Genomic DNA, 71,069 nt, shown 5'->3' with positions numbered 1-71,069 from the left:
CTAGCAGAGGAGGCCTGAAAAGGCTCAGGAAAGCACAGTCCCAAGGGAAAGAATCCACAGGGTTCGGTGACCCAGGATTGGATAAAGCTGGAGAACGACGGCAAGGTTTCTATCCCATATTAAATTCACACCAACTGCTCACAAGCTCCCCTCACCTGAAGTTTCTCAATTTAGTTGGTTCAACTAAGTACTATGAACTCTTAAAATCATATTTAGGCATTTCAACTTGAGAATACCCTATTATACCAACAAACAATGGCTGAAGAGCTCTTCTGAAAGTATTAATCATGGGATGTTTCTTTTTCAAGACAAAGCCTTTGCTAAAAATAACTGCTCCTAAACATAATGAAACACACAAATTTCTTCCAGTCCTGAAGCTTCCTGTCAGGTAATGGAAGATACTTTCCTTTTACACATGGAATACTTCACCTCTGAAAAACATCTTTTGAGCAGCTTGATTTCATGCTGTGCAATTACCAATAAGAAAAACCTCAAAACCAACTTTTACAAAAGCAGAATGCAGAGGTCAGTGTGAGTTATTATATAGTTACATACTTTTTATAAAGTTTGGAAGCTACCACAGGGGTCAGGAGGAGAGTGAAATGGGTACAGGGGGTCAATTATATGGTGATGGATGGAAACTACACTTTTGGTGGTGAGCACGCTGTAGTGTATATGGGTGTCGAGTTATAATGCTGTATACCTGAAACATATGCAATGTAATAAACCAATGTTACCTCAGTAAATATAAAAAATAAAAGGAAGAAAGAAACCATTGCCTAATCCACAGTCGTGAAGATTTACTCCTATGTTTTCTTCTAAGAGTTTGTTTGGAGTTTAGCTGAACTACTCCTCAGCGTTGCTGCCTCGGCATCCATTTTGTGTGGCCAAAAGTCCTGCAGGAGCCTTGAAGTGACACTAGCCCATCCCAAGAGTGCACACCCTAGATAACCACAGACAGAGTCACAAGTAAATGTCAGTTCCTGATATGACTCCCGCCACTGTTCTTGTGAGAAACATTCTCCCTGCCTCCCCGCGGCTTCCCCTGTGCACCTCTTAGATAAGACCCCTGTGAAGCTTACCAAAACCTCTTTTTGATTTGAATTGACCTATCCTGACTGAGCCTAGGAACCCCAAAGCACTCCACCTGTGGACCCCAATGAAGGCATATGCCCCCAGTCCTGCCCTGCTTTCTGCCTGCAATCTGCCTGAACCTCTTGGTGTGGCCCCTCGAGGTGTGCTGTGGACCTTCTCCAGGACCTGTGAGTAACAGACTTCTCTATTTCAATTCCTTCATGGTCTGTTGTTGAACAGAGGCTCACCATCCAACATCCCCGGGTTTCTACTTAACAAAGGTTAATTTAACAAAGTCACAACACCTATTACAGGCATATCTCATTTTATTGCACTTTGCAGATATTGCATTTTTTACAAATGGAAGGTGTAGGGGAAGAGGGAGCATTCCCTGCGTTCTCCCCTTCTGGTTCTTATGGCCGGCCAAAGAATTAGAAATGACATAAGCCAGGTTAGCAGGAGAAAATCAAACAGAGTTTAATATGTGTACTTGGGGAATTCACATAAGCACGAAGCATTCCACAGACAGTCAGGCAAAATGAGGTATTTATGTCCTTCTGGACTAAGGAGAGGGAGATAGAGGTCTGAGACTTCAAAAGGGGAGAAGGTAATTTACAGGAAGATGAAAAGAGTTCATATTTGGTAAATAAATGTTTGCATTGTCCCATCTACAGACAATGGGACCCAAAAGATATCCTTTGGTAAAACGGCCCTTGCTGGTCCCTGCCTACCACACCTAGAATTATCCATGGTAAGAGCTCCTTCCTGGGACAGGCTCTTCTCTCTTAAATTCTTTTAGGCAATTTGGAAGAAGGTCAAATGTTCTTCCAGTCTTGTGAGCCTTGATTATCTTCAGCTCAAAATAATCCTCATACCAGAGTGACGCATCTTGGGGCAGCCTGTCCTGAACCCATCAGTTCCCTCTGCTGAAAGTTCCCTGTTGTTTCACATTTTAAAAGCTGACCTGGTAACTGTGGAGAGAGAAAACGAGTTAGTAGCTGAGTGGTCAGAAATCTGTAAAGTGAGGAAAAACACAGATTAGAATGAGAATGAACAAGCAGAAAGGAAGGGATCAGAGCACATCTCCTCACACCCCATTAAACCAGTTCCCCAGTCCTGGGCATCAAGTCAATCCAATGAAATGGACTGACTTTTTTTTCCATTCATCTAATGGAAAATATTAATTTTCTCTTTTAGTAGATGTAAGTTAGATACTACTTGCCCTGTTTGGTTCACATAAGAGCAGCATTTTTCACTGATGACTGCACAAGCTTCTCCTTGCTAGGCAGTCGGTGTGTCCAGAGCACATCGATGTTTGAGGACCACAGAGGCTAAGCTGTTAAACTCTGACTGGAGTATTTTCAAAGTTTGCATGGTGGTGTAGGGGAGGAAGAACTGTTACTCTACCCTCTAGGTCCTTCTGACTTGTCTAAGAATTGAAGTGACATGAGACAGAATAAGAGGGGAAAATCAAACAAAGTTTAGTAACACGTATACGTGGGAGAAACTCAGCAAAACTGAGTAACTTAGCAAAAGGGCAGAAGCCACCACCTTAAATACCATCTTCAGCTAAAGACAAGGAGGATGTTGGGGGTAGTGGTTTGGGGCTTAAAGGGGAGGAGGGCAATTTACATAGAGATGGAAAAGCAAATATTTGATAAACAAATGTTTGCTGGCCATCTATAGACAGTGTGACGAGAGAAAGAGAGAGAGAGAGAGAACTGTGATAAAAGTGGGCTTAGCAAGGATCCTCCCAGTCTATTATACCCAGAGTTATCTATGGTGATGGCTTTTTCTGGGGATAGGGCTTCTATCTTAAATTCTTTTAGGCTGTTAAAGGGGAGGTGAAAGTTTCTTTCAGAGTCTATTGTCTTTAAAAATAATCAAGTCAAACAGACACATTTTGGGGTAGACAATTCTGATCCACCAGAGTGGTGTTGAACTCTTGTTCCATTACCGTGGAGAGATTTAAGATCACCTTTTCCAACTCATAATTTCTAAAGCTGGGGGATAAGACACTCAATGTTGAAAAGAACTTGGAGTTGTGACACACAAGTGGATTCTCTATGATTTCTCAACTGGGACATTTATGTGGCACAATCTTATGAACAAAGGAACCCAAGTTTGCAATGTGGCTGGCATTAGGGTGGAGCATCTGGTGACAGAAGGGGCCAGGTGTCCAAGTCCATATCATCCTGGCCAATTAGGTGGGAACACTTTCTATACTTTGTTGCCACATAAAATAAAAAATCAATGTGGTTTACAGACAAGGTTAGAATGGAACCTCTAGTTCCCAGGGTCTGGAGTATTCCATGACCTTTGCCACTGGTACTGTTAGTGCCTAAACATCTCCATTTTCCATGCAATCCTGTCAATCTGAGAGAGCAGAACACACTGTGGAATAGCTGGTACAGGAGGCCTGCATTCTGACTTTCACAGCTATAAAGCCTGGTCCTGTCAGCTGACTAAGTGAGTCCAGAGTCTTGACCCACCCATATATAGTTTGTGGTATTGGGCAGCATAACCATGTGGGCAACTGCAACACCCCAAGTTGTACAAGGGTGGCTCATAAGCCATCCAGAACATTTGGTGATTAGGCAAATTTTTGCACCAACGGGGGTAGAGTTAGCGTCAGTTACAATTTCCTTGAGAGATTTGAAGATGCAACCTGTGGAAGCTAACCACAGAGTTTAATTGCCATATTTTCTGGGTGTGTCCCCCAGGAAAGGTCCAGTGTCATGTTTACTTTCAATGCAAAGGGAACAATTTTCACCTATTGTCTTTATCTGGGCAAGGGACAGTCCTTGAGAGTCTCTAGAGGTTTTCTGGGGCCCAAGTGACTCACCAGGAGAAGAGGCAGAGTGATGTTTTCCTTGTCGTGGATACCATACTGTGTCGTTCATCCATCTTCCGTACTTAGTTCACTAGGTGTTCACATCAGCAGGAGCAGAGACAAGATCAGGTTCTTTTGTGCTCCCTAACTGTCAACATAACCAGCAGTCAGGTTGATTAGTTAGCATGGTCAGGGTTTGGTAAACTGGCATGGGGGTGTTTGGTCTGTGCTCGACCTGTTGAGAAAGAGAGGGTAAGTAAGAGCAAGACACAGACTGGAAAAGAGCTCATAGCGGAAACTTAGAGAGGGGAAGTAGGACAGATAGAGACCAGCGCTCTCCAGTCAGCTTTCTAATAAATGATTAAGAGGAATACATATATTCATTCATAGGAAAAGTGTTGTGTGTGTTTGTGTGTGTGTGTGTAGGGGGTTTTAAAAGCAAGGGGTGAAAAGAACTGAAAGCATGGTTTCTTGATCTGTGATCTTGGGAAAGTCTACTCCATGAGGCCAGCTGCTTTTAGATCCTGGGAATTGGCCTTGGAAATCCTTAGTTTAAGGTCACCTGTTGGGACTGTCTCCCAGTTGTCTTGAGAGTGATGTTCTGGGTCTATTTTGGCGTGGCTTGCATGGATCCAGGCAGACTTTTCCTTGTTTTGATGGCAGTGTAGGTGGTCAGTAAGACTTCATAAGTTTTTCTCAGTGACATGACAGCATATTTTCTCTTTTAAAGATCTTGATGTACACCCAATCTCCTGGTCCAAAGGGATGGCAAGTCCTGTCAGAAGGTGGGAGTCATGACTCTTTTACCCATTGAGGATATGCTTCAAGAATACTAGTTAATTTTTGTCCATAGCTAGTCATACCATCAAATTATTCACTTAAGTTCCAATAATATTCACTTAATCCAGGAATGGAAGGTTTAGAGATGCCAGTAGGTATCAGGCATCCAAAACCTATTTCAAAAGGAGTCAATCCATGTCTCCCATTTGGAATATTCCAGATCTTTATAAAGACCAAGGGCAGAGCTTCTGCCCACTTAAGTCCAGTTTCTTGACAGAACTTTCCTAAAGTCTTTTTGATGCCTAGATTTTTACGTTCCACTTGCCCTGATGATTGAGGATGATATGGGGTATGAAATTTTAATGAGTACCCAGAGTTTCTGCAAGCAAGTGGTTTATCAGCTGTAAAATGAGCTCCTTGGTCTGATTCGATCCATAAAGAAATGCCAAAACAAGGAATAACTTCAGTCATTAATTTCTTTACCATTGTTGTGGCATCTGTATGTCTAGTTGGATAGCATTCAGTGCATCCACTAACCATGCAGATGATAACCAAGCAGTAAGAATAGCCTAAAGCTGGGGGCAGGTCTATAAAGTCCATTTAGAGTGCCGCAAAGGGCAGTGTGGGCCTGGGAGGACTTCCTGGGGTACACTGATTTTTCCCAGAAACTCGGTGGGATTGGCAAGTAGTGCACTGGGAAATAAGTGGGTCAGAAATTTTGTGAATGCCAGACAAGGCAAAACCAATTGTCTTTTAGTTCCTTAACTGCCCCCCGTCTGCACATATGTCCCATTTAAGGGGAGATAAGTGTAAAGGAAAAGAAGCTACAAGAATTCTGTTTGGTCCAGTGTCTAATCCACCTGATCATTGTTTGGTGCCCTTTTGTATCCAATAGTCTTTTTATGATTCTGGCACATTTGCCTGATAATTAATAATATCAGTTAGGGATTAAGGTAGGTTTAAAAATTGGATGGAGGAATGGAAATTTGAGAAGGGAAGTGAATAGCTTGTAATGGGGCAGCAATTAGTGTCTTAGCAATAGGAGTTCCTGCGGAAGTTAAGAATCCACACGATTTCCAAATTGTGCCAACAGCATGGCAGACTTCAAAAGCATATCTGGAGTCAGTGTAAAGAGTGGCAGTTTTCCCTTTTGCTCATGTGCAGGCTCTCGAAAGAGCTATGAGTCCAGCACCTTCGGCTGATTTTACAGTGGGCAAAGAATTAGCTTCAAATGTTTCATGTGGGGAAACTGTGGAATAACCAGTTATTGTTTCCCTGGAAATTCCACTTACAGGAGCCATCACAATACAGAAGTAAGTCTGGAGTTTCTAAAGGGACGTCCAAGAGACCCTCTTGCGGCTTTGAGACCATTTCTGTAGTTTCTGGGCAATCAGTGGGATGGAGTGGGTCTCTCCGTCAGCAGGGAGGGGTCATAAGGTAGCTGATTCAAAGTGTTCTAAGGATGTAAGACGATGGGAGGGTTAGTTAAAAGAGCCTGATTATAGGTGGTCTGTCACCCTGTGGTGCCCTGTGACCTTGCAAAATAGCAGACAGAGCATGGAGCACATAGAGATGAATGGGAGAGCCTAATGTTAGAGTACTGGCTTTGTCAGTCAGGGTGGCAGGTGTGACTGCTGCACATAAGCATGGAGACGTGCCTGACACCACAGGGTCTAGTTGGCATGGGAAATATGCTATTGGACATATCTGAGAGGCAAAGGATGTCCTAGAATGGCTGAAGCAATTCCATTATTTCCATGGCAGTATAGATGAAAAAGTTTGTCAAAATTAGGTAAGCCAAGAGCCCGGGGGTGTGGACAAAGCTAATTTTAAGGCTTCAAAGGAGTGTAATGGCTCTGATGGCCAGGAAACAGGCTCTGGGGTGATATCTGGGAGAAGAGCATACAGAGGTTTAGCAAGGGCTGCAGAATTAGGAATCCATTGGGGCAATAACCAGCTGCCCCTAGAAATTTACACAGCTGTTTTTTTCATTTTGAGGAGAAAGATGGACAAAATGGACTCAAGGTGTTTGGGTTCAGCTTTTGAATGTCTTGAGACAGCTTATGTCCTCAGTAGGTACCAGTCATTTGCACCCACTGAAGTGTAGATCTGGAGGTGTTACCACCCAACGTGGGGCCTTCTGCTCACCGCAAGACGTGCCAATATTCAAGAGGCAAGGTGGCAGAAGAAAAAGGACTTTTTTATTTCAGTTTGCTAGCAAGAGGGAAGATGGCCGACTAATGTCTAAAAAAACCCATCTTCTGGTCTTGTAGACTGGGAGTTGCCACACCAGATCTTCCACTTTTCATTGATGATGGCTATTAGCATAGATTCTCTGTTCAGGGGTCTTCACATTCCTATGGAACTCAAAAGAACCAAGTTATCATCTTATTGCAACTGGGAGGTACACGCACAAGCAGAGGTTGTAAAATCTACAGAGCAGTTAGATCTCCTGGGGGGTGCATATCCAACTGGGTTAGTTTGTCAGAGGTCATTCAAAGTTACAACAGAGTTTTTGTTTTCTACAATATGACTTCCCTCATGTCAACCTTGTCTTGAGCTGGTATCTGAGGCTTTACAGCTTCGTGAAGCTCGTGCCTTCAGGAGAACCAGGGAGTCTGTAAGGGCTCCGTGTTTAGTTTATTACAGAGTAGAAAGTCGTCTTCATATTGAACAGGAATGGAGCTGTTACCACACCAGGTCCATGTTTGCCCGCCACCCAGAAAGCCAATCACGGAGACGACGAGATTGCAGAGAGAGAGGGTTTAATCACAAGGCAGCCAAGTGGGGAAAATGGGAGAACAAGTCTCAAATCCACCTCCCCGAAAATAGGGACTCAGGGGTATTTATAGGGAAGGGCGCAAGGTGGTCTGAAATGATTGGAGGTGAGGAGACATCAGGTAATTGATGATGTGCGCAAGCGTAGTCAGCCTTCATGCCTCTTTGTAGGACACATCTTCACAGAATTGTGGCATTAGCATGCCCTGAGGATGGAGTTCCAACCTCTTGCCGTTAAAAGGGCCCGGTTGATGGGTTGGTGGTCTCAATCCAGCCTGAAGTGGACAAGGGGTTCAGTTCCGGAAAAAATAGCTCAAACATCCATTACCATGGTGACCCGGACTCCAAGGGGATGTTACCTGTAGGAACGTAGTGGGAGTCAGATAGCATATTACCTAAACAGCACAGTTAACAATGGGTAAGTTTATTATGCAGATTTAAGTCCTCATCTTCTGTTCTGATAAGTTTCTAGGTAAGGCCATCCCCCCCTTCTTCCTGGTACAGGGAAGAAGATACCTTTACAGATGGAGATTTTCTTTTCAAATGTAAATGTATCTCATTAAGGGTAACCAGAACTAAGACTGAGCTTAGCACAGACCCACCCAGACACCGGAGATGTCTATGGTGATGGCCTATTCTGGGGGCAGGCCTCCCATCCCAAACTCCTGTGGTTAGTTAGTGGAGGTGGGGGCCAAAATGTCATTCAGGCAGAGATATATTCTGAGCTGGCAAATTCCAATCTCCCATAGTTACTAGCTGCTTAATCGTCAATGGCCGTTTGCCAGTTTCAGAGCCTGGAGTAAAGACTACAGAATCCAAGTCGGCTGTAAGGACTTGGGAAAATATTGAGGGGGACTCACAATATCCGTGAGGTAGGGGAGTCCATGTTAATCGCCTCCCTTTAAATGTAAATACAAAAAGAACTTGTGAGTCAAGGCACAAAGAGATTGAAAAGAAGTCAAGGGTCAGCTCCTGTCACCCAGGCTGCACCTGTAGGAACTGAGGTCAGGGTGAAGGCTGGATCAGGGGCCAAGGATGCTGAGGAATAGAAAAGACTTTATGGCTCTGAAGTCTTGTACAAATCTATAGATTTGGTTCCCATCTGAGTCAAGCTTGCCTTCTTTTTTCACTGGCAAGATTGGAGTATTACAGGGTGAGGAAGTCAGAACTAGTGCACCCTGTTGCAGAAGGGAGGCTGTTATAAACTCAATTCCTTGCTCTGCCTCTCTGGAGAGTGGTTATTGGGCTATGATGGACAGGGTTCATTCTTCTTCCAAGTGCACGGGTTCTGCACTAACAATCCTACCTTATTTGCATGTGTAGCTCAAAGACAAATTGGGACATCTTTTAAAGACTCATCCTCTTCAGAAGAATTTAAACCAGGATGAGTTTCCAGCAAGGAAAGTAGGAGACTTGGGGTTTGGTCTGAGGGCAGGGAGATGAAACATCTTTCTCATTACAATTTCTAGTTGCATTAAATTTACATAACAAACTTCTGCCAAAATGGGCTGCTGGTGAACAGCGGGAGACTAGAAAGGCATGATAGTGCTAAGGGGCCTAAAGATATTGGATTGGGCTGAGATATGGGCCATGAAACAGATTGCCTAGAGACTCCAGCAGCTTGAGTAGAATCAGAGGTGATAGGAAGAGAGAAATCCTCTGAAGGGATAGTAGAGAAAGTCACACCGGTATCAATTAAGAAATCCAATTCCTGATCCTGTGGGAGATCAAAATTGGCCACCCTGAAATATGTCTCTTTACCTTGATTATTTTCTCTGATGGACCTTTTACCTCCCCCACTAACTGCCTAAAGGAATTTAACTCTGGCTATGGAAAGACTGGCAGGGTCCTTGCTAAACCCATTCTTTTCAAAGTTCTGTTTACCAAACATTTACATTTGTAAAGGTATCTCATTCTGTGTCCTGGGAAGAGGGGAGAATGACCTTATCTCTGGAAACTCTTATCTGGATGGAAGAAGAGGACTTAAATCTACATACTCTTGATTACTATAATTCCTGTCTCTCTGGCCACATTCTCTATATGTGGCCCTACAAAGAATCCTCTGACAAACATTTACATTTTCCTCTCCATGTAAATTGTCTTTTTCCTCTCTGAAATCCCAAACCCCGCACCCCCAACATCCCCCTTTGTCTTTAGCTGAAGATAGTATTTAAGATGAGAACCTCTGCCATTTGTTGGGAAACTCAGTTTCCCTGGTTTCTCCCATGCATACATGTTATTAAACTTGGTATTATTTTCTCCTGCTAACCTGTCTTTTAATTATTTGGCCAGCCATAAGAACCTCAAGGGAAAGGGCAGAGGGGATTCCCCAACAATCCTCTATTTAAAGTTTAATTGTAGGCTCAGGAGTGCCACTGAGGATCAGCTGACCTCATCACTTAAGGGGGAAATGCCCCTCAGGAGGAGAAAACCGAGCCTTCTGAGGGTCCAGGTGCCAAGGGGGGTATTTTTTCAACTTTCTGCTCTCTTGAGAGCAGGACAATCTCTTTTCTGATGCCCTGGTTTCTTGCAAAACTTGCCATTGTCTGATGGCAGATAGGAAGGCCTCTGAGTGGGCTGTAATTTACTCTCAGAGTTATGTTTTTCTTTTCTAAAGATTCAAGTTGTGAAGCCAGAAGACTTGCTTTTAGTTCTCTTTTCCTTTTCCTTTCCTGCTGATTATTTTCAGAGAATTGTGTAGCAGCCTCCATTATTACACTTAATGGTTGCCCTGACCCACCAACCACACTATTTTGAATTTGTTTTTTATATCAGGAAGAAAATTTCCAAATAAAGCAGAAATTAGGAGATTGCTGTGCTCTGGGGCTTCCGGGTTTAATGCAGTGTGCCTTTAATAAGTTTGTATGAAATGTTCAACAAAGGGTTTTGGATGTTCCCCTCACTCTGAGGGCATAGTTCAATTATTGACCAATTAACTTTAGGAGGAGCACCTCTAAAATCCCTCCTATTAAACCTTGGATATCAGACTCTAGCAGCGCCACTTCCTGGTATTTGCAGGAGGGCCTGGGAGAGGGTCTGGCCATCTATTTCCCCTACTAGAGGGGTTTCCTCCAGGGGACCCTCTGGCCTATCTGATAACTACAGTGTAATCCTGGGCTGGAAGAACTCCCTTTAGCAGCCAGTGTTGAATGGCTGTGGGTGGGGTTATGAATAGCCACTAATCTGTCTAATTCCTCTCTAAATGTAGTAGGATCATCTGACAATGGAGGCAGGAGAGTTTTATAATTTAACAGATTGGCTGCCGTCCAGGGGACGTGAATTCTCTGCAGTGGAGGTCCAGGACACATCCACAGTGGACACTGTGGAGGAATGCCTGAAGCTTGCAGAGCCTGACGACAGAGCCCTGGACAGTAGGAGGACTTAGGAGGGACAGCAAAGCCAGCCTTCCTGCCTCTCCTGGCTGCTTCTACTGAATCACTTCCTGGCTTTCAGCATTTACACAAGTCACCTGTATGCCCCTGGCTTGGAGGGCAGACCTGAGTGCCCCTGTAAGTCTGCTAAAGAAAGGGAAGGGAAAATGGGCAGCTGAGTGCTGTTTGGAGAAGGTGGGGTTTTAGGATCTAAGGGAATCGGCTGAGGAGCTAAGTCTCAAGAGGGGGAGATGAAACCAGGGGCCCAGAGATCCAACAGATCTTCTGCAGAGCCAGGTTCAGGGAGTGGGGGATATAGAGGAGTATAGGAGGGAGGAGAAGGGGAATTTTCATTAAATTTGCTTTTTAATTTTTTCTATGTCTGATTTCACTTCTTTCATTTTATTAAGGGATTCCCTAAGCCATTATATTTTGGGGGATTTTCTTGTCAATTTGATCTTCCCATAAATACCGATAAGGCAACTACTTGTGATGAGAGTTCTCTCAAATATTTTTCAAATTTAAAAGTTTTTTGAATTCAAAAGATCCATCATTTGACCATTGAAGAGTAGGATCTCCATTTTTATATTTATTTCAATAGTCACTGAATCCAATGACCCTTCTTAAGGAAAGACCAGGAGGTGACTTTCCAGGCTGAAAATAAATCTTTACCATGGATGCAAGAGGCATCCCTGGGGAGGGCACAGAATATGTAGGCCTCATGATCCAAAATGTTCACTCCCCAAAACAGTCAGAGAGATTAAAGACCTTTTTTGCACAGGTGGGAAGGATGATGTAGTGAAAATGGTGTCTCTGGTCTCTCACGAGAACATGGGACACCTCCAGTCACAGACCCACGAATCTGTGATAAAAGGCAAGTACTACTGGAATGAGATTTTTCCAGCACTAACAAGCAAAGAAGGTCAAGATGACAAAGGCCTTTACGGACTGGACCCTTTATGACAAACTACCCTGAGATCTTTGCACAGCTAGACAGAGAGTGCTCAGAACCCCAGACTATTTGACTGACCACTGAGGTGCACTCTGGCAAATGCACCTTCTGGATGGTGGAGACCAAGGAGAATAGTCTCACTGGTCAAAAACCCAAGTTCTCAGGACATAGAACAAGATGGAAGCAAAAGCCTCATCGGTTTGTGTTTTTTATATGCACAATAACAGTTTTAGCTATGGTTTAGGTCTCTTGGAGCCAAACTAACACCTAGGAGGGATGTGCTATAGGCTTGGGGACTGTGTGTGTTTTACAGAGTACTTCATTGCATTGACATTTCCTTGAGGTCGGCGGGTGACCTCTTGTCATCTACCCTGTTCTGTGACCAACTTACACTATCACGGGAGTCTTCTTGAGGAGGTGAGCACACTAATGGCTCTTAACTGCATGACCCATGCCCACCAATATTGCAGCCTTTTGGCTTCCAAGATATCCCTTAGCAACAGCTTTTACCTCATGTGCATATGAACATACAGGAATGTTTGTCTCAATAGATGCTGGTCTGATGAGACTGTAAACTCACCAGCCTGTGGGGCTCACCCAGGCAACAGGCTTATAGGGCCTATGCCACCATCCTGCCCTATGGTATTTCCTTCTTATGACATATGACATGAAATGCAGAGACAAAAAAGAAAAAAAACAGTGACCATCTCTGGGAGGAAAAGGATCAATAAAGACGAGAGTACTCCATCAAATTTACCAGAGTCAATAAAAAGCACAAGAAACTAATTTCCCAAATACTTTCTCCTGCCAACCTAAATCTAGAAAGAGAGAAAAAAATTCTCACCACTTGCTTCCACCAGACCACACAGATAGAGATTCAGGGAGGCTGACGTGGTCAGAAATCTTACCTCTTGCCTGCCTTCATCAGGCAACCCAGGATCTCCTAAATGTGATCACCCTGGGGAGAAATCAGTCCTTCCAGCCAAAGAAGGCAGCTTGCCAGCCAGTGGGGATCCTGCCAGCTATGCCAAAATTTTAGGGGAAGAGGGAGAATTCCCCACCTTTTCCCCTTCTTCTTCTTATGGCTGGTCAAAGAATTAAAAATGACATAAGGCAGGTTAGCAGGAGAAAAACAAAGTTTAATACGTGTACATGGGGAATTCACATAAGCATGAAGAATTCCAAAGACAGACAAAATGAGGTATATATGTCTTTCTGAACTAAGAAGAGGGAGATAGAGGTCTGAGACTTCAAAGGGGGAGAAAGCAACTTACAGGAAGAGGAAAAGAGTTCATATTTGGTAAGCAAATGTTTGCTGGGCCATCTATACACAATGGGACCCAAAAGAGATCTTTTAATAAAATGGTCCTTATCCTTGCTAGATGCCTTCCTGCCTACCTCCTCTTACCTAGAGTTATATATGGTAACAGCTCCTTCCTGGGACAGGCCCTTCTATCTTAAACTCTTTTAGGCAATTTGGGTATGGTCCAATGTTCTTCCAGAGTCTTCTGATCCTTGATTGTCTTCCGCTTGAAATAATCCATATACTAGAGTTGCACATCTTGGGGAAGCATGCCCTGGACCCCATCAGTTCCCTCCTCTGAAACTTCCCTGGAAGGTTTGTTACTGAGCAATGGGCTTGCTCTGCTCACCACAATCTGAGCCAATTAATCACAACAAGTTAGGGATGGAGAAAGGAAGCTTTAATTCAACTAGCCAGCATAATCAGAAGATGGGCGACTAATGTCTCAAAAAGCCCATTTTCAAGAATTACAGAATCTTGATGTAGTCATATAGGGAAAATGAGCGGTAAGGAGCGAATTTAGAAATGTCAGCCTTTGGGCCGGCCCCGTGGCTTAGCAGTTAAGTGTGCGTGCTCCACTACTGGCGGCGCGGGTTCGGATCCCTGGCACGCACTGACGCACCACTTCTCCGGCCATGCTGAGGCCATGTCCCACATACAGCAACTAGAAGGATGTGCAGCTATGACATACAACTATCTACTGGGGCTTTGGGGAAAAAAACAATAAAAGGAGGAGGACTGCCAATAGATGTTAGCTCAGAGCTGGTCTTCCTCAGCAAAAAGAGGAGGATTAGCATGGATGTTAGCTCAGGGCTGATCTTCCTCACAAAAAAAAAAAAGAAAGAAATGTCAGCCTTCAGGCATGATGGACTCCAGGGTCTTTCATTGTTCTTTTCTTCTGTCAGTGATGATGAATATCTTGTAGGTGTGTTTCCTGCCTGTGGTCAGACTGTTCCTGGAGAGAAACTCATAGAAAAAAGTTTAATTTATCAAGCTATAGGGGAGTACATATGTAAGCAGAGGCCACAAATCAGGAGAGCATGTGACTTCTTTTAGAGTATGTGCAGAGCAGCAAGTAGTCACACAGAGGAGGAGATGGGCCATTTAGTGTAATAAGATCGCCTCACTTTTGCTTACTTACAATTTGTAACCCGTAATCTTATGGTCAAGGGGGAGACAGAGTGTCATAATTCCTCTAGCTATTTCCTGCTGAATCAGGACATCATAGGGGGACCATAGCATGGAAAAGGGTTACTTTCTTTTTGACTATGAGAAGAAAGGTTAGATAGAAGAGATCAAAGTTCTCTTTTAAAGACCTGTTTTGGCTCTGCAAGGGGCTCTGCCACCCACTTATCTCTCGATACAGGTGGGATACGTTCCTGTGATTTTGGGGCTGCCTTGATCTGGCGTGATGTATCCAGGGTTTCACGCCTGCAAGTTTTTTGTATGAGTGAGTGGTGAGAAGAATCTCAAAGGGGCCCATCCATTTGGGTGACAACTGGTTTTTGGGTCCCTGGTCTTTCCAAGTTTTCAGCGAAACATGATCACCAGGTTGGAAGGCATGTAGAGGAAAGTCAGACGGCTATGCAGACCTATGAGAAGCAAACTCAGGGATAGAAGTTAATACAGAGCTTAATGATTTGACAAAATTAGCAATCATAACATTTCTTAAAAAGTCCAGAGATTCAGTCCCAGGGGAAGATGCCTGAAAGGATCTCCCATATAGAATTTCAAAAGGACTCAATTTAAGTCCACTTCAGGGAGCTACTTTAACCCACAGCAGGGCAAGGGAGAGCGCCTTAACCCAAGTTGTATTTCCTGACAGATTTTGGCAATGGTTTTCTTTAAGGTGTGATTCATTTTCTCTATCTTTCTAGTTGATTGAGGTTTCTAAGCTGAGTGTAGTAACCATTGGATGGCTAAGCTTCTGGACACATGTTGGGTTATTCAGGAGACAAAAGCTGGTCTGTCATTACTCTGCAATGTATTAGGCAGACCAAACCTAGGGATGATTTCTTTTAGCAACATGTGGGTGACCTCTGATGTTTTCTCAGTCTGACTGGGAAAGGCTTCTACCCACCCGGTGAAGGTGTCCACAAGCACCTGAAATTCCCAGTTGTCTGGGGTATCTGGGTAAAGTCTATTTGCCAGTCTACAGTAGGCTAATATTCTCTATATTGGGTGCCCAGATGTGGAGGATCGGAAGCAGTCTTGGGATTGTTCTTTGCACAGAATATGCGATTTTTAGTCACCTGTTGTGTAGTCTTTTGTAAGTGAGGCCCTATGATGTACTTCTGGACCCATTAGAGGGTAGCATCTCTTCCATAATGGGTGCTCTCATGTAGTTGTCTCAAAATAGGATATAAGAGGGCCTCAGGTATTAGAATCACCCCGCAGGCATCCCCTTTCCAGGCTGCTGGGTGTTCAATGTCATATCCCCATTCTTTAGCCCGTTCTTTATCCTTTTCAGAATATATCGGCTTGCAGACAGTAAAGTTTATCTGTGGCAGGAGGGAGCCCATCATAGCAGGGGTGTGTGTCTTGGCAGCCCATTTGGCCACTTGATCAACCAGTCTGTTTCCTTGGGCAACAGGGGTGTTGTCCCTCTGGTGGCCAGGGCAATGCGTGATAGCTACCTGAGCAGGCTCATCAATAGCATCAAGCAGTTTTAAGACTTTAGGGCCATGTCTGATTTCCTTTTTCCCTGCTGTTGAGTCCCCTTTCTTTCCTGATTGCCCCATAAGCATAACTATGGCAAAGGCATAACTGGAATCTGTGTATATATTTACTTTTTTTTTCCTTGAGCTAGATGTAGAGCCCAAGTGAGGGTGATGATTTCCGCCTTTTGAGCCAATGTCACTGGGGGTGAGGCTTAGTCTCTAAAGTCTTTCGTAAAGTTATGACCTCATACTCCATGAGTCTCTTACCTTGATCCATGAAGCTGTTGCCCCCTGTGAATAGTTCCAAGTCTGGTTCTTCCAGCAGACAGTCCAACAAATCAGGTTGGCTAGAATACACTGTCTCCATAACTTGTAATCAGTCCTGTTCTAAGGCTTCTGATGTCTCATTAGGGATCAAGGTGGCTGGGCCAAAAGGATGGTCTGGTATTTGCCCATCCTTCCTGAAGTGAGCCAGTATCTCCCTTTTGGTTCCAATAATGTTAGTACTTGATGTGGCACATATACCATGGTGGGTTGGCTCTGGGTGAATTTCTCAGCTTCCTGTAGGATGTTGCAGACAGCAGCCACTGCCTGAGGTGGGGGCAGCTAGCCCTTGGCAGTCTGATCCAATTGTTTGGAAAAATGAGCCACCGGATGGGGAGTCATGCCCAGTTTTTGAGTTAAAACCCCCAAGCTTATTCCCTGCCTTTTATGTACATATAGGCTGAAGGGCTTGTCCAAGTTAGGAAGCCCCAAGGCTGGGGCTGAAATTAACTTTGTCAAATGGTACCAATGGTCCACCTGACACTCCTTTGTCTATTCTAGTAGCTCCCAGTCTAGCCATTTTAGAGCCTCATAGAGGGGTTTTACTATGAGACCATAGTTAGGAATCCAGATCTGACAGAAACCAGTCATGCCCAAGAATCCTCATAGGATGAGGGTGGTGAGAGGGCTTAGGCATGCTGTAGTTTTCTTTTGGTCTGTCAGCAGTTCCTTATGGCCTTTTGATGATGTAAATCCTAAATATGTAACTTTTTGTTTGCACATCTGTGCTTTCTTTTGTGAGACCTTGTGCCCACATTCAGCAAAATGATTTAAGGTCTTTATTGTGTTGGCCAGACACTGCTCATAAGTGGGGCTCACTATCAGCAAGTCATCCATCTGTAACAGCAATCCTTTTTGTAATTGTAAGTGGCTCAAGTCTTTAGCTAGGGCCTCCCCAAATAGTATGGGGCGGGGTTTGAAGCCCTGGGGGAGCACTGTCCAACAATACTTTTGAGTGGCCTGAGTGTCTGAGTCATGCCATTCAAAGGCAAAGAGTTGTTGTGATTCTTCTGTTGAGTGGTATGCAGAAGAATGCATCCTTTAAGTCCCCAAACTGAAAACAAGCCATATTCACCCAGAATGTTGGTTAGCAAGGTGTAAGGGCTGGGCACCACAGGGTGCAGGTCCTGAACCACCTCATTTATGGCACGAAGGTCCTGAACAAACTGATATTCCTCTGAATTGGGCTTTTTTTTTTTTGACTGGGAGAATAGGCTTATTATATGGTGACTGGCAAGGTCTGATTAATCCTGCCATCAGGAATTTCTGCAGCACTGGCTGAATGCCCTTCTGAGCCTCCTGTTTCAAGTTAGGCTTTATCTTTTGGGTTTTCAAGGGTATATGTATCGGTTGAACATTCTTTGTTTTCCCAGGCTTCCCATCTCCCCACACATCCTGTCTTACCTCCTTGAGAGTCTCCGGTGGCAGTGGGTCTGGCAGTGGTGTTTGAACACCTAGCAGGGCCATCTGGAACCATAAGGATTGTTCCAGCAGCAGTTGTACCTTTAGCTGGCCTGGAGCAAAAGTCACTTGAACATTCAGTTTACATTGAAGGTCTCATCCCAGGAGGGGAACAGGGCATTTAGGCATATATATAAAAAAGTCTGTATATCTGCCCATGTGGGGTGACAGGTGGAAAAGATGGAGGAAAACAAATCAGTCATCCTATGAGGGTCCTCTCCATATGGTGGGTTATTATTTTTCCAGTTAAAAAGATACAAGGTAGAGAAAGGAGAGTGCATCCAAACAAAGCTGGCCAGCTGCTCTTGTCCATTTACGCCATGAGACATTGTCACAGCAGAAATTGCCCCGCTCTGAGAAGGGCCCCCTGACCGAATTGTGCCCTTTGCTAGGCTTGAGAATGAGAAAGTCCCTCTCTTACACCTGGAAATCCATCAGGTCATCTCCCCTTGGGCAAGCAGTGGACCTGGGAAAAGGGGAGGAGGAGGAGGAGCTGGGGCTGCTGTTGGTGGATTCAGGGCCTGTAGGACCATTAAATCCTCATCCTCCTTTTTCCCCTCCTTCATGACAGAAGGTCTTTGTACCATTAGGTGACTCCTTGGTCCATTGCCCCCCTTCGTGATCTAGATATAGCAGCATAAAGGCTTGAACCTAGGTGATTTCCTCTTCCTTTCCTTCCTTATTGCAGAACAATTCTAGCTGTAAAATGGTGTCATAATTAAGCGACCCTTTTGAGGACCACTTTTCTCCTGAGCCCACTGTATACTGGGGCCAGGCTACATTACAGTAAAAGATCATGCTTTTCCTTGTCATGGGCTCATAACTGAAATCAGCCCAATTGGCCAGTATGCACCCAGGTGGGCTTTTTTCTTGGGATGGATGGTGTGGTGCCCATGGCGATAAAGCTTGTGTCCAACAATTAACAGACTGGGAGAAGGGTGCAGGACTTGACTCCGAGCATCCAGATAGCTATAGGACTTATCCAAATCCCATTCTGCCCGAGCATACAGTTCTCCCACCAGTGCTAAACAAGCCAAAGAAGCAAAAGGTAATCGTTTAAGGTGGGGTAAAGATCTAATTTCCCAACAATGGTGTGGGAGGTCAGATGCCTAACAGAAAGTTTTTAAATCTTCTATTTTGCAGAAAGTCCAAGTCCAGCTTACTTTAAGACCAAACCTAACTTCCACACAATTGATGGCAAAGAAGATGCCAGATAAGACAAAGACGGGGCAAAGATGGTCAGGCTGTGCTTTCACAGCTTCTTCCCAAGGGTTAACACACAAACAGCAGTGACTGCATTGAGGCATACAATTTCGGCTTGACACTCTGCAGAAAATGTCCCCACAGATGATGTAGCAAGCACTGGAATTGTGCTGCAGGGTTCTGACAGAGAAAAACTGGTGCACAGACTAGTAGAATGACACATACATTCAGGAGAACAGAACAAGCAGGCGTGCACACCACTGAGAAACCAGAGACTAGTCTTCCAGGTAATATGCTAGGCAGTCTGTACTTTCCTTTATCCCTCAATAATGGCCCCTAAACCAGATGGACCTTGGCCTGACTAAGGCCCCCAGACGAGGAAAAAGGAATATAGCACCCGGGAGTGCACTCCGGGATGACTCCCCTAGCTGCAGACACAAGCTCATCAGCTTACAAACCAGTCCTTCATTTCCTGATCACTGAAGCATTAGAGGCAGTCAGCAAGTGAAGAAGCCATCATGCGAATTGCCCCAGGAAAAAAAGCTGCCTGGCAGCTCCTGGGAAAGTCCAAAACCAGCTTCTTCCAAGTCGATTAGCCACAGGCAGAGGCTATGGTCCCATCTGGGGTGCCAGATTTGTTACCGAGCAATGGGTTCACTCTGCTCGCTGCAATCTGAGCCAATTAATCACGAGTTAGTCGAGAAAGGAAGCTTTAATACAATTAGCCAGCATAATTGGAAGATGGGTGACTAATGTCTCAAAAACCCATTTTCAAGAATTACAGAATTTTGAGATAGTTATATAGGGAAAATGGGCAGTAAGGAGGGGTTTTCCTTCAGGCATGATGGACTCCATGGTCTTTCACTGTTGTTTTCTTAGGTCAGTGATGATGAATATCTTGTAAGTGTGTTTCCTGCCTGCGGTCAACCTGTTCCTGGAGAGAAACTCATAGAACAAAGTTTTAATTTATCAAGCTATAGGGGAGTACATACGTAAGCAGAGACTGTAAATCAGCAGGGCACATGGATTATTTTAGAGTATGTGCAAAGCAGCAAGTAGTCACAGAGAGGAGGGGCTGGGGCCATTTAGCATAACAAGATGGCCTCACTTATGCTTACTTACAGGTTCACATATTAAAAGCTGAGTTGGTGACTGTGGAGAGAGAAAATGAGTTAGTAGCTGAGTGGTGAGAAATCTGCAAAAGGAGAAAAGAACATAGATTAGAATGAGGATGAACAAGCAGAAAGGAAGGGATCAGAACACATCTCCTCACACCCCATTAAACCAGTTCCCCAATCCCGGGAATAAGTCAGTCCCATAAAATGGGTGAGCTTCATTCATCTGATGGAAAAATGTATTAATTTATTATGGTGATCTGTGACTAGTGATCTTTGATTTTAGTATTGTAATTGTTATGGGTTGCCACAAACTGCGCCCATGTAAGACAGCAACTTAATTGATTAACGTTGTGTGTATTCTGACTGCTCCACTGACTGGCTATTCTCCTATCCTTTTCCCTCTCCTCAGGCTTCCCTATTCCCTGAGACATAACAATATTGAAATTAGGCCAATTAATAACCCTATGATGGCCTCTAAGTGTTCAAGTGAAAGGAAGACTCCCATGTCTCTCACTTTAAACCAAAACCTAAAAATGATTAAGCTTAGTGAGGAAGGCATGTCAAAAGCCCAGATAGGCCAAAAGGTAGGCCTCCTGTGCCAAACAGTTATCCAAGCTGTGAATGCAAAGGAAAAGTTCTGAAAGGAAATTAAGTGTCATTCCAGTGAACATAAGAATGATAAGAAAGCAAAACAGCCTTATTGCTGATATGCAGAAAATTTTAGTGGTCTGGATAGAAGATCAAACCAGCCACAACATTCCCTTAAGCCAAAGCCTAATCCAGAGAAGGCCCTAACTGTCTTCAATTCTAGGAAGGCTGAGAGAGGTGAGGAAGCTGCAGAATAAAAGATTGAAGCTAGCAGAAGTTGGTTCACGAAGTTTACGGAAAGAAGCCATCTCTATAACATAAAACTGGAAGGGGAAGCAGCAAGTTCTGATGTAGAAGCTGCAGCAAGTTATCCAGAAGATCTAGCTAAGATCATTAATGAAGGTGGCTGCTCTAAACAACAGATTTTCAATGTAGATGAAACAGCCTTACATTGGAGAAGATGCCATCTACGACTTTCATAGCTAGACAGAAGTCAATGCCTGGATTCAACACTTCAAAGGACAGGCTGACTCGCTTGTTAGGGGCTAATGCAGCTGGTGACTTGAAGTTGAAGCCAATGCTCATTTACCATTCTGAAAATCCCAGGGTCCTTAAGAATTGTGCTAAATCTACTCTGCCTGTGCCCCATAAATGGAACAAAGCCTGGATGACAGCACATCTGTTCACAACATGGTTTACTGAACATTTTAAGCACAATGTTGAGAAATACTGCTCAGAAAAAAAGACTCCTTTCAAAATATTACTCCTCATTGACAATGTACCTGGTCACCCAAGAGCTCTGATGCAGATGTACAATGAGATTGATGCTGTTTTCATGCCTGCTAACACAACCTCCTTTCTGCAGGAACTGGGCAGTCATTTTGATCATAGATCAAGGAGTAATTTTGACTTTCAAGTCTTATTATTTAAGAAATATATTTCATAAGGCTACAGCTGCCATAAACAGTGATTCCTCTGATGGAACTGGGCAAAGTAAATTGAAAACCTTCTGGAAAGAATTCACTGCTGTAGATGCCCTTAAGAACATTTGTTATTCATGGAAAGAATACAAAATATCATCATTAACAGAAGTTTAGAAGAAGTTGATTCCAACCCTCCTGGATGACTTTGAAGGGTTTAAGACTTCGGTGAAGGAAGTAACTGTGGATGAGATAGAAATAGCAAGAGAACTAGAATTAGAAGTGGAGCCTGAAGATATGGCTGAATTGCTGCAATCTCATGATAAAAACTCTCACGGGGGCCAGCCCCGGGGCTTGGTGGTTAAGTGCTCGCTCTCCACTGCTGGCGGCCTGGGTTCGGATCCCGGGCGCAAACCGACGCACTGCTTCTCCGGCCATGCTGAGGCGGCGTCCCACATACAGCAACTGGAAGAATGTGCAACTACGACATACAACTATCTACTGGGGCTTTGGGGGAAAAAAGGGAGGAGGGTTGGCAATAGATGTTAGCTCAGAGCCCGTCTTCCTCAGCAAAAAGAGGAGGATTGGCATGGATGTTAGCTCAGGGCTGATCTTCCTCACACACACACAAAAAAAACTCTCACGGATGAGGAGTTGCTTCTTATGGATGAGCAAAGAAAGTGGTTTCTTAAGATGGAATCTACTCCTGGGGAAGATGCTGTGAAGATTGTTAAAATGACAATGAAGAATTTAGAATATTACATAAGCTTACTTATGCAATAAACTAAGTTACAGGTTTTGAGAGGACTGACTTCAATATTGAAAGAAGTTCTACTGTGGGTATAAATGCTATCAAACAGTATCACATGACACAGAGAAATCGTTCATGAAAGGAAGAGTCAAATGATGCAGGAAACTTCACTGTTGGCTTATTTTAAAAAATTGCCACAGCCACCCCAACTTTCAGCAACCACCACCCTGATCAGTCAGCAGCCATCAACATCGAGGCAAGACCCTCCTCCAGCAAAAAGATTACAACGCGCTGAAAGATCAGATGATGGTTGGCATTCTTTTAACAATAAAGCAGTTTTTAATTAATGCATATGCATTCTTTTTTCAGACATAATGCTATTGCACACTTAATAGACTATAGTATAGTGTAAAGATAACTTTTATATGCACTAGGAAACCAAAAAATTCATCTGACACACTTTATTATGACATTCATTTTGTTGCAGTGGTCTGGAACCGAACCCACGATATTTCCAAGCTATGACTGTATAGTTTCAGCTCTTAGATTTAGGTCTCTGATCCATTTTGAGTTAATAATGTGTGTGGTGTGAGGTAGGAGTCTGACTTCATTCATTGGCATGTGGATATCTAGTTGCTGCAGCACAGTGTGTTGAAAAGACTATTGTTTCCTCCATTGAATTGTTTTGGCACTCTTGTCAAAAATCAACTGGACATCAAGAGAATGAGAAGACAAAGCATAGACTAGGAGAAAATATTTGTAAAAGATATATCTGATACAGAATTTTTATCCAAAATATACAAAGAAATCTTAAAAATCAACAATAAGAAAACCAACAACCCAATGAAAAATAGGCAAAAGATCTGAACAGACACCTCACCAAAGAAGATATACAGTTGGCAAATCAGCCAATGAAAAGATGCTCCACATCATATGTTATTAGGGAACTGCAAATTAAAGCAACGAGATACCACTACACAACCTGTTAGAATGGTGAAAATCCAATACACTGACAGCACCAAATGTTGCTGAGGATGCAGAGCAACAGGAACGATCCATCATTGCTGGTGGGAATGCAACGTGGCACACGCATTTTGGAAGTCAGTTTGGCAGTTTCTTACAAAAGTAAACATACTTTTACCACATGATTCAGCAACCACATCCCTTGGTATTTGCCCAAATGAGTTGAAAACTTATGTTCACACAAAAACCTGCACATAGATGTTTACAGTAGCTTCATTCATACATAATTGCCAAAACTTGGAAGCAACCATGATGTCCTTCAGTAGGCGAATGGATAAAATGTGATATGTCCAGACAGAAATATTACTCCACACCAAAAAGAAAGGAGATATCAAGCCATGAAAAGACATAAGACAACCTAAATGCATAGGACTAAGTGAAAAAGGCCAGTCTGAAAAGGCTAAATACTGTATGATTCCAACTATATTGCATTCTAGAAAGGCAAAACTGTGGAGACAGTGAAAAGATCAGCAGTTGCCAGACGTCAGTGGGGAGGGAGGGATGAATAGGTGAAGATGGGATGAATTTTAGGGCATACTGTAACAGTGTGTACAAGTCATTATACATTTGTGAAAACCCATGGAATGTACACCACCAAGAGTGAGTCCTAATGTAGACTATGGACTTGAGGTGATAATGACATGTCAATGTAGGTTCATCAATTGTAACAAATGTACCAATCTGGTTAGGGATGTTGATAGTCAGGGAGGCTGTGCATGTGAGTGGCTGGGGTATATGGGAACTCCACCTTCTGCTCAATTATGTTGTGAACCTAAAACTGCTCTAAAAAATAAAGTGTATTTTTTTTTTTTTTTTTTTTTTTTTTTTTTTGTGAGGAGATCAGCCCTGAGCTAACATCCGCCAATCCTCCTCCTTTTTTGCTGAGGAAGACGGCCCTGGGCTAACATCGGTGCCTATCTTCCTCTACTTTATATGGGACGCCGCCACAGCATGGCTTACCAAGCAGTGCGTCGGTGCGCGCCCGGGATCCGAACCAGCAAACCCCGGGCCGCTGCAGCGGAGCGCGCGCACTTAACCGCTTGCGCCACCGGGCCGGCCCCTAAAGTGTATTTTTTAAAAACTTAATTGGCCATAAATTTAAATTGGCCATAAATTTTTAAAAATTAATTGCCCATATTTTTGGACTCTCAAGTCTATTCCATTGATCCATACGTCTATCCTTATGTCAGTAACACACTGTCTTGATTCCTGTAGCTTTGTAGTCAGTTTAGAAAACAGAATGTGTAAGTCCTCAAACTTTGCTCTTCATCAAAATTGTTTTGGCTATTCTGGGTCCCTCCCCTCTCCACGTGAACTTTAGGGTCAGCTTGATAATTTCTGCAGAATAGACAGTTGAGATTTTGATAGGGATTGCACTGAATTTGCAGACGAATTAAGGGAGTACTGCCATCGTGACAATATTAAGTTATCTAGTCCATGAACGTGGGATGTCTTCCCACTTATTTAGGTCTTCTTTTACTTTTTTCAAAGATATTTAGTAGTTTTCAGTTTAGTAGTAGTAGATATTCCTGCACAAGTCTTGCATTTCTTTTGTTAAATTTATTTAAGTATGTTTATACAATAATTTATTCTTTTTGATGCTATGTAGACAGAATTGTTTTCTTAATTTCATTTCTGGATAGTTCATTGCTAGTGTATAGAAATACAATTGATTGTTGTATGTTAATCTTGTACTCTGCACCTTTGCTGAACTTGCTTATTAGTTCTAATATTTTCTATTTGGATGCCTTAGGATTTTCTCTACATAAGATCATGTCATCTGAGGCTGGAGATAGTTTTACTTCTTCCTGTCTAATCTGGATTCCTTTTATTTCATGTTCTCACCTAATTGCCATGGCCAGAGCCTCCAGTAAAATGTTGAAGACAGGTGGCAAGAAAGGACATCCTGATGCTGTTCCTGATCAAAGGGAAAGCCTTCTGTCTCTCACCATGGAGTACAGTAGCTCCTGGTTTTTTGTAGATGGTCTTTGTCAGTTTGAGGGCGGTCCCTTCTATTCTAGGTTTGTTGACTTTTTTTTTCTGTGTCTGTTGAGAAGATTATGTGCTTTTGTCCTTTATTCTATTAGTATGGCATATTACATTCACTGATTTCCATAAGTTAAATCAATCTTGCATTCCTGGGATAAATCCCACTTGGTTGTTTTTACATGTCACTGGATTTAATTTGCTGGTTTAGTTGAGCAATTATGCATCTATATCCATAAAAGATATCGGTCTGTAGTTTTCCTTCCTTGTGATGTCTTTCTTGGGTTTAGTGTCAGGGCAATCCCGGCTTTGTAGGATGAGGTGGGAAGTGTTCTCTTTTCTTCTTCTTGTACTTTTTGGTGCTTTCTCTTCACTGCATCTTCCTGGTGTTGCTCTGTGTAACTGCCTTGCTCACTGTGGTCCTGCACTTGGCCCAGCCATGGCCCTGGAAGTTTACAGTTCACTGCGTCAACCAGGCTTTGGCACAAATATCCATTGGATGTTGGTGCCTGTGGAGGGGTGTGGTGAGAGCCCCTCTCTGGGTAGATAAGAAGTCAGTGCTCTGAAACCCTGCACACCAGCTCTCAGGTGGTCATCGGTAAGGCCTTGGGGGAGCTCCTATTACAAAACTGCTCAGGCCTCTTGGTTGGAAATGCATTTTTCTGGATTTCCGTGAAGGCATTTCAGAACAGGAACATCTACTCAGTTATGTTTAGGCCCCACAGGAGCGAGGTAAGGGAGATGTCACCCCTGCAGGAAGTGGCAGCCCACCTGAGAAGTTCCTCAAGATGATATCAGCCAAATGTCTGGGGGCAAGGGGGCTGGCTAAGGCAGAGTGTTCTAAAAGTAGCACCATTTTGTCTGGAAGTGCACCTTTCTGTCACCAGCCCACTGAGGCAGACAGCCAGCAGGTCCCCCTAAAGTTCTATTCCACAAACCACATATAAACCTGACAACATGGAGAAAGTTCTGGAGGAAGAGGATATCTGTTTTGGTTTGCTTTGCTTGGATGGATTGTCATCATTTTGCTGTAAACAATTTCATACCCCTCTAGGCTTGACAGGTGCTCCTGGGCTAGGAGGGGCTGCCATCGGTGTGTGAGGCGCCCTAGGGGTACCCCAGGCTGGAGAGCTGGTAGTCGTCCCCAGGAGTCTGCTCGCCTCCTTTCAGGACACTGTCTGTAGCTAGAAGCTCAGAACAGCCAGCATGAGTTCTGCCAACTTACAGAACACTCCCCAAAGCCGGGCACTCCCTCATCAATGGATGAGGGTGGCTTCCCGCCATCCCCTTGTGCCGGGAGGTCAGGGACTGCCCAGGGCCTCTCAGCCAGATTCATACCCTCCTCTTACCAGAGTCTCGCCTGACGCTTGCAGCCCCCACAACTCCCAGTGTTGAGAGATATGGATGGTGCCCAGCTGGTGGAGTACATGTGTTAGGATGAGGGATCAAGGTGGGTGTCTGCAGCAGTGGAAAGCAGATGGGGTCCAGACATACCCCCCTAGACCTGGATCTTAACCTCCACCAGCCTCTAAGGCCACTCCGGTGACCTGGGCTAGTCACTTACCTGGTGGCCTGAGCTCCCTCATCTGTGAACTGGGTACAGTAATAGGGTTTTCCTAAAATCTGGTGAGCTCTGTCTTGACCGTGTGACGTGTGGGTAGGGTGGGCTGAGTGCCTGTGTGACCGTGAGGCAGGGCCCAGTGCCGGATCTGGTGCCCAGGGGTTAGGGCAGGCCCTGGGCACAGAGGGGCAGTGGTGGCGACAGCAGGAGAGTTGCAGCAAGTCATGCAGGGACTGACTCAGGCCAGAGAGGAGGCCAAGGTTAGGGTACCTGGGGACAGGGGCACAGTGGAACTTACTCTGGCCACAGCACCATGGCAGAGTATCTCCGTGCAGGGGTGGGGCCCGGGGCCCGTGGCCCACGGCCCAGGGGGACCCCACTCCTGGCGGTGTGCTGTGATAGGGGTGGGTGGTGAATGCCTCAGTCTGAGGCCAGGTGGCCACCTAGGCATAGCCCAGGGCCACGACATCACTCCTGTTCTGGGTCCTTGAGGCCTGACCCAGCTCTGGGGAAGCCTCAGGCTTCCACCCCGCTCTGGGATTCCAGACCACTGGAGGGGTTCCTAGCTGGGCTCCTTGGTGCTGCCCCCTCCACAACCTCAGGGCCCCTCCCAAACATGCCCAGATCTGGATCCACCAGGCTCCCTTGTTTGCCTGGAGAGCAGGCGAAAGGCATCCCCACGCTTCCCTGTGACCTCCTGCCCACCCTTCTGATGGGACCTGACGCCCTCCTCATCCAGCCCTGCAGCTAGCCAGTGGTTCCAGCCTTGGGTCCTCAGGGCAGGGTCAGAGCAAGGACTGAAAGCTGGTCAGGACCCATCTGGGAAGCCTGCCACTCCCCTCTGGCCCTCGTAGGTGCCGGCAGCTGGCTTGGTGCTCCTCTCAGCGGCCAACCATGGCCCGGGGACTGCCCAGCACTGCGAGCCTGGGCACTTCTGCCAGAAGCTGAACAGGCTGAAGACACTGGAGGAGTCCACCAGGGAAACACTGCCGCGACACCACCTGACCACGATGCACCTGACCCTGCTGGGTGTGGGGGCCATGGTGGGTGTGGGCCTCTATGTGTTCACAGGCATCGTGGCCAAGGAGATGGCTGGCCCTGCAGTGCTTGTGTCCTACAGCTTGGCTGCCATGGTCTCCCTGCTGGCAGCCCTATGCTATGCAGAGCTGGGGGCACGTGTATCTCACAGGGACTCTCCATACCTGCTCACCTACTTGTCCATGGGCGAGCTGTGGGCCTTCCTCATTGGCTGGATCATGCTTCTTCGGGGTCTCATTGGTGGCGCTGCTATGGCCCGGGTCTGGAGCAGCTACCTGGACACCATCTTCAGCCACTGCATCCGCAGCTTCACTGAGGCCCATGTGGGCATCTGGCAGGTGCCCCTCCTGGCCCAGTACCCAGACTTCTTGGCTGCTGGCATCATACTTTTGGCTTCCATATTCGTCTTCTGTGGAGCCCGCATCTCTTCCTGGATCAACCTCACCGTATTTGCCATCAACTTGGTCATCGTCCTCTTCATCATCATCCTGGGGTTTGTCCTGGCCCGCCTGCACAACTGGAGCACTGAGGAGGGCGGCTTTGCACCCTTTGGCTTCTCCGGCATCATGGCCGGCGCCGCCATCTGCTTCAACACCTTCATGGGCTTTGATGTCATTGTTGCCTTCAGCAAGGAGGCCCAGAACCCAAAGCGAGCTGTGCCTAAGGCCATCATCATCTCTCTCGGCCTTGTGGCTGGCATCTACATCCTTGTCTCTAGTGTGCTCACCCTCATGGTGCCCTGGTACAGCCTGGAGCCTTTCTGGGGACTCACTGATGCCTTCCACCAGCGGGGCTATAGCTGGGCGAGCTTCATCGTGGCAGCTGGTTCAATCTGCGGTAAGGGGCCCTTCTGGGCAAGGTGGGACAGACCAGGTCGGTGGGGCCCTGCCCTAAGCCTCCCACAGAGCACATCTCCATCTGTGCCTGTTTCCAGTTGCATAATGGGCCCACTGGGTCTGTCACCTAAACTGGGCTATCCCATTCCGGGGAGGTAGGGGGGAACAATCCTGCACCCCACATATACTCAGGGTCACTCTGAGAGCCCAAACTCATGCCCATTTTCCTGAAGGGCCACCCATGCCCTGACCCTAGCAGTGGTCCCTGGTGGGCCTGTCCACCACGCTGACCAGTCTCCCACCCTTTACCACAGCCATGATTACTGTCCTGCTCAGAATCCTCATTTTCCTGCCACGCGTGCTCCATGCCATGGCCGTCGATGGGCTCATCTTCCAGGTGTTTGCCCACATGCACACCCGAACACAGGTGCCCGTGGTGGGCATCCTGGTGTTTGGGGTCCTCATGGCTTTCCTGGCGCTGCTGCTGGATCCTGAGGCACTGCTCCAGTTCCACTCCATCAGCGCACTGCTGGTCTACACCTTCATGGCCACCAGCATCATCGTGCTACGCTTCCAAAAGTCCCCTCCATCCACTTCCTCGGGCCTGGTCAGCCCTGGCCCTGTTGCCAGGGAGTATGATGACTCATCAGGCCACACAGAACTGCTGGGTACAGAGCAGGCCTCAGCCCCTGAGCCCGGGCAGCTGCGACCAGCCCTGAGGCCCTACCTCGGCTTCCTGGGTGGATGCTGGCCTGGAGCTGTCGTAACTTGGGCACTGGGTATCCTGGTGGCCTCGGCCATCACTCTAGACTGCGTGCTAGTCTTTGGGGACTCCGCCCTGCACCTCCCGCTCTGGGGCTACATCCTGCTGCTCCTGCTCAGCTCCGTCATGTTTCTGCTCAGTCTCCTCGTTCTGGGGGCCCACCACCAACAGCGCCAGCAGGACACCTTCCAGGTACTTCCTCCAGCAGCACCCATCAATCACTCTCAGCCCAGCCAGCTCCCCTCACCCCTCCTCTGCTGTGGCAGGAGGTACCAGGGCTCACAGGGCAGGGGAGGCCGGTACCCCACTGCCCTCGTTCTCACAGAAAGTGGGCACTTGTCTTCAGAATCTCCAGAGGTGGAGAAGGCTCTGTGGACTTCCGAGAAATCAGGCCCTGGGCCAGCAGACCTTCCCACAGCCCAGGCTAGCCCTGCCCTTGCCCTCAGGTTCCCCTGATGCCCCTGACTCCAGCCCTGAGCATCCTCCTCAACATCTTCCTCATGCTGACTCTGAGCTCCCCAGCCTGGGCGTGCTTCTCCATTGGTCTGCTGATCGGTGAGTGGGGGCCAGCCTGGGACTCAGGTGGGCTGCAGGAGGAGGGCAAGCAGAGCAAGCAGGGCTGGGACCTGCCCCTTAGGCTTGTGCCACCCTTGCAGGATTCGCGGTGTATTTTGGCTACGGCATCTGGCACAGCAAGGAGAACCAGCGGGAGCGGCCGGGGTTGACTGCCACACGCAGCAGCCTGGAAGAGACAGTGCAGGCCCTGCAGCCCCCCAGCCAGACACCTGCCCAGGAGCCCAGACACACGGAGCAGCCTGCCAGTCCATGAGGACCACTGGGGGCCTGCCTGCCATCCCCTACCTCCTTGGCAGGCCGGAGGTGCTGGAAGCCCCTTCTACTGGGGGCAGCTCGGGTTTGCAGGCCTGCCCATGCTGGTGGTCCTCAGGAACTTAGCCCACGTGCTGAGCTTCAAGTCTTCTGGAGTGGGCTGCGGCCAGCATAGGTGTGGTGGACTCTGCCCAGCGCCTTCCAGTTTGTGACCAACTCCAGCTACCCGGGCAGGTGAAGTAGGGAGGGCAGGGAAGAGGCTCGCAGCCCCAGGGATCCACAATAATAAACGCTCAGCCAGCCATGTGGCCTGCTGCCATGTTCACTGCGGTGTTCTTCATGGCATTGAGTCCTCACCTGCTCCTGGGAACCAGATGACTGTCTCCAATCCACAGCAAAGTTGCTGAGGTTCTGTAAAGAGCAGGTGCCAGCCCTGGTACAGCCTGAGTCAGGGACATGGCCAGGCGTGGGTCCTGGGGTCCTGCCCTCAGGCCAGTGCTTTCTGCCCAGCTCAGAGAGGAACTACACACACGAGGCACAGAGAGGTCCCTGACAGGGCGGGGCCAGGCTCCCTCCCAGGCTTCCTCCATGTACCCTAGGGGCAGATACAGAGAGCACAGCCTGGATCCCAAGGAGGCCGCCTAGAAAGGGCAGTGGAGTTCCGGGGTTCCCTCGCTTTCCCAGGGCTCCTAGAGAGCAGGGAATCTGCCTGAGGCCTGCCCTGGGTATAGAGGCCCACGTGCCCGGGTACACGCATCTCTCAGGCACAGGCCCACGTGGCCCACACGGCTCCCCTGGGGGTGCATACCCACGCGCTGACTGAGGCACAGCTGGTTCCAAGCTCAGAGCTGCCCGCAGCTCTCCAGCTGCCTCTCTCCCTGCCCGCCCCTCAGGGCTTTGTGATAAAGGCTCAGGACGGTACACACGCGTGCAGGTGGGGGCACAAGCTCCTGGGCCTGCTCCAGGCACCTTCCAGCCCACGTGACGGCAGTGGGGCCCCATCCTTGCAGGTACCCAGGCCCACCCTGCAACCCCACTGGTCTCCACAAGGCCATGCTACGTCTACCATAGACGCCTCCCCCTCCCTGTTCCTGCCTGGAAGGACCACACAAGAAGCTGCTGGCTCTGGCAGCTTTACTCCTCGGCTCTCTGCAGCCTTGACCTCAGCTTTCTCGGGGCCCCAAGGACAACCAGGTACTTGTGACCCTGCTCCAATAGCCAGGCTCAGGGCCGTGTTCTCTCACCCTGGCCCCTCTGAACCCACCTCCCATGGACACAACTCTGGGGATTGAGAGGAGCAGGGACCCCAAGGCTTTGCTGAGGCTCCAGGTGCCAGATGATTCCAGATGCTGCCCAGCCTGAGCCTCACTCCTGGCCCTCCCCAACCTGGCCCACGTCACTCCACCAGCAAGCTGTCAACATGTCCCTGGTCACCAGGGACCAATGAGAAGGCAGCCCCTTGTGTCTCTGGGGTGGGTACCCCCAAATCCTTGCCGCTCCCTGGGACTGAGAGAGGGCTTGGCTCCTGCTGCCCCCATCCCTCCCCTCCTGACCGTGGTCCTGAGGGCATGGGGAAATTCTCCAGCAGGCAGGACTCAGGTTCCCTGGAGGATTCCAGAGCCAGAACCAGGCCAGCCTGCTGGAGGCTTCCATGTCCTTTGTTAAGGACATTCTTTCCAGCCCCTGGGCTCCACCTGGGGTCTTGGTCAGAGCGTGGTCCTTGTGTAGTTATCTTCGGCTAGGTGGGCAGCTGCCCAGACATGCTCTCAGGTGTGACCTCGAGTAGAGTGACATAATATCTAGATAGGCAGCCTCCCCACCCCATGGCTCCCGGCACGCTCGGTGAGCAGGCTCCAGGGCGTTGGGCTGGGGGTCACCGAGGAGACATACAGAAGGTCCCAAAAGACCCCAAACCCACCAACTCAGCCCCACCACCCTCCGCATCCCAGCCCGAGGGCTGCCACCACGAAGGGGCTGGCGCTCACAAGCTGAGCAGGTTTGGGCCCAAGAGGTGCCTGTGCCCTTGCCTGGGGTCCTAGGGAATCAGATCATCTGCCCACCGCACTCCTCACTCCATGGATGAGGCCCAGAGCTGGGAAGGGACCCGCCCTAGGAACCCGGCCCCAGAGCAGCTGAAACGACTCCTCTTGTCAGGCTTCCTTCTCCCTTGCCTTGGACTCTGGCTGCACAGACCCCGGGGCAGGGCTGCTGAGAGGGGAGGGGCTCTACTCTGAGGGAAGTGCTGGCAGGGTGAGGAAGGCTGGGCGCCAGGCAGGGCTAAGAGTCGACCACATCCAGTGTGGGGACAGCTGGTAAGCGAGGAGCTGCTGGGAACACTGCAGACAGACTGGGAGAGCGTTCTCCAGAACCAGACCCCACAGGAGCCCCACTGGACCTTTACCCTGTGTCGTGTTCCCCTGCAGGTCTCTAGACAAAAGTGGGTTTTCTAGTCACCAGGCAGCACCCTGCCGAGGCTGGAGTTGGGGTAGGGGCAGTCTGCCTGGAAACTGAAGGGTGGAATTCTCCTGCCACCCCTGCCCTGGTCCTGCTAGGCTTTCATGCCTCAGTCCCCAAGGTTGGGTCCCCACCCCTCCCAGTCCTGAACGCCGAACCAGCAGAAAGGCTACAGGCCTCAGGAATGTGCCAGAGGGTGGGTGCCAGGGCCACCCTGGAGACGGTGTCCAGCTCCCAGCAGCAGCAGTGGGGGCAGGTGCTAGGCTCCAAGGCACCTGGGCAGCCGGGTGTGGGGGTGGGAAGCCGGCTCTGTCTGCTCAGGGTTGGCTGTGCCCTTCAGGGCCTTTGCCTGCAGATGAGGACGGCAGGCCGCGGCTCCAGCCACCATCCTCCAAAGTGTGGCCCAGGGTCCCGGCAGGCCCGCAGCTCCCCTCCTCAGACTTGGTCCTCCAGGAGAAACGAGCTTCCCTGTCCACATAAACAGCAGCAGGTCACAGAAGGTGATCTGGGAGAGGCAGGGCAGACCCACGTCCTGACCCCCAACCTGCTGTCCTGTGGCCTCCTCAGCCTTCACCCCGAGACTCATGTCAGCACAGGGGCTCAGGTGCACACTTGGGGGGCACATGCTTGCTGGCAGCCAGAGGGAGCCACGTTGGCCAGACCCACCACACCCAGCCAAGCCGCTCTGGTGCCCAGAGTGAGGGTTGTGGGGATGAGCCCAAACTTCCCTGCCTCAGGGAGACCTGGGCTGAGCCTCTCCTGCTGTGGCTGTTGCCCTCGTCCCACCTCGTACCCTGCCCTCTCGCACCCGCCCCAACCTGGCCCCTACCTACCCAGTGGTAAGGATGTTGAAGCATATCCCATAGAGTTTGAGGAGTCCCCGGGCCTCCACGCCTGAGGCCTCCCACCAGTGAGCGGCTGTCCTGGTGGCAGGAGAGGGTCTAGTGACCTGCTCTGCCCACTCCTGGGCTGGGTTGCCCCTCACAGGCCTCATCTTCCTCATCCATCGACTCCATCCACCCCCAGCCCGAGTCGTGGATCTCAGCCCTGTGTCATTGCTGAGGACACAGGGGACAAGTAAGCTGGGACCTGCCTCTCAGAAGCTCCCTGCCTACTGAGGGGATGAGGGCAGGAGGGTCCCTAAACAGACACCGGCAGTGGGCTTGGGGACATATGGGGTGGATGCTAAAGGGCTCAGGACGGAGGCCAGATGGAGCCTGTGCAGGCGGACCTGGAGCTGAGAGCACTCCCTCCTGCCCCTGGGGACCCCTCCACACACAGCAGAGGGTTCAGAGGGGTGGGCCAGGCTGTGGTCTGTCCCAGCCACCACAGGGGGACAGGTGGAGGGGGACCTGGCTGAGGAGCAGCAGGTGGGCAGCGGGGCCGCAACGCCCCCGGCGTCCAGGTCACAATCACAGTGGACGTGGATGCCCACGGCCCCGCCCTGCACACAGCGCATCAGTGGTCCACCAGCGCTCGGGCCGGGACCCTCTCCCAGAGCCCTCCTGGAATCCTGCCCCCCACAGACCCACCAGCAATACCAGGTCCTCACAGACCCCTCCAGCTGCGGCCACGAGGTCCCCCATGTGGAACATGAGGCAGTGGGGCTAAAGCCTGGGTCACAGTAGCAGCACTTGATATAGGTGGCATCCCAGGTCTCCAAGGCATTGGACCTGAGAGGGGGTGGGGCCGGGGGTCGGACCAGACAGGGGACAAGGAGGATCTGGGGCAGTCAGGATCCTCCATGCTGACCTGGAGAAGTTGAACTTGCTGAAGGTGACGGTGTTTTTGATGAACAGCATGAAGTTCTCAGCCTGGAGCAGCAGGGGCTTCCTGCAGGGGTGGGGGAGGTCAGGGGCAGGCTCTGCTGGTCCTGGGACCTGCCCTGGGTGTCAGGGACACTTACATGGGCACAGTGTCACTCTCCATGAGGCACCAGCCCCAGATCTCACAGGGCCTGTGGGTCCCATTGAACTCCATGCACTGGCCCGTTTTTATTCCTTGAAAACAAGACAAACTCCAGGCCCTCAAGTCTCCACAGGGCCTGGGGAGGGAGTGGGCAGGGGGCTGTTGGCAGAAAGAAGACACACAGAGGCACCACCGGGCCTGCAAAAGGGAGCCACCCAGGGTCCCAGCACGGCCCCCTGAACCCCCTCCCAGTGGAGGCGCTGGAAGACAGGCCCACAGTTACCATGGCTGTGCATCCCCGTCTTCCCTCAGGACAGTCCTCGACAGCCCAGCGGTTCATAGTGGGATGGAGGGTGCTGAGGTGGTAGAGAGCAGCATTGTCCAGGCCCAGGGGGCGTCTCCCCTTTGTGACACAGCCCTGCTGTCCCCAGGGACGTGCCCCTCCCTTGCTTAGCCCCCAGGGTTCCCTGAGTTTGGGGGCACATGGGAAAGCTGGAGGGTGCAAATAAAAGGAGGTGGTGAGAGGGGGAGGGTGAGCAGCCCCGTCAGATCGGGGTGCAGTGCTGTATCCCAAGGCGGAGCGAGACTCCTGCCCTCCTGGTAGTTCTGTCCCCGATGGCAGCAGAAGTGACTCCTCGAGGCCCAGCTCCTCTGGTCCAATTCAGATGACAGAATAGGGAAGGTGGAGGGAGTCTGGGAGGGCAAGTTCATGCCAGGGTGGAGGTGCTGGACGTGGCAGACAAAGGGCGGGACCCTTGTCAGAGGGGCCTGTAGGGATGTAGGTCCCCACAAACTGGCCAAGGGACCACAGGCTAGTCCCTTCCCTGCTTGCTCTGCTGTGAAACAGGGACATTAGTGCCTGCACACGGTCACAGAGTGCAGCCAGGAGGGGACGGTGGCGAGCTTTCTGGGAGCATCAGACCCCGGAGAGGAAGCACCCTCAAGCGTCAGGCACTCGCACAGACATGGTTCTGCCAAGTGGAGGGTGGATGCCGTTGTCCAGGGGCCCAGGCTCAGGGGCCGCAGGAGGATCGCAGCACCAGGGTGGCAAGAAGGGCCAGGGACCTGTTGGCCGCCATCTTGGGGAGGGAGCCTTCCCAGGGTGGAAAGCAAGGGCTGGCAGGCTCTGATGGTGTCACCTGTGAGGGCTCAGCCTGGCTGCTGTGTGGAGTACACCTGAGGGCCCACAAGCAGACCGCAGGTACAGCAGGGGCAGCAGGGAGACCTGTCAGGAAATGGAATGGACAGCAGGGAGGGGCAGGGAGGTGGGGAACCGGGTCCAGCTTTGGTCCTGGTAGACAGCATGGCCCTCAGTGGACGAAAAGAGGCCGCACTGAGAGAGGGAGAGGGTTTCTCCTTGGACGTGGTGGGTGCGCATCAGGAGGCAGCTGTGCTCGGGCCTGGTGGTCACCGGGGCTACAACTGGGGCATCAACAGAACAGAGATGGAAACTGGGGCTGTAGAGGATCTGGGTGGATGGAGAAGGGGTCAGAAGGGCAGAGGAGGAGCCAGACCACAGTGCCCAGGTCAGGGAGGAGAGCATTCAGGAGGCCCAGGCCCTGGCCCCCTGCCCCTCCACTCCTCCCTCAAGCTCAAGCCTTGAGTTCCCAGACCCCCTGCTCTTCCGGATGCAGCCTGTGTGAATGCAGTACCTCTGGCCTGGCCTCCTGCCCCATCCCCTGTCCACCTGGAAACTTCATAGATATCCCCGAGAGCCCTGTCCAGGGCCACTCCTCTGTCAGGCCCTTCCTGAGCCCGGCCCTGTGACAGCGCCAGCATCCCCTCTGGCATCACGTGCCCCTCTTGCACACACTCGCTGCATGGGTGGGGTCAGAGGTGTCAGCGCCTGGCAGCAGCACCAAGGCACCCACCTGCAGCAGCTTCACCAAGTCGGCCATGTGCCACAAACAGTTCCCCAGCTCCTCGATCGGGGTCATAGGAACCCCTTTGAGTTTGGCGATGACAGAAATCTGGGGTCCAGGTCCCGCTCCTGGTAGCCTTTTGTGGCAAGGAGGGCCCACCTGGGGAGGAGGTGATGGGCAGTGTGGTGCGTCCACAGCACATGGTGAGCAGTGGCAGAGCTGGGCCCCACCCACTCAGCCCCTACACCCTGTAGGCTCCCAGCACAGCGTTCAGGGCCCCCACCTCTTCTCCAGCCTCATTTCCACCCCAAACACCCTGCACAGCCCAGAAGCCCCGGCCATGCATGGGAGAGCCAAGGGTCTCACACCAAGATGCCCACCACCACCTCCTTCCCCAGCCTTCACCCTCCCCTGCCCCGGCCAGACCCAGCTCCCTCCTTAAAGGCTCCCCTGACCCAGCCACCACTGTGGTCTTTCTCAGGGTCCCAGGGCTCCAGCTCTCACAGGTGTCAGGGACTACCTCCTGCCCCTCCTGGGGCCTCCTGGGCAGAGTGACACCGCTCTGTGCCCAGAGCCCAACACGGGGCTGGGGACAAGGCCCAGGAAAGGAGGCAGGTGGGCACACAGGAGGACATGAGCACGCGGCTTGCTCTTGTACCTGCTGCCTCTACACAGACGGAGACCCTTCCTTCTGCCCCCACCCTGTCCGAATCTGCCCCCTCCACTACCACCAATCCAGCCCCTGAGGAGTCACACCCCCAACCCTCAGCCCAGCAGGACCAGTCATGGTCCCTCCAGCCAACCTTCCCAGGAGCCACTCTCTTACCCCACCCCGCAGACCACGACCCCGAGCTGCAGCAGCCTCTGTGGGGCACCCACCACCCAGTTCCTGGTCATCACCTACTTCTCATTTCTGTAACCCAGAAGCCCCCTGCCTGACGCGGCCCCTGGGAAGCTCATGCTCTCAGGTCCTGCTGGCTGCCAGAGGGCACAAGGAAAGCTTCAGGAAGAAGGGACCTCTGAGCTGACACCTGCAGATTCTGAAGTTCTACAAGCACAGCTGGGGAGGAATGTTCCTCGAGGAGGAAGCCGCATATGCGACGCAGGAGCCTGAGAGAGAACTGGGGCCCACAGAGTGGGAGCGGGACTCTGGCTCCAGAGAGGAGGATGGCTGGCTCTGCAAGGTTCCCAGGCCCTCCTGTGCGATGCCCGGCAGAGCTGCCCCACCCCCAGTGCAGGGACTAAAGCCCCACTCTGGAGTCAGGCAGGGTCCCCAGTCCGTAGAATGGGGGCGATCCTGGATCCACACCAGTCGGCAGGGGGAACAAGCGCCCACGAGGTGCCCAGACCTGCGCCTGGCCTGTGGCACGCCCTTCTGTGCCCTGGCCAGGAGCAGGCTCAAGGTCAGCATGGGCCAGCGCTGGTTTCTGCAGCACCAACAGCACGGGGTTGCCAGGGCGACTGCCGCCGGGGGGGATCACGTCTCTACTGGCTGACGGGGCACCTGTTCACTGCATGCCACAGTGGATTGGTCCATGCAGCCAGCGGGTGTGCCAACACCCCCGGATGTGCTCTAGGAGGGGCCTGGCTCAGTCCCAGCCTCAGCGCCTGCAACTGCGAAATGGGCGTAACCATGAGGGGTCCCTGCGAGAGGCCTGGGGAGAGCGAAGAGCAGGAGGAGGAGGCTAATGGCTGCTGGGCCTCCTGCAGGGGTCCCAGAGGCTGAGGGGGGTTCAGACGTGGATTCGGACTCTGATCTGAAGACAGAAGGTGCCCAGCGAAGGGGGGTCAGGCTTGTCTCCTCACCTTGGGGGCTTCTAGGCAAGGGTGGAGGGGGCAGGCTGGGGCCAAGGGGGCAGGGGACCCCTGTTCTGCAGAGAGTGCATCCCTCCCTTCGTGGGACCCCTTCAGGGCAGCCGGCGGCCCCTCCAGCCCTGGGCCCTCCCAGAAATGCTCTTGGCAGCATTAGTTGTTCCACCATCAGAACACACTTCCAGAATGATGTCAAAATGCAAAACCCCAGCAAAACCATCTAAGAAGGGGTGTCCCACATCTTCCTGAAATGAGATCAGGGCTCTGTTTTCCCAACTCACAGGAGAAACTAAGCTGACAGATATATAGAACCTAGAGAAGGAATAAACCAAGGTAAAATACAAGTGTTCAGTCTTTATTTTTCTTATTCTTAACTGATCTAACAGATTCATTTTGTTCAAAATAATAATTGTAAAAATACCTTTGGTGATAATAGTTCATGGATAAGAGAAATGTGGGAGAGCCATTTTATAAGGGATGGGAGGAAGGAACTGGCAAGACTCTGTTAGAAGGGACATGCACTAACCACGAAGAAACACAGTGTCATTTCAAAGTGAACTGAGGGTTAGTTGTAAATTTATATTGTAAGCTCTAGGGAAACCATTTAAAAACTGTAAAAGAAGTAAAACTGATAAGCTAAAGGAAAAAGTGGAATCACATAAAATGCTCAACTAAAACCAGAGAAAGCAAAAAATAATTTAAAAAGTGCAAGATATGGGGCTGGCCTGGTGGCGCAAGCGGTTAAGTGCACGTGCTCCCCTGCGGTGGCCCGGGGTTCACCGGTTTGGATCCCAGGCGCACACCGACGCACCGCTTGGCAAGCCATGCTGTGGCGGCGTCCCATATAAAGTGGAAGAAGATGGGCACGGATGTTAGCCCAGGGCTAGTCCTCCTCAGCAGAAAAAGAGGAGGATTGGCAGATGTTAGCACAGGACTGATCTCACAAAAAAAAAAAAAAGTGCAAGACGAAAAAAGAAAGATAAGAGCAACGGATAGAAAGTTACAAATATGGTGGATACTAATCCAACTATATCAATCACTTTAAATAGGAATGGTCTAAACACAGCCATTAAGAGACAGATTTTATCAGACGACATTAAAACAATAAGAAGGAACCACATGCTGTCCACAAGAAACCCACCTTCATTATAAACACACAGAGAGGTTAGAAGTAAAGGACAGAACAAGATCAGCCAGGAACACACATCCAAAGAAAGCTAGAGCAGCTGAATTAATGTCAGACAAAGCCGACTTCAGAACAAGGAAAATTCTCAGGGATAAAGAGAGGCATTCCATAATGTTAAAGAGGTCAATTCTCCAAGAAGACAGAACAGTTCTCAACATACATGCATCTAACAACAGAACAAAATATGTGAGGAAAAACTGATAAAACTGCAAGGGGAAATAGACAAATCCACTATCCTAGTGGACAGACACAGAAATAGACAAATCCACCAGTACAGCAGGAAACACTGCTCTCTCAGGAACTGATAGATGCAGCAGGCAGATCAGTAAGGACGAACTGAACGGTGTCACCATCAACTGGATCTGATTCACATGTATAAAACACTGCACCCAACAAAGAATACACAGTCTTCAAAAGCTCATATGAAACATTCATCAGATAGACCACATTCCGGGTAAAAAAAAAAAAAATTCCAATCCTCAACAAATTTAAAACAATAGAAATTATATAAAGTATGTTCTCAGATCAAAAAGGACTTTAAAGTAGGAAACGAAAGTAGAAAGATAGCTGGAAAATACCAAAACATTTGCAGATTAAACAACATATGGGTCAAAAAAAGAAGTCTCAAGAGAAATTGCAAATATTTTCCACTTAATGAAAATGAATACACAACTAATCAAAATGTGCGGAATGCAGTGAAAGCAGAGCGAAATTTATAGCAGTAAATGCACATATTAGAAAAAAGAAAGATGTGAAACAATAATCTAAGCTAGAGGAAGAAGAAAGTAAGCCTAAAGCAAACAAAAGAGAGTAAATAATAAAAATTACAGCAGAAATTAAGGACAACGAAAACGGGAAATCGATGGGGAAATCAATAAAAACAAAACCAGTTTTTAAAAAAGATGAAAAAGTGGATAAACCTCTAGCCAGGCTAACTCAGAAAAAAAAGAGAGAAACACTAATTACTAATATCAGAAATGAGAGAGGGGCTATAATTACTGATCCCATGAACATTAAAAGGATAATAAGGAAATATTTGAACAGAGAAATGATATCTTCCCTGATGAGTTCTGTTGGATCTACAGCGAATCTTCAAATGAACTAATTCAAATCTTCCCCTAACCCTTTCACATTTAGCCTTTAATGTGTATAAACAAAATATTGATGAGGATATGATTTAATGTTTAAATCATTTCCAACTAGTAAGACTCTATTATGCATAAATTAGACATGACCAAAATGCAAAACTTTTGGGATTCAAAGGACACCATTAAGAATGTGAAAAGACAATCCACAATACAGAGAAAAATTTGCAGCTCATAACACCTAATAAGAAACATAACCTAGAATATATAAAGCACTATGACAACTCAGTTATAACAAGACAAATAACCCAATGTAAAAATGGGCCAATGAACTGAACACACATTTCTTCCAAGAAGATATACAAATGGCCACTGAGCACATGAAAAGATGTCAACATCATTAGCTGTCAGAGAAATATCAATCAAAACCCCAGCGAGATATCATTTCACACCCAGAGGATGGCTATATCAGAAAGACAGATGGTAAGTGTTGGTGAGAACGTGGGGAAGCTGGAACTTCTGGCTGGCAGGAATGTAAATGGTGCAGTCACCTTGGAAAAACGTCTTGCAGGTATTCAAATAGTGAAACAGAGTTACCATGTGACCCAGCAATTCCACTCCTAGGTACACACCCAGAAGAAATGAAAGCAGATGTCCACGCAAAAACTTGTACAGGAATGTTCACAGCAGCAATATTCATAATAGCTAAAAAGTGGAAACAACCAAATATCCCTCAACTGAGGAAAGGAGGAATACCCTGTGCTACAGCCGCACAATGGATATTATTTGGCAATCAAAATCAATGAAGGGCCGACACACGCCACAACATGGATGGACTTGAAACCATTATGCTGAATGAAAGAAGCCAGACACAGAACGTCACACATTGTATGATTCCATTGATATGGAATGTTCAAAATGGGCCAATCCATAGAAACAGAAAGTGAATTTGTGTTTGCCTAGGCCTTAGGGGTTAGGGGAAATGGGACCGTCTCCTAATGACAAAGGTGTTTCTCTTGGAAGGATGATGGAAAGCTTCCAGGATCGACTGTGGTGATGTTGCACAATTCTGTGAATATACTAAAAAACACTGAATTTCACACCTTCAAGTGTGATTTGTATTGTATGTGAACCATATCTCACTAAAGCTGTGACAATGATTTTAACAGACTGCATTATGAATCGTCAACACAGAAAGTAACCCCCAGAAGGGAGTCCAGAATCTTGTTCACTGAAGGATCTGAACTAAGGCAACGGAAACCCAGAGGAGTTCTATTAGTTAACATTCTAGGTACCAGGACATCTTGAAATATTCATGAGGATTTCCACGTTTTAATTAAAAAAAAAATGCATCTAAGATTTAAAAGAACATATTCACAAGTGTCAAAAAGAATCATCATCACTCAGGGGGAAGGGAACACAGGGAAGTCATCAAATGGGAAAGAAGTGTAAGATTTGGGTCACAGGGATCTGCACCCTGAATATGAGAGTGGACCCACATTTATCACTGCTCCACCCCACAGATGACCTTAGAAGTCGAACAGCCCAATGAACAATATCTCTTTCAAAAGCATCACTTGTGCAAAAACTAAAATATTAAGAAATAAATACTTTGCAATCATGAAGAACTAAATCTTCTAAATTCCTGATTTTAAAACTAAAAACTTCTGAAGATTCCATGTCATAGGCACTGAAGTGACTCTCCTCCTCGTGGTTAGAATGGATTTCAGAAGTGATGGATGCCTTCAGGATAAAACTAAAAAGAATCCAACAGTGCTTTTAAAGGCTATTTGTTGACCCTGAATCTAATCCTAAATTGTACATTAGATAATAGACATAAACGTGGATCAGCACAACCAGCAGGCACAGTAACAAAGGATCATGAAAAATTCAGTACTTTTGCAGGATACTTCAGGGCACGTGTCTATTAAAATTCATCAGGCTTTAATGTACCTTTCCCGAGTGATCAAACACAAATACAAACACATTGGGATTTGTCAACGACGCGTGTACCTGTTCTTGACATCAACCTTTGCCCCCCTTCAGTTCACGTGTCCATCACTGACCACAATACACTCCCCTGGGGGCACACCGCTCACCAGGGCTGAGGTGCCTGAGGTGCTGGAGCCACACAAGTCCCCGCTGCTTAGCCAGGTGACACCTCCAACCTCCACCTCCTCCACTTCTGTCCTGGGCAGGTCAGGAGGACCCACCCCCACCCCAGCCTGGCGGCTCTCAGGTGGCTGTCGTGACCTAGTCAAGGATTTAATGAGTTTGGCAGAGCTTAGGATCAGCAAGTATAAACACACAAAGAAGCTACACTCTACACGCACTATGATCGTTTCAAGGAACACTTCTGACACTAAAAAGGAAGGATACTGTTTCCAGAATAAAGGACAGACCTCCCCGTGAAACAGCATTTGCCAAGCTTCCCCTGACGTGTGTGTGTACATAATATATAAACCACACTCACCCACACCTTTCTAAGGGTTTCCCTCCTCTCTAGATGGAGATGATGAGAAACCTGCCTCCCAGGGGTGTGGTAGAATTAAGCACAGGGACAGTGTTGGATCCAGTCCCAGCACAGAGTAAGAGGGAAGAAGTGTCAGCCACTTGATTCTCACACACATCTCCTCCCGGCCTTGATCTGCTCACTGCCCTCCATCAGGAAAGACTGTCACGGGCCAGCCTGGAGCAGAGCCTTGCCGTGGGAACCAGGCCTTGGAGATGCCCGGGTGGGGACACCAGGTCACGAGGCAGGTGCCCCATGGCTTCATTTATACAATGCAGCTCAGGTCCATCCTGCACACCTGAGCGCTGACCCACTTTATACCAAGCACACGCTGGGCGGCCACGATCGGAGCAAAACAGCTCCTGCCTCCCAGGAACTTCAACCCAGTGAAAGGAGAAGAAGTGACGTCCTCAGATAACCGGTGATCATCCATCTAGCACTTCTTATAGAGGTTTAAATAGAAATATAAAAACACACGGCATTTGAAAATAGTCAACAGAAATTGGAAAAAACCATAAAAATGAAATCACCTAGCTAAATGAGCGTGGGGGAATCATTTGCTCGTGGAAATTTTGGCAGCATGCTTGTGACCTGTGAAGGCTGCTGGCTGAGCGTGCAGCAGAGACAGTGGAACAGAACCACTCTGTGAGGGATCCAAGCACACCGGGGGAACACTCCACCAAGAGCGGGGGCTGTCATTACCGGTCCCCAAATGACTTGATGTAGAATCTGACCCTCTGCCAAACCAAAGGGTCATTTCATTTATGGCCCCACGCGAGCACCACGTCCTTCGAGCTCTGGAACAGCAAGATGTCCATTGGCCCACACATATCAGGACCCGGCCTTGGTCCTGCTACCCTGCAGGTGCCCCGGTGCCCACTAGCGAGTCTACCTTCATCTGCCCGAAGCCCATGGTGACGGCAGCAGCAGAGGTGAAACCTTTAATGGCTGACGGGGCAGGAGACGAAGTCCAGCAGGAACCCTGGCCGCCCAGGAGGAAATACCGAGGTGGCCACAGCTCTGCCCCGTCCCAGAGGACACAGGTGGACGTGGGCCGGGAGAGGGGGTGTGGGTGGGATTGGGGCTAAGGTGGTGGGTGACCTGTCCTGTTTGGGCTGGTCTGGAGAGCAGGAAAGGGAGGCTGGGGTCTGAGGCCCTGGGCACTTCTCCAAGTGTCCTGGCCTCTAAGCAGAATGGGGTAGGGCTGATGGCACATCCCCCCCAACACACACACACGCACACACACACACACACACACACACACACACACACAGGGACAGCCCTCGAAATGCAAAGAAGGAAAAGCTGAGGGCAGGGGCATCACCAGGAGGCAGGTGCCTCGGGTCCCCTGGAAGAGCAGAACCACAGCCCCCACCACAGCAGGAAGGCCCGAGAGTCTTACCCAAGTGCAGGAGCCCATGGCTAACTGCATGCAGCCCCACAGGAAGACCAGCAGCACAGCGCCAGCAGCACAGCACAGGCGGGCTCATGGATGGTACAGAAGGAGACCAGGAGGGACATGATGGCCGTGGGGCCCAGAGTCACATCCCGGGAGGTGCCTGGGAAGAAATGCAGGAAGCACTCATGAAGGCATGGTAGAGGCCGTACTGTTGGGGAGAGAGAGGGACGCGCACCCAGGAGGCACACGGCACGCCCACAGGGTCCCTGGTGTAGACGTCTGAGCACAGGGTCTGTGTGCCCACTGGGTACTTTGGGCACACCAGCGCACACAGGCAGGGTAAACACTCACCCTCTATTATCCACGGGTGTGACCTGCAGGGATCAGGGGACCTCTTTCCTCCCCCCACCCAACTGGGGCCCCGGCTGCCACCTGCAGGAGCACAAAGACCTGACCTGTGAGCTTCTGTGAGCGTGAGTCTGAGAAAGCGTTCTTAGGGCTGCAGTTAGCCATTCCGCTGTCCCCTCAGGCAACCAGAACTCGCTGGGTGCCTGTCTGTGACAAGAGCAGGTACAGGGGCGTGTGTCTGCCCAAAGGCAGTCACAGGCTGCCAAGGCTGTAAACCAAGGCTTCCTGGCCCCATGGGGCTGGAACCCTGGGTGCCCCGCTTGTCTGGAGGGGATACTATGCATTTCTACCATTTCTAAGTGCAAGCTGAGGCCCAGAGTGGGGTCAGGGCCTGCACAGGGCATGTGGCCGGCAGCAGGGACAGACATCTCACCTGGGGCAGGAGTCAGGCCACCTCAGCATAGGCTGGTGACTGGGGAATGACCGTGAGCCACACCGAGAACTTGGCCATGAAGTCCATCTTCACCCACTGCACAGAGTAGTGGGACAGCCAGGGAGGGATGGGCAGCTGTCTCTGAAGGGCTGCAGGAGGGCAGCAGAGGGCTGGTGGGCCACGCAGGGGCCTGAGGGCCTGGCCTGAGCCAGCACCTTCACAGAATAGGGCACGCCTGGGTGGGTGAGGGGGCAACACAGACCAGCAGTCAGGGTCTAGGCTTCAGAGAACCCAGCAACAAGGCTGGGTGGGGGGGAGGGTCCAGGGGCATCAAGAGAGGCACAATCTGTCTCCCCTCCAGGGGCTCTTACCCAGATGGTTAATAGCCCCCTTGCTGGTCTGAGAAGGGAAGCAACAACCCATGCAGAGGAGGCCTCAACTAAAGGTGGAATGTCCCCCCTACTGGCTCACTGTTCCCCCTGAACCCCACCTGCCCAAACCCTAGGGGCCTTCTCTCCCTCCATCAACGCTGGCCGGGGAGAATGTGAGAAAAGCTTTCTCAATGAGAAGTCTAAACACTAATTAGACTCAGGGTTTCTCCTCCTGGGAGAATTTGTTTGCTTTTTTATTCCCCTCCCCAGAGAATTTAATGGGGAGCAGTGCAGAGAGAAGCCCGGGGGCACCCTCACCTGGCTGGCGGGGTGTGGGTGGGGGGACTGGAGGCCCTGAGGGACTAGAGGATTTCCATGTGCACACCATGCGGGGCTTCACCCACTAAGGGGGGCTGCAGCGCTGGAAGGGGGTGTCTCCCATCCTGAGGCCCCGCCTTACCCCAACCCCCACTGGGCCATTCACATCCCCAGAGGAGCCCCAGGGCTTCTAGTCGGTTCTGGGAGAAGACCAGAGGCTCCTCGATTAATTCAGGGTGCGCAGCGTCCTCTAGGATCCTGGCGCCCCCTGTCGCAGAGCCGGCCCCAGACCCCCCTCACCCTGGACCCCTCGAGCCTGCTCTGGACAGAACCCGGCCCCCAGCCCCGAAGCCGCCTGCCCGAACCCTGGGGTCTAAGGGTGGGGACCCCACGCCGGCTAACGGTTCGCGGCCCGCCGGCCCAACAAGGCGGAGGGCGGAGGGGACCCGGGTGGACACGCGGTGGGTGGGGAATAGGGGTCCCCGGTGGAGACGCGGTGGGTGGCGAATGGGGGTCCCCGGGGGAGCCGCCCGCACCCTCGGACCCGCACCGCCCCTCGCGTCCGCCGCCCCCGGGCGACCCCGGCCCGTCCCCGGCAGCTCGCCCACTCCGTCCCGGGCGCGCCGCCCACCGCGGACTCACCTGGCGCCGCAGCTCGAGGTCTCCGGGTGTCGCCTCAGCCAGGGCCGCAGGAACCACAGAGGCAGGGGGAGCGAGGGGCGGGGCCGGGGCGTCCGGGGGCGGGGCCCGACGTGCCGGTGTCCTCGGCGCGGGGCGGATCCGGGGCGGGGTCTGGTGCTAACCTGATGCCCGCGGAAGGTTGGGGTCTGGAGCCGTCTCCTTGCGCTCACTGTGGCCGGGCTGTGCTGCAGGTCCTGGGGCTCCGCTGCGCGAACCGGGCGGCCCCGGAACGTGCTGTGGACCCTCGGTGAGTGCGACCGGCCACCCGCCGCCACCCCGGGCACAGCCTCCACGGTCGCTTGTTGTCGCCCCCAGAAGTGGCCACTCGCCCCTCCCACCGGCAGTCAGTGCTCCCTCCAGCGTGCCCTGCAGCCATATTACCGCCCCCCATCTCGCCTCTCTGCTGCCCCCAGACTCTTCGTGGTCGGCTCCTGGGAGAGAGGCAGGGGCGGCCTCTCCCTCCGCGGGCTCTGCAGGGATCGGCCCAGCATTCAGCACCCCTCTCCTGCCCCGGCTCTGACCCTGCACTCCCACCGGTGCCCAGAGCAGCCTGGGCTAACCCTGCGGACCCCCAGCTCGGGAAGCTCCGGCGGCTTTCCGGAACTCAGGGATCCACAGATCCCAGAGGGGATGCCAGAAGAGGGGCTGGTGCCCAAGTCCCCAGAGACCAGCCAGGGTGCCCTGGGGCTCTCACCTCCTCCCCACCGTTTTCTCAGACCCCATAGCGCTGTGGCTCAGCTCTCCTTCTCCTGGCTGAAGGGCGCAGCCCACCCCCCACCTCCCCGAACCCCATCCCCTCCCAGAAACCCCAAGTTCCTCCAGCTCTCTTCTGTTCAGGAGACTTCCAGCCTGGGTGACCCAGGCCCAGCTGTCACAAGGCAACTCGATTTTTTCCTATTTTGAGGTCTGGCCCTCTGTCAGGTTCACTCTTTCTGATGAACTTTGTGGTCTGGGCCAGGCCCTTCAGCTAACTGTGCCATGAACAGCTCTCCCCTGAGGGGCTCCCATCAACTTCCCCTCTCCCTGGGACACAGGCACAGAATCTGCAGGTGGATCCACATCCTGCCAGGACTGGGGTTAGTGCTGGAACCTTCCAGAGCCCGGGTGATGTGGCCCCTGGGTTAGATCCTGTCTTGGTCAGCTAGGGCTGCTGTAACAAATACCGTAGACTGGGGAGGGGGGGGCTTCAACAACAGGTGTTTCTTCTTCACAGTTCTGGAAACTGGAAGTCCAAGATCAGGGTCAGAGAGGTCAGGTGCTGGTGAAGATTCTCTTCCTGGCTTGCAGATGGCCACCTCCTCGCTGTGTCCTCACGAGAGGAGGGAGAGCTCTCTCTTCCTCTCCTTATAAGGCCACAATCCTGTGGGATTAGGGCCCCACCCTTATGACCTCATTTAGCCTTAATTAAAGACCCTGTCTCCAGACACAGTCACAGTGGGGTTAGGGCTTCCACTCGTGAATTTGGGGGGCACAGCTCCATCCATGGCAGGTGCAGAGCCAAGTGCTGAGACCCTCTGAGCAGGTCTGGAGAAGGGTAGCTTCCCCTCCTGGGCCTGCGGGCAGGCTGCGTGTCAAACGGGTGCAACCCCAGCACCCCCGTCTCCTCAGCAGCCATCAGCTCACGCCCCAGTGGGTTTGGTGGGGGGAGGATGATGGCCCAACAGCAGGTTGACTATGCCCCTCTGTTCAAGGACACCTCACCAGTTGCTGCTGGGGGAGTGGGGCAGGTGCTGGCCCTGGGGGTTCCCACTGGCTGCTTTCCAGTGCCCCTGACCTCCTCCACTTCAGAGTGGTTGGAAGTAGCTTGGTATGATTGTAGAAGCCAGGTGGCCGTCCCTGGTCCCCACTGCCCAGCAGTGCGGCCTTGGGTGCTGCGCCTCGCCTCTCTGGGCCTCTCGCTTTCCTGTAGGGTGAAGGGGTGGACTAGACAGTCTTCAAGGTCTCAGTAGGTTTGGGGATGGGTCCTGAGCATCAGTGAGAGGCCGTGGGCGAGATGCACACACACTCACCCAGGTCCTCAAACGTGCCCTGGGCATGGCCCTCCTGCCTCTGCCTCCTGCAGTGTCTGCACAGCCCAGGACGGCCCAGGAGTGCTCTGCGTCCACCCGTTCAGCCACTGCCTGCTGACGTGCCTGCCCGAGTATCATGCCTGCTAGAGGATCATGCCCCCCAGGTGTCATGCCCCCCCAGGTGTCATGCCCACCTGCTAACATGTCTGCCTAACATGCTCACCCAGGTATCACACCTGCCTGGTGGCATTCCCCATCAGGTATCATGCCTGCTGACTCTCATGCCCACCTGGGTATCACAGCTGCCTGGTCTCACACCTGCCTGGGTATCACACCCCCCTGGGCATCACCTGTGTATAACCACCTCAGTGTCACACCTGCCTGGTCTCACAGCTGTCCAGATATGATGCCCACCCAAGGATCACACCCACCTGGGCATCGCTGGCCCAGGCCACCTCAGCAGGACCCCAGGTCTTCCTCACTCACACATGCTGCTCATCCTGAGCCCAGCCCACCATGTCTGTCCTTTGTGTTTCCACCTTCCTCAGTGGACGACGGAGGCTTTGAGAGTGGCGTCTGCAACAGCTGCACCATTCCGCCGGTTCACCCTGACGCCTTGGCCCACCGCAGCCTGACCCTCCACCATGCCTGCACCTCCGCCAGCAGCTGCGCTCCCAGCCGCAGCAGCATCCTCACCTACCTGCTCAGGGGATGGGGGAGGGAGGCAGGAGGAGGGTGTGGGGGAGGGAGAGCCACCGATGCCTCTGCTGCAGGGAACACCTTCCGTCTCCCCCCCCCCCCCGGCGTGCACCCACCTCCCCTCACCCACCCCCAGCTGAATGGTCCAAGTGTGGGCTGGGGCTCCAACCACCCACATGTAAGCCCTTCTCCACCCCTCTGTGTGACAGAGAGCAGGTCACTTACTGCTGTGTGCCTCGGTCTCCTCCCCTGTCACATGGGGTCATGATAACACCTCATCGCGGGATTATTATGGGATTGGCCAAGTTAACACTTTCTGTGTACAGCACATAGCAAGGTCCCTGGCATGCGCTCACCCACTGTTAACTCCTATTATGATGTCATCCCAGGAGCTCCAGTGACGATAAGAGCTGCCATTTAAGGCACTTACTCTGTTTTCATCGTGCTAAGAGACACATAATGTAAAATGCACCATTTTAAGCCTTTTTAAGGGTACAGTTCAGTGGCATTAGGTACATTCACATTGTTGTGCAACCATCACCACCTCCAGAACATCTTTATCTTCCCAAACTGAAGCTCTGTTCCCAGTAAACACTAACTCCCTGTTCCCCCTCTCCCCAGTGCTGGCAAACCTCCATTCTACTTTCTGTGTGTATGAATCTGACTACTCTAGGTCCCTCATAGAAGTAGAATCACACAGTATTTGTCCCTTTGTGATTGGTTGATTTCACTTAGCATAATGTGCTCAAGGTTCATCCATGTGGCATGTGACAGTACTTCATTATTTTTCAGGGCTGTATAGTATTCCAGTGTATGGATACAGCATGTTTGTTTATCCATTCAGCTGTCAATGGATGCTGGTTGCTTCCACTTCTTGGCTACTAGAATCATACCGCCATGAACCTGGGTGAACCCGGGCTCCTACAATTGATGTATTCTCCCATGATATTAGCTAATGGTGAGCAGGTGTGCTCCATGCGGCCCCATCTGAGAGACGAGGCTAGGAGTAGAAGACTTCAAGCAGAGGAAGGCTGAGGCCTGTGCACAGATGCTTCCTGAAAGGTCCATCAGGCAGCTGTGGACCACACTCCGTTCTGGGCGGTGGGCCACAGGAATACGGAGGGGCCTTTTCCTCCTCACCTGACATCTTTGTAGTCTGCTTGAGTTTGTGACATGTGCCCCAATCTCTCATACACTAGGAAAAAGCTAGTTAATAAAAAGAGGCCTGCTGCCATCATTTTCAGTCTACAATATGTGCTCATCATAGAAGAGTTGGAAAGAACGGAGAAGCAGAAAGAAGAAAATAAAAGCCCCCTTACCCCAACGTTGGTGTGTATCCTCCCAGTCTACTGTATTTCCTGCCGATGTCCCTCCAGAGGGAACTGTGGGCCTGTGGGGCGAGGAGGGAGAGGCGGGGAAATCTCCCTGGGTGCGGCCACCTGAAGTCTACACCGGGGCCCAGGTGAGGGGGGAGAGCAGCAGGACCCTGGGTGCCGGCAGCCCTGCCTCACTGGCTCTCTGCTGCAGCGTCAGAGCGGAGTGGATGGCCGGCATCAGGACAGCCACCACCTCACCTCCTGGGTCAGGGTGTGGAGCCTGTCGCTGCTGCTCGCCAAGCCGGCATTCACACAGGGAAGGGGGACCTTGTCCTGAGCCACCCTCAACCTCATGTCGCCTGCTCTGAGAACACATCCCCTAGGACCTGGGCCTCCTGGCTGGGCCACGGGTCCATGAGAACAAAGGCCTGGGCTGCCCTCGTAGAGGCCACGATGGGTCGCAGGGCTAGGGGGGCGAAGGGAGCAGAGGGCAGTGGGGACCGAAGGAGCTCTGGACAGGCCTGTCTCCGCCTCCAGGCATCAGTGGGAGGAAGCCCGTGGGTGGAGACGGTGTCCCCGTTTGACTTTGCGTCAGGAGGAGGACGGTTGTCTCCTCCCGGTGGGGCGGACATCACTGGAATTAAGCTGCTGGTTCGGAAAGTCCTGCAGACTTGGGATGACAGGGGTGATGAGGGCCTGTTTCCTTTACCCTCCCTCACACTGCAGCACCTCTGGGCAGTTAACACAAGACACATGTCCCAGAGTCCTTAGTTGGGAGTATTGGAGTCCCCAGATGACAGAGTGGGGGTGAGGGAGAAGGTTCCAGATACATTAACCTGGTCAGAGGAAGAGGGGTCATGGGGAAACTGAGGCGGTGCGGATCACAGGAGACTTTCAGTTCTAGGGGAGCAGGCAAAGCCGAGAGCGCTGTTGCTTCCTAAGGACTAGGGCTCCTGAGGGTTGACAGGCAGGTGGTGTCAACCAGCTGACCTCAGCACTCCAGCCCCCGCTCCCCATGCAGGCCCTGCTTCCTCTGTGTCACCTTCCATGGCCCCCACCACTGCGGACACCCCCAGCCCCAGTGCGGGACTTTCTGTGAGAAGTTTGGCAATGGGGAGAGTGGCCTGGGCGGATCCCAGACTGGACTCCAGACCTACGACCCACAGGATGTGCTGGTAGGAGGGCCCCTTGCCGTGTTTCCAAGCTGCCCCCCACCTTTCTTCCTCCACCTCGTAAATCTGGGGCCTGTGCCCCTCCTGTGGGCTTGCAGGCCTGGCCTCAGATGTGTGACTACAGCATCTAAGAAGAGACCCTCTGACTCATTGGATCCAGGTCCCCCCCCAGTGGGGCCGTTGGGGAGAAGCGTAAGAATGTAGAACGACGTATCCAAAAGCATGGAGTTTCTGGGCTAATCCACTCACAAAAAGGAGGTGACTTCAGGCCCCGGGAGAAAGGCTGGTGCCTCCATCTCCTACCCCAGTTCAAGGGCTGGCCACCCCGCCCCCCAACCTATCCACTCTAACCTTGACTTTCCACCCACTCACCCCCCTAGGTGCCTTACTTCGTCACTGACACCCCAGCAGCCTGAGCTGACCTGGCCCTCAGGACACCACCAGGGGCCAGATGGACCATGGTGGGTTCAAGAAGCCCGGGCAGTAGGGTGTGCTGCGGCTTGGGCCCCCATCCTGTGCCAGGAGTCTGAAATCCCAGTGTCGGCAGGGCTTGTTCCCTCTGGGGCCTTTAGGTTCCTTCCTGCCTCTTCCAGCTTCTGGAGGCCCCAACGTTCCTTGGCTCGTGGCTGCACCACTCCAGACTCTGCCTCTGTCATCACGTGGCCTTCTCTGTGTCTTCTGTTCTGTGTCTGTGTCTCTCCTCTTCTTATAAGGACACTTATCATTGGATTTAGGGCCACCTGGGTACTTCAGGATGATCTCACCTTGAGATCCTTGACAATTACATCTGCAAAGACTCTTTTTCCAAAGAAAGTCACGTTTACAGGTTCCAGGGGGACGTATCTTTTGGGGGAGTGACTGTTCAACCCACTGCTGGATGTGGGTACCTTTATCATTTCCCTTTTGGTGCTGCTAGTTCACGGTGACCTGGGAAGGGGGTGGGGGTGAGGGATCCTCTCTTCTAGCCCCTGCCCAAGACTGTCCCCGTTAGCTCCATGGGGCAGACACAGGATCCCAGAAAACACAGACCAGTGTGTGGCAGGTAGCAGCTGCGCAGGGGGCACATGGAAGTGCTGAGGGATGGCCGGGGTCCCTGGAGGGAGGGTTCAGGTGGAGGCTGTGCAAGGCCGGTTCCAGGATGGGGCACTGGTGGAGCCACTGGCTCCAGCCTGGGCTCTGAGCCCCCACTCCACAGTGTCCTCCTCACCCCTGAGACGTGAGTACATTCCTGACTCCGCACCTTTGCTCAAGCCATTCTCCCTGCCTAGCGTGCCCCGTCCTCTCTCCATCCCAATGCTCTCTGTGTCAAGAGTCCTCCTGCCTGGTGGCCCCTCCTCAGAGGGCCCGTGGCTCTTTGTCCCTGGACCACTGACTGGTCGAGCTCCCCTCGCTGCTTAGTGTGGGCACCCAGTCTCCCCAGCCAGAGGACGAGCTCCTGCAGGACTGGGGTGGTCCCACTGCCTCCCTCCCATGCCCTTCAGGCCTCCATGGGTCTGCCTGACCACAGGCCCGTGAGAGCTCCGGGTCAGGAGGAGGCGGGCGAGGACACAGGCCTGCAAGAGAGGGTCCTTCCTTAGTGCGTTCTCACTCACGGGCCTGTGCTCATGCACAGCAGAGGCTGGCCTCAGAGGGGCAGGGGAGCCACGACTGTCACAGGAAGGGGCTCCTGCCCAGAATCTCTGACATCCCCACAATAGAACAGAGTACAGCCTTCAAGCTGGAGGAGACTCTACAGGTGGACTGTTCCAACCGGCCCATCTCACAGACAGGGATACTAAGGCCGAGGAGGAGGGGAGTGGGGAGTGGCCAAGTCCACTGCAGGCCCTGAGCGGCAGACCCAGCCCTGGAGTCCAGGTTCGAGGCCTGCCCGTGCCCAGCAGACAGCACATCCCAGGGATAGAGAGAGGCTGGGGCAGCCCTTCTGTGGGCAGGACCAGAGCCCCAGAGGACAAGGAGCTGTGAGGGCTGGGCTGGGGGACCAGGGAATAGAATGGAAACTGCTTAGCACAGTGCCTAGCACACAGTGAGTACACAATAGTCATTTATTTTTATTATTATTTGTTATTTGTTTTTGCTAGAATTCCTCATCAGTCCACTCAGTCATCAAACACTTCTTGTGCTTCAGGGGTCAGCTCTCAGAAAGGAATCAAATGCGCTGTTACCCTCACAGGCTGAATCTAAGTATCAGTGTGTCCTCTCAGGAAAGGGGAGGTTTGTTTCCAGAAGAGAGGGGCGAGGAGAGCAGGAAGGCAGAAATAACGATGCAATCTGGACTTCCAAACCTGGAGCCTCGTGACCACATGAAATAGGGCTGCTTCCCAGCAACATCTGTCAGAAACCCCCAGGGAAGCCCTCTGATTGGCTGAGCTTGGGTCACGTGCCAATTCCTGGACCAATCACTGTGGCCAGGGCGCTGGGACTCAGGCTGGCCCGGCTAGACTCAAGGATGCCCCCCCATATCCAGGCTGGCTTCCTCCAGACACACAAGGTTGGAGTGGGGAGGAGCAGGTCCCACAGATGGGATATGCTCTTCTGGGCAAGTAGACCAATAAACGTGGGGAGAGGGGTGGAGGGAGGGTTTCCAGCTCTGTAAATGGCGGTTGAAAGGTATTTCTTTGAGCTGGACCGGAGACATAGAATTGCCTTCTCTGATTACGTCAAAAGGCATAAGGAGAATAATAAGATTTCATTGGCGAAACTGGTTTCCCTGTACTCTGCCTGACACAGCTACGCGAGTGAGGCTACGTGTTCCGGAAACCAAGGCATCCCGAGGGAAGGCACCATATGAACTGGAAGCTGAGCAGGAGTTCGCTGCATGGAGAAGTGGCAGGAGGGAAGGAACACTCCAGGGAGGAGAAACAGCACGCGCAGGGGCGAGGCGGCGGGCACAGCGGGCGCAGCGGGTGGGGGCGGAGGGCGGAGCCCGCTGTGGGGGTGGCGGGAGCGGCGGAAGGAGCCGGAAGTGGACTGGAGGCCAGAGCGCAGGGGGCCCCGGTGCCGACGGGGGGAGCCTGGGCTCTCGGCGGTGGGAAACGGGGAGCCACCGGGGGTCTTAATCGGGGGGTGGAGTCAGACCTGCGTGTTCTGAGACATTGCTGGGGCTGGGTTTGGAGGACGGACACGCTGGGCGCGAAGGACGAGGCTGTGCCAATTTGTCGTTAAGGAACTGCTGCCTCGGGGCGGCGGGGCACCAAGCTCCGTTCAGGCTGCCGTAAGTTTAGAATTACAGAAAAGTTGCAGAGACGGGACAGAGAGCTCCCATGTCCCCTCACCCGGTCTCCCCTGTTGTCAGCACCTCACGTCGCCATGGACATTTGTCACGGCTCAGAAACCAGCGTGGGAGTATTTCCATCAGCTCAACTCCAGGCTCCTCGCACCAGCTGCTCCATTAGCGTCCTTTTCCTTTGCGGGATCCAGCCCAGGGCACCACCCTGCACTTGGTTGTCCTGCTGCCCGGGTCCTCTGGTCTGGGCAGTTCCTCCTTCTTTCCTTGTTCTTCATGACCTTGACAGTTTGGAAGGGTGCTGGTGGGTGTTTTGTAGAATGTGCCTCAATTTGGTTTGTCTGAGGCTCTTCTCGTGAGTAGACGAGGGTGTGGGGTTTTGGACAGAACAGCACAGAGGTGAGGTGCCGCCGTGCCTTGTCCTCCCTCCCGGCAGGGAGTGCACGAGGTGCACGCGACAGGACGCTGACCTTCCTCACTTGGTGAAGGTCATGTGTGCCAGGCTGCTCCACTGTGAAGTTACTCTCTTTCCTTCTCTCTATACTCTTATTGGGAAGCACGTTCTAGATCTGGCCCACCCTTGGGGAAGGGGAGGGGAGGATCCAGCTTCACCTCCTAAAGTGGGGAGTCTACTGTTTGGAATTCTTTGCGAGGAAAATTTGTCTCTTCTCTCCCGTTTACTTGTTTGTTGATTCATTTGTTGATATCAATATAAACTCATGTATGTTTATGTCATACTTTGGTTATAATCCAATGCTGTGTTATAGGAAATCTTTTTGAATGACAGAATGAATGAATTTCAGCATCACAGAAGCTCTCTGAGGTTGGTACTGTTATTATGCCCACTTTACAGGTCAGGAAACTGAGTCCTAATGTCAAAATGGCAGAGGCGAGTTTTGAATCTGTCTGGGTCAAGCAGAAATTGTCCCCCCTCCCCTGGAGGAGTTGTCTCTTCTAGACACCAAACCAGCTCTCTCCTCCCTCTGGATTCAGAGTCCAAACCATCCGGCCTCCCCCAACAACTGGCCTCTGTCCCCACCCTCATCCCACTGTCTCTCTCTGCACTTGTACTTTCATGAAGCCTCTCCCACCAGAATGTGGAGAAGTCACTTCCACCAGCGCCACTCAGTCGTTGTTTCTGTCTCTTAAGTGCCCTCCCTGTCTTAACCCCCAGGCGTCCATTGTTTTGTGTTCTGTGAGCTCATGCGGCACAGGGCTTTACAGTTTATAATGTGCTCTCACACATCCCCTGGTCCTCACGATGACCTTGTGAGGTGATGTCACAACCTGTATGTTTCCCATCTGTACATGAGGTCAGTGGGCCTGAGAAACTTGCCCGGGGACCTGCTGCTGGGACGTGGCAGATCCCGGAAGGGTCTGAAAAGCAGAAGGAAGAGCATGTGGAAGGGCTCAGAGGCGACTGCCAGGATGAGACATTTGGGCCACTGCTCCTTACAGAGTGGAGCATTAGTCTGTGGAGTACTGGGGCCTCTTCAGATGGTCTGTTTCTGTTCATTCAGTCTCGGTTGGTTGTGTTTCTAGGAATTTATCCATTTCTTCTAGGTCATCCCATTTGTTGGCGTGTAATTGTTCACAGTCGTCTCTTGTGATGCAGGTATTTCTGGAGTCAGTTGTAATGTCTCATCTTCCATTTCTGATTTTATTTATTTGAGTCTTCTCTCTTTTTTTCCTGTTTAGTCTAGCTAAAGGTTTGTCAATTTTGTTTATCTTTTTGAAAAAGCAGCTCTTAGTTTCATTGATCTTTGCTATTGTTATTCTGGTCTCTTTCACTTATTTTCATCCTGATTTTTCTTATTTCCTTCTGTCTGCTAACTTTGGGCTTAGTTTGTTCTTCTTTTTCTACTTCCTCGAGATATAAAGTTAGGTTGTTTATTTGAGATATTTCTCTTATCTTAATATATGCATTTATCACTATAAACCTCCCTTTCAGAATTGCTTTTGCAGTGTCCCATGGGTTTTGATATGCTATGTTTCCATTTTCATTTGTTTTAAGAAATTTTTTATTTCGATTTCTTCTTTAGCCTATTGGTTGTTCAGGAACATGTTTTTTAATTTCCAAATATTTGCAGATTTTCCAGCTTTCCTCTTGTTGATTTCTAATTTCATACTATTATCTTCAGAAAAGATAGTTGGTATAATTTCAGTCTTCTTAAATTTGCCAAAACTTGTTTTGTGTCCTGTCATATAATCTATCCTGGAGAATGTTCCATGTGCACTTGAGAGGAATATGTATTCTGCTTCTCTTGGATGGAATGTTCTATAAATGCCTGTTAGGTCCATTTGGTCCAATGTATAGTTGAAGTCCAATGTCCCCTTGTTGATTTTCTGTCTGGATGGTCTATCCATTACTGAAAGTGGGGTATTGAAGTCCTCTACTATTATTGCATCATTGTATATTTCTCCCTTCAGATCTGTTAGTATTTGCTAAAGATATTTTGGTTGTCTGATGTTGCATGTATATATATGATTGTTATATCTTCTTGATAATTTGATTCCTTTGTTATTATATATAACCATCTTTGTTTATTATTAGCATTTTTGGCTTAAAGTTTATTTTGTCTGTGGTTTCTCAGCCTTTTCGCTAAGATGGAGTGTAGTATCTGTTCTTATCAGTGTAAAGTCTATTTTGTCTGATATGAGTAGAGCTACCCCCACTTGCATGGAATACCTCTTTCCCTCCCTTCCCTTTGGACTGTGTGTGTCTTTAAAGCTGAAGCGAGACTCTTGTAGGCAGCATATAATAGTTGCATCTTGTTTTTTTTTTCCCTTCCATCCGCCCTGTGCCTTTTGATTGATGAATCTGATCCACTTACATTTAGAGTGATTTCTGATATGGGAGGACTTCCTAATGCCATCTTGTTGATTGTTTTCTGGTTATGTTGTATTTGTTTTCTGGTTATGTTGTATTTCCATTGTTTCTTTTTCCCTCTGTTTCTGCCTGCCTGTGTAAATTGGTGATTTTCTGTGGTGGAATGCTCCATTCCTCCTTTCTTTATCTTTTGTGCATCTGCTCTAGGGCTTTGTTTTGTGGTAGCTGTGAGGGTTACATAAGGCAGCTCATAGGTAAAATAGTCCATTTTAAGCTGACAGCATCTTAACTTCTATTGCGTACAAAGGTTTCACCCTTTTACTCCCCCCTTTCATTCTTTGAATGTCATTATTTACCTCTTTTGTATTGTATATTCATTAATACATTATAGTAGCTGTAGTTATTTTTTAATACTCTTTTCCTTTGGCCTTTATACTGTAGTTAAGTGGTTAACAGCCATCCTATGGCAGATTTAGAGTTTTCTAAGTCAGACTGTGTATTTACCTTTACCAGTGTGCTGTCAACCTTCATGTTTTCATGTCACTGATTGGCATCTTTTCACTTTAGCTGGGAGAACTCCTTTCAGTGTTTCTTGCATGGCAGGTCTAGTGGCCATGAACTCCCTCAGCTTTTGTTTGTCTAGGAAAGTCTTTCTTTCTCCTCCAAATCTAAGGATAACTTTGCTGGATAGAGTATTTTTGGCTGGCAAATTTTTCCTTTCAACATTTTGAATATGTCATTCCACTCTCTGCTGGCCTGTAGGGTTTCTGCTGAGAAATCTGCTGATAGCCTAATGGGGGTTCCTTTGTAGGTTGCCATCCTTTTTTGGCCTGGCTGCTTTTAGAATTCTTTTTTTGTCCTTGATTTTTGACACTCTCATTATAATGTGTCTTGGAGAAAGTCTTTTTGTATTGAGAGAATAGGGTGATCTGTTAGCTTCGTGAACTTGGATGTTATTGAATTTAACCTAGTATTAAATTCAAGTTAAGACTGTTATAACTTGAGGATGTTAAACGTAATCCCAGTGGTAACCACAAAGAAAATAGCTAAATATACTCAAAAGGAAATGAGAAATAAATTTAAACATTTCTCTATAAAATCAGCTAAAAACAGAAGAAGACAGGAATGTAGGAAATGCAGGACAAAAAAGCAACAGGGCATCTAGAAAACACATAGCAGGATGACAGAAGTGAGTCCCTCCTTATCAGTAGTTACTTTAAATGTAGATGGATTAAACTCTCCAATCAAAAGGTGAAGACTGGCAGAATGGATAAAAACACATGATCCAACTATATGCTGTCTACGGGAGACTTACTTGAGATCCAAAGACACAAACAGGTTAAAAGTGAAAGGATGGAAAAAGATATTCTGTGCAAATAGTAACCAAAAGAGAGCAGGAGTGGCTATACTAATATCACACAAAATGGACTTTAAATCGAAAATGGATCCAAGACTTAATTGTAAGAGCTAAACTATACAAATCTCCAAGAAAAAAGGGGATAAATCTTCATGGTCTTGCATTTGGCTCTGAATTCTTAGGTATGATACCAAAAATGCAAGCAACAAAAGGAAAAATAAATAGGACTTGATCAAAATTAAAATCAAAGAACACCATCAAGAAAGGTATAACACAAGCTACAGATTGGAAGACAATATTTGCAAATAATATCTCTGATAAGGTCTATTATCCAGAGTATATAAAGAACACTGGCAACTCAACAGTAAAATGTCAGAAAACCAAATTATAAAAATTAATCAAGGATTTGCGTAGATATTGCTACAAAGAAGAGACACAAATTGCCAATAAGCACATGAAAACATGTTCAAAATCATTAATCATTAGGGAAATGCAAATCAAAACCACAGTGAGGTACCACTTCTCACCCACTAGTATGGATATAAGTTTCCAAAAAAACAAGTGTTGACAATGATGTGGAGAAATTGGAAACTTCATACATTTCTGGTGCAGATACACAAAAGAAAATAGTTTGACAGTTCCTCAAAAAGTTAGACACAAGGCTACCATATGGCCCAGATATTCCACTCCTAGGTATATGCCCAGGAGAAATGAAAAACATTTGTTCACACAAAAATTTTACATGAGTGTTCACAGCAGCACTATTTATAGTAGCCAAAAAGTGGAAACAACCCAACTGTCCATCCACCGAGGAATAGAAGAACAAAATGTATTATGTCCAAACAGTGGATGTTATTCAGCCATAAAAAGGATGTAGTACTGATGTGTGTTACAACATGGATATTGCTTACTGAAAATGTTTACTTGCCAAAGAAAGTCAGACACAAAAAGCAACACATTGGCTGGCTCTATGTATATGATATGTCTGGAATAGGAAAATCCATAGAGACAGAAAGAGCCAAGGCTGGGGGACAGGGGGCAGAGAGAATGAGATTAACTGATAAGAGGTATGGGGTTTCATTTTGGGGTGATGAAAATGTACTGGAATTAGAGATGATGATTGCAAAAACCTGAAGATACTAAAAACCAAGTGGTACAATTTAAAAAAGGTGATATTGGGGCTGGCCCGGTGGCATAATGGTTAAGTTTGCACACTCTGCCTTGGCAGCCCAGCGTTCACTGGTTTGCATCCTGGCCACTGACCTACACACCACTCATCAAGCCATGCTGTGGTGGCGTCCCACATACAAAATAGAGGAGGATTTGCACGGATGTTAGCTCAGGGACAATCTTCCTCAGCAAAAAAAAAAAAAAAAAAAAGTGATATTTATGGAATGGGAATTATATCTCGATAAAAAAAGAATGTGACAACATTTTCGTAGTCCATCTCTCAATGCGGTGCACTGATTAAACTGCAGTCGTTACCCTTGAATCAACTTGATGCAATCCCACAGTGACTTCAGTGGAGCAGCTTGTGCGGGATGGCATTTGAGGCCCCAACTTGTTTGGCCAGAGCCCATTCTGTTTTTTTTTTTGTGAGGAAGATCAGCCCTGAGCTAACATCTGTGCCCATCTTCCTCTACTTTATATGGGACGCCGCCACAGCACGGCTTGACAAGCGGTGCCTCGGTGCATGCCCGGGATCCGAACCTGCGAACCCTGGGCCACCGAAGTGGAGAGAGTGTGCTTAACCACTACACCATTGGGCCGGCCCTCAACCAGGGCCCATTCTGACACTGCTGAATGACTGCAAGGCTGGAGGGAATATTTTCTTCACTGAGGATCAACCCCTACATGTACCCTTGGTTTGAATCCATTGTCTTTTTCTTTTCATATTCCTGAAGCAAGGTTCCAGGAAATGCATTCACAATAGTGACAGCTGTTGACAGCTTCCTGGCAAAAGTATTAATAATTTATTATTAAGAAGTATAAATAATTTATTCCTAGGTCAAATTTCAGATCTTGTCACTAGCTGCCCAAAGAGCGGCCTGAATCAAAGGAGGGCTTAGGCAGGTGGGTCTTGCAGTTTGGTGTGAACTTAGAGCACCAGCAGACTGCTGACATGGGATAATAACTTTATTATGTAGATGAGACGAGTAGGAGGTAGGCACCACACAGTGATCTGGCCTGGGTGCTGGTGCCTGGTGGCCTGACATCAATCCCATTTGAAAGCCACATGAACCTGGGAAGGCTCCTGAGCCCTCTCTTTCTCGGTTCCCTGGTCTGTGATGTGGAAATGTTAATAGGACCTGCTTCTCAGTGTTGTGTTATGAAGCTGAAAGTAAGTAAATACAAAGCTCGAAGAAAAATGATTGGTGCCTCCTAAGTGCCACCTCCATCAGTGTTCAGTTATTAAAGTTCTGGAAGAATAAGCAAGAGTGCAGTACTAGTCGCCTCCAGAGAGGGCACGTGGAAGGCCACGAAGGAGGAGGCTGGAACCTTCCTTTTCCACACTGACGTGGGATGTTTTAGAGCTCATGGAAACATCTTTCTTGTGAGGCTTACATCAGCACTGTGGGGTGGGCAGAGGACGAGCTGTGACCCATCTTTTATGGTCCAGGGCACTGAAATGTAGCGAGAGTCAGTGACTTGCCCAGATTCCCAACACTTATGGCAATGGATCTGAGGCAGGGGATCTGGAAGGTTCCCTGGGATGGAGATCCCTGCACACCTGGACCTAAGATCACGCCCTGGACACCGAACCAAGAGCTCTCTCACTCCCCCACATCCTCCTGCCCCGAGGTTGCTGCAGGGAGACCGCTGGTGCCCCGAGGAGGTGTCTGTTCCAAGAGAATGGCTCCAATCCTGACCAGACGCCTGGCTGTACATTTCTGTCTCTGACCCAAAATTCAATGCCTTTCCCCCAAATAAAGATGCCCTTATGGGGCCAGGGGGATCCAAGCATGTGTCCAACTCCCCCTCACGTGCCCCCAGCCCTTGCAGAGAGACTTTCTGGTGGTCAGGTGACCACCCAGAGTGACCAGTAGTCTGCTTGAACCCCACCTGCCTCAGAACCCAGGACAGTCCACACGAACTGCCTCCACAACAGTTGCACCAGAATTAGCTTCACCGTCAACTGACCAAAGCTGGATGACGAGCAGTTACTATTAACTAACTGGGAAGGGGGTCTGCTGGGCTGGAGCTTAGGTGGTTTAATGAATGACGTCTGCAGGCCTCCATGTCTCGCTGACTGAAGAGCTGAGCAGCCGTCTGATCAGTGAGAGCGGGCAGTGGCTGCACTGGCCCCAAGCGTGCCCCTTCCCTGCCCAAGTCCTTCCTCACCAAGACCCAGTCTCTGCTCTACAAACTGAACTCATTACTCTTGAATTTCCATGGGACCTTCCATGGAGTGGGTGGTGGGGTGACAGTTGTGGCTCTACCCTGCCCTTTGGCCGGATGCTCATTTGGATGCTGCTCAACCACTTCCGGGGATGGCCAGGAGGTTTCCTTGACTGCAGGTGATTTTCTTGTGCATCCTGTTTGAATCCCCTGTGATCTTCCTTTTCATTTTGTAACCCGAGCAATGATCCTGGAAAAGACACTACAAATAGATGTGTTGATGGCAGGAGACCGTGGGAAAGTATTCCTTCATTCCCAGGTCGACACTTCTGTTCTCCTTGTTTACCAGCTGCCTAGGGAGCCAAGTAGATCAGAGTTGGGCTTAGAAGAGGGATGCAAAGTGGTGCGCCCTTAACATACCCAGCAGACTGGTTGTCTGGGGACATGACTTTATTTAGACGAGACAACCTAGAAAGACAGCACAGTGACCAAGAGCGTGGGAGCTGGTGTCTCATAACCTGTATCAAGGATTCTAGAAGCCACACGTACCTGGGAAAGTGATTAACCTCTCCTTCCTCAGTTCCCTGTTCTGTGATATGGATGTGTTAATAGGGTCTACTTACTGTATTACGTTAGGAAGCTTAATAAGAGAAAATTAAGATAGCGCCTGAAGAAGAATGACTGGTACTTCATAAGCGCTACCTAAGTGTTCAAATATGAAATGTCTGGAAGAATAAGCAAGAAACGTAGTAGTGCCTGCCTGCAGAGAGGAGACTTGGATGACGACAGGACAGGGAGGGTGGAAGGTTCCTTCTCAGCCTTCATGTGGGTGATGCTTTATGTCTCATGGAGAATTTCTGTGGTCATCTCCCATGATCCCACATCGGCCCTGTGGGATGCACAGAGCAGGCGCTGTGACCCGTATTTTGTGGTTCATGGCAGTGAAATTTACAGATTTTAAGTGACGTGCCCAGAGTCACAACACTGATGCAGTGGATCTGGGACAGGAATGTAGTTAATTCTCTGCGGATAGAGACCCCTGAACCCCCAAGTTCTCTAGATCATGTCCTGGACTCATGAACAAGGGGTACCCTCCCTCCACTCCCCACGCTTTCCTGCCTCAAGGTTGCTGTGGGGACATAGGGGGCATGCCAGCCAAGAGAGGGCACACACCCCACCAGCCTCCACCCACACCTGTCAATCCCTGCCCCCAAAGCTGTGACGTTTCCTGAAAGGAAGTCCATTGAAGGGTCAGGGGGTCCAATCTGTGTCCTCTCCCCTGGCATCCTCACACATCAGCCACCTCCAGGTGAGCCTCCTGAGGGGCTGACCAGTGGTCTGCTTGGCTCCCATGCTGCCCAGAGCCCAGGACTTTCCAAACCAGCTGCCCACATGGCACCTCTAATGAACTGGCTGACTGGGAGCTGTGGCTCGCTGCCACTGCCCAGCATCACAGGAGGCTATCATACTGTATTTTGCCTGCCCAGAAAAAGGTCAAAATTCAAAGTACAGTTTCTAATAAATGTATATCATTTTCACACCATTGTAAAGTCGAAAAATTGTAAGTTGAACCATCATAAATTGGAGACATCTGCATTTGTCTTTTTGATTATAGCCACCCCAGTGGGTGTGAGGTAGTATCTCATTGTAGTTTTAATTTAATACATATTAAATTAATCATGTTGAACATATTTTCATGTACTTATTGGCCATTTGTATATCTTTTGTGGATATATATCTTTCGTCTATTTCGGTCCTTTGTACTTTTTTCATTTGGGATGTCTTTTTATTATTGAGTTGTCAGAGTTCTCTATATATTCCAGATATAAATCCCTTGTCAGATATATGATTTGCAAATATTTTCCCCATTCTGTGAGTTGTCTTTTCACTTTTTTTTTTATTGATGTTTTAATGGTTTCTAACATTGTGAAATTTTGGGTTGTACATTTTTGTTTGTCCATCACCATATATATGACTCCCTTCACCCCTTGTGCCCACCCCCCACCCCCACTGCCCCTGGTAACCACAGTACAGTTTTCTCTGTCCATGTGTTGGTTTATATTCCACATATGAGTGAGATCATACAGTGTTTGTCTTTCTCTTTCTGGCTTATTTCACTTAACATAATACGCTCCAGGCCCATCCGTGTTGTTGCAAATGGGACGATTTTGTCTTTTTTTATGGCTGAGTAGTATTCCATTGTATATATATACCACATTTTCTTAATCCAATCGTCAGTTGAGGGACACTTAGGTTGCTTCCACTTCTTGGCTATGGTGAATAATGCTGCAATGAACATAGGGGTGCCTAAGCCTCTTTGGATTGTTGATTTCAGGTTCGTTGGATAGATTCCCAGTAGTGGGATGGCTGGATCATAGGGCATCTCTATTTTTAATTCTTTGAGGAATCTCCATACCATTTGCCGTAGAGGCTGCACCAATTTGCATTCCCACCAGCTGTGTATGAGGGCTCCTGTTTCTCCACATCCTCTCCAACATTTGTTGTTTTTTGTCTTGGTGATTATAGCCATTCTAACAGGCGTGAGGTGGTATCTTAGTGTTGTTTTGATTTGCATTTCCCTGATGATTAGTGATGTTGAACATCTTTTCATGTGCCTATTGGCCATCTGTATATCTTCCTTGGAGAAGTGTCTGTTCATTTCCTCTGCCCATTTTTTGATCGGGTTGTTTGTTTTTTTGTTGTTCAGTTGTGTGAGTTCTTTATATATTATGGAGATCAACCCCTTGTCAGATGTATGTTTTGCAAATATTCTCTCCCAGCTGGTTGGTTGTCTGTTCATCTTGATTCTGGTTTCATTTGTCTTATAAAAGCTCTTTAATCTTATAAAGTCCCACTTGTTTATTTTTTCTTTAGTTTCCCTAGTCTGGGTAGGCATGTCATCCGAAAAGATTCCTTTAAAACCAATGTCAAATAGTGTGTTGCCTATATTTTCTTCTATGAGTTTTATAGTTTCAGGTCTCACCTTCAGGTCTTTGATCCATTTTGAGTTAATTTTGGTGAATGGCGATAGCACATGGTCCACTTTCATTCTTTTGCATATGGCTGTCTAGTTTTCCCAACACCATTTATTGAAGAGACTTTCCTTTCTCCATTGCATGTTCTTAGCACCTTTGTTGAAAATTAGCTGTCCATATATGTGGTTTTATTTCTGGGCTTTCAATTCTGTTCCATTGATCTGTGTGTCTGTTTTTGTACCAGTACCATGCTGTTTTGATTACTATTGCTTTGTAGTATGTTTTGAAGTCAGGGATTGTGATGCCTCCTGCTTTGTTCTTTTTTCTTAGGATTTCTTTAGCTATTCGGGGTCTTTTGTTGCCCCATATAAATTTTAGTATTCTTTTTTTCTATTTCTGTGAAGAATGTCATTGGGATTCTGATTGGGATTGCATTGACTCTGTAGATTGCTTTAGGTAATATAGACATTTTAACTATGTTTATTCTTCCAATCCATGTGCATGGGATATCTTTCCATTTCTTTATGTCATCGTGGATTTCTTTCAATAATGTCTTGTAGTTCTCATTGTATAGGTCCTTCACCGCCTTGGTAAGATTTATTCCTAGGTATTTTATTCTTGTTGATGCAATTGTAAATGGTATTATCTTCTTGAGCTCTCTTTCTGTTAGTTCATTATTAGCATACAGAAATGCAACTGATTTTTGTAGATTGAATTTGTACCCTGCAACTTTGCTGTAGTTGTTGATTGTTTCTAATAGTTTTCCAACAGATTCTTTAGGGTTTTCTATATATACAATCATGTCATCTGCAAATAGTGAGAGTTTCACTTCTTCGTTACCTATTTGGATTCCTTTTTCTTGCCTAATTGCTCTGGCCAAAACCTCCAGTACTATGTTGAACAGGAGTGGTGAGAGTGGGCAGCCCTGCCTCGTTCCTGTTCTCAGAGGAATGGCTTTCAGTCTTTCCCCATTGAGTATGTTGTTGGCTGTGGGTTTGTCATATATGGCCTTTATTATGTTGAGGTACTTTCCTTCTATTCACATTTTATTGAGAGTTTTTATCATAAATGGATGTTGTATCTTGTCAAATGCCTTCTCTGCGTCTATTGAGATGATCACGTGGTTTTTATTCTTTGTTTTGTTGATGTGATGTATCACGTTGATTGATTTGCGGATGTTGAACCATCCTTGCGTCCCTGGTATAAATCCCACTTGATCATGGTGTATGATATTTTTAATGTATTGTTGTATTCGGTTTGCCAATATTTTGTTGAGGATTTTTGCATCAATGTTCATCAGTGATATTGGCCTGTAATTTTCCTTCTTTGTATCGTCTTTGTCTGGTTTTGATATCAGGGTGATGTTGGCCTCATAGAATGATTTAGGAAGTGTTCCATCTTCCTCTATTTTTTGGAATAGTTTGAGAAGGATGGGTATTAAATCTTCTTTGAATGTTTGGTAAAATTCACTGGAGAAGCCATCTGGTCCTGGACTTTTATTTTTTGGGAGGTTTTTGATTACTATTTCAATCTCTTTACTTGTTATTGGTCTATTCAGATTCTCCATTTCTTCTTGGTTCAATTTTGGGAGGTTGTATAAGTCTAAGAATTTATCCATTTCTTTTATATTGTCCAGTTTGTTGGCATATAATTTCTCATAGTATTCTCTTATAATCCTCTGTATTTCTGTGGTATCCATTGTAATTTCTCCTTTTTCATTTCTAATTTTATTTACTTGAGCCTTTTCTCTTTTTTTCTTAGTAAGCCTGGCTAAGTGTTTGTCGATTTTGTTTATCTTCTCGAAGAACCAACTCTTTGTTTCATTAATCCTTTCTACTGTTTTTTTGGTCTCAATTTCATTTATTTCTGCTCTGATTTTTATTATTTCTCTCCTTCTGCTGGCTTTGGGCTTTGTTTGTTCTTCTTTTTCTAGTTCTGTTAGGTGTAATTTAAGGTTGCCTATTTGGGCTTTTTCTTGTTTGTTAAGGTGGGCTTGTATCGCTATGAGTTTCCCTCTCAGGACCGCTTTTGCTGCATCCCATATGGTTTGATATGGCATGTTATCATTTTCGTTTGTTTCCAGATAGTTTTTGATTTCTCCTTTAATTTCATCAATGATCCATTGGTTGTTCAGTAGCATGTTGTTTAATCTCCACATTTTTGTCACTTTCCCAGTTTTTTTTTCATGGTTCATTTCCAGTTTCATAGCCTTATGGTATGAAAAGATGCTTGTTATGATTTCAATCTTCTTAAATTTATTGAGGCTTGCTTTGTTTCCCAACATATGGTCTATCCTAGAGAATGTTCCATGCGTGCTTGAGAAGAATGTATAGTCAGCTGTTTTTGGATGGAGTGCTCTGCATATGTCTACTAGGTCCATCTCGTCCAGTTTTTCATTTAAGTCTACTATTTATTGACTTTTTGTCTGGATGATCTATCCATTGATGTAAGTGGGGTGTTAAGATCCCCTACTATTATTGTGTTGTTGTTGATGTCTCCTTTTAGGTTTGTTAATAGTTGCTTTATGTACATTGGTGCTCCTATGTTGGGTGCATATATATTTATAAGTGATATGTCTTCTTGATGGAGTGTCCCTTTTATCATTATATATTTCCCTTCTTTGTCTTTCTTAACCTGTTTTATCTTGAAGTCTACTTTGTCTGATATGAGTATGGCAACACCTGCTTTCTTTTGTTTGCCATTAGCTTGGAGTATTGTCTCCCATCCTTTCACTCTGAGCCTGTGCTTGTCTTTAGTGCTAAGATGTGTTTCCTGAAGGCAGCATATTGGTGGGTCTTGCTTTTTAATCCATCCTGCCACTCTGTATCTTTTGATTGGAGAGTTCAATCCATTTACATTTAGGGTAATTATTGATATATGAGGGCTTAATGTTGCTGTTTTGTCACTTATTTTCTGGTTCTTTTGCATTTCCTTTGTTTCTTGTCCCATTTCTTTCGGACTGCCAATTCAGTTTGGTTGTTCTGTCTTATGATTCTTCTAGTATTCTCTTTGTTTATCATATGTGGTTTTGTTTTGATTATTTGTTTAGTGGTTACCTTGAGGTTTGGGCAAAGAATCTTGTGTATGAGATAGTCCATTATCTGATGGCCTCCTATTTCCTTATACTAAGTCAATTCAATCACTTTCCTCTTCCCCTTATAAGTTGTTCTTGTTATACCTTATTCTATCTTGTGTTGTGGCTGTGTGTTTACAGTGATGAGGTTAAATTTATTTTTGGTGAGTTTCTTCCTTTGATCCATCAATTTAGTATTTAAGTGGTTGCTAACCTATTCCAGTAAAGATCTACTATTTTTCTGAGTTTGTCTACCTACTTTGCTCCTTGCTCCAAGCTTTGTGTTCCCTTTCTCTTCTTTTTTTTAGGCCTGAGGGCCTTCTTGAGTATTTCTTGTAGTGGGGGTCTCGTGGCCATGAACTCCCTTAGCTTTTGTTTATCTGGGAGAGTTACTATTTCTCCATCATATTTAAAGGATATTTTTGCTGGATAGAGTATTCTTGGCTGAAAGTTTTTGTCTTTTAGTATTTTGAATATATCATTCCAGTCTCTTCTAGCCTGTAAAGTTTCTGTTGAGAAATCCGCTGAGAGCCTGATGGGAGTTCCTTTGTACATTATTTTTTGTTTTTGTCTAGCTGCCCTTAATATTGTTTCTTTGTCATTGACCCTGACTAGCCTTACCACTAGGTGTCGTGGTGAAGGCCTTTGTCTGTTAATATATATAGGTGACCTGCTGGCTTCGCTTACTGGTATTTCCTGCTCCTTCCCCAGATTTTGGAAATTCTCAGCTATTATTTCCTTGAATAGGCTCTCTGTTCCTCTTTCCCTCTGTTCTCCCTCAGGAATACCTATAATTCTTATGTTACATTTTCTAATAGAGTCAGATATTTCTCGGAGTCTTTCTTCATTTCTTTTTAGTCTTAGTTCTCTCTCCTCCTCCATCTGGAGTATATCTGTATTCCTATCCTCTAAAGTGCTAATTCTTTCCTCCATATTGTCAGCCCTGTTCTTTAAAGATTGCAGATTCTCCTTTATCTCCTCCATTGTGTTCTTCATCTCCATCAGCACTGATTGGTTTTTCTTTATGATTTCAATCTCTTTTGTGAAGAAACTCCTAATCTCATTGAATTGTTTGTCTGTGTTGTCTCGTATTTCGTTGAGTGTTTTTATGATCGCTATTTTGAAATCTCTGTCATTTAGATTATGGATTTCTGCGTCTTCAGGGTTGATTTCTGGGTCCTTGTGTTTTGTTTCTGGTCTGGTGATTTCATATATTTTTGCATTGTGGTTCCTGTGTTGGTTTTGTTTTTCCTTATCCTGGAAATCTCTAGTTGCAATTTCCACCTGCCGCCACAGTCTGGTGGTAAAGGGCTGTGTAGTCTAAGCCCCCTGCACTCTGCCCCGATTTTTCTGCTGCGATCTGCAGTTTTGTTTTTTGTTTTTTTGTTTGTTTGTTTTTCCCACTGCAATCCACGGGTCGGGTCGTTTGATCAGGTCTGCCACGGATCGCTAGGTCTAGTCTGGTCGGTTGAGCTGCAGGGTCCAGTTTGCAGGGAGGGGGGAGCTCTCTTTTGCCCTCTGGGTCCCTGACGTGGGAGGCTTCTCGTTTGCCCCTCTTTATCCGCTCTCTGGGGTGCTCAGATGTTGATGGTAGCCCTGTGGCTCTTCTGAGTCCTCTGTGCCAGAGTTTCCCACTGGCTGAGAGAGTCCGAAGAGCTACGGTTTCCCCGCCAAGGGCCGCCCCTCCCCCCTCTCTGGGAGCCACGTGGACTGTGATCGCTGATCTGATGGGGAGGGAGAGGAGTTCTCCTTACCTCTCCCCACTTCCTCCGGGGGCCCAGCACGTTCCGCTCTCAGATGTGCGGCAGTGTGGATCTTTCTGCTCTAGCTTTTCACTGTCTGGGATTCCATTACTGGTCTGTGACTGTTCCTTTTGTTGTATCTTGTCGGGGGAAGAGTTCACGGGAAAGCTCACTCCGCCATGATGCTCTTCACTTTCTTGATAGTGTCTTTGAGGCATGAAAGTTTTTAATTTTGATAAAGTCCAATTCATGTATTTTTTTCTTTTGTTGTTCATGCTTTTGGTATCATGTCTAGGAAATCGTTACCTGATCCAAGATCATGAAGATTTATTCATAATGTTTTCTTTTGAGAGTAATATATTTTAGCTCTTACATCTAGATTTTCAATCTATTTTCAATTAATTTTTGTATATGGTGTGAGGTAGGGGTCTGGTTTAATTCTTTTGCATGTGAATGTACATTCCTACCACCATTCATTGAAAAGACTATCCTTTCTCCATTGAATGGTGTTGGCAACCTTCCTGAAAATCAATTGTCCACAGAAATATATTTTTTTCCCCCCTGGACTCTTAATTCTGTTCCATCGACCTGTATGTCTATCCCTCTATCAGTACCACATTGTCTTGATTATTGTTACTTTATAGTGAGTTTTAAAATAGAAAACCATGAGTCCTTCAATTTTGTTTTCAAGATTGTTTTGGCTATAATGGGTCCTTTGACTTTCCATACTATTTTTAGGATCAGTGTGCTAATTTCTATAAAGAAGCCAGCTGAGATTCGTATAAGGATTTGGTTGAATCTGTAGACCACATTG

At 48.8% G+C, this 71,069-nt stretch overlaps 1 protein-coding gene, 2 long non-coding RNA genes and 2 pseudogenes across 3 annotated transcripts; 2 read left to right on the top strand and 3 right to left on the bottom strand.

The window, feature by feature from the left end:
• Window positions 1–27,538: 27,538 nt before the first annotated feature.
• On the top strand, window positions 27,539–30,190 carry LOC131398404 (cationic amino acid transporter 4-like). Its single transcript, XM_058531910.1, is given in 5 exon segments — window positions 27,539–27,611; window positions 27,614–28,561; window positions 28,875–29,515; window positions 29,770–29,878; window positions 29,980–30,190. Coding segments are annotated over 5 exon segments (1,902 nt in total). The 5' UTR covers window positions 27,539–27,580; the 3' UTR covers window positions 30,153–30,190.
• A 3,572-nt stretch (window positions 30,191–33,762) lies between these two features.
• Window positions 33,763–36,461, bottom strand: LOC131398397 (P2X purinoceptor 6-like; annotated as a pseudogene).
• Window positions 36,462–42,385: 5,924 nt separating this feature from the next.
• LOC131398412 (uncharacterized) lies at window positions 42,386–44,221 on the bottom strand. Its single transcript, XR_009216870.1, has 2 exons — window positions 43,863–44,221; window positions 42,386–42,711 (listed from the first exon to the last, which is right to left on the bottom strand). It is a non-coding gene; the product is annotated as an uncharacterized LOC131398412 (long non-coding RNA).
• Window positions 44,222–44,436: 215 nt separating this feature from the next.
• Window positions 44,437–45,452, bottom strand: LOC131398413 (uncharacterized). The gene is made up of 3 exons (XR_009216871.1): window positions 45,151–45,452; window positions 44,825–44,920; window positions 44,437–44,529 (listed from the first exon to the last, which is right to left on the bottom strand). It is a non-coding gene; the product is annotated as an uncharacterized LOC131398413 (long non-coding RNA).
• A 12,069-nt stretch (window positions 45,453–57,521) lies between these two features.
• Window positions 57,522–57,633, top strand: LOC131398680 (U2 spliceosomal RNA; annotated as a pseudogene).
• Window positions 57,634–71,069: the final 13,436 nt, after the last annotated feature.

Source organism: Diceros bicornis, chromosome 35 (genome assembly GCF_020826845.1).
Source record: "Diceros bicornis minor isolate mBicDic1 chromosome 35, mDicBic1.mat.cur, whole genome shotgun sequence".
NCBI classification, from domain to species: Eukaryota; Metazoa; Chordata; class Mammalia; order Perissodactyla; family Rhinocerotidae; genus Diceros; species Diceros bicornis.
Note: the sequence above shows the minus strand (reverse complement) of the source record. Positions and strands in the feature narration are given on the sequence as shown.